The sequence below is a fragment of the Carica papaya genome, chromosome 8 (genome assembly GCF_054855325.1).
Source record: "Carica papaya isolate Zhongbai chromosome 8, ASM5485532v1, whole genome shotgun sequence".
In the NCBI taxonomy this organism is placed as follows: Eukaryota; Viridiplantae; Streptophyta; class Magnoliopsida; order Brassicales; family Caricaceae; genus Carica; species Carica papaya.
The window spans coordinates 7,612,918-7,685,006 of NC_142316.1; the positions used below are offsets into that span (position 1 = coordinate 7,612,918).

Here is a 72,089-nt window from a genome sequence, read left to right on the forward strand (position 1 = left end):
TTTGGATTGGGCTGAAGAAAACATTGTGCTAGCTGGGTGTTACAAATCTCTCCTTTAAAAAAAAAAAGATTGGGTTCTCAAAATTTACGAGCAGGGGTTCAAAACATATTTACTCATTTCCAAGTTCTTCCTCAACTTGGTGGTGTCGTTATAATGTTTAGTTTGTAAACACTTCTTTCCTAACTTCTATGACTAAGGTATAATTGTTAGGATTTGGTCTCTTAATTCTAAATATTTTAACAGTTATAGTTATTAGTGTCTCACTGTAATTTCTTTAGAATTTTTTATCAAGCAAAAGGAATATTGATGTGATCTTAGACAACCTATAATTAGTTCTAAAAATGAAACCTTGCATCAATGAGGAATGCCCAGAATAGGAGAGTAGTTTCATCCCTGAACGCTGTCCTAATTGGGATTATTCCAATAGATGGCCCAAGTTTGTCCAAGCTAGAATGCTTAAGGCCCAAGTAAGATTAATGGGTTTGAAGAATTGTAAGAAAGCCCACGCTCGAGGAGGAGGCCCACACGTGCGCCGAAAAAGTGGCCCAGCCCATATGGCCCATGAACATGCACATGTGCCCACATGAATCGTGTGTTTGAGTGCCAGGAGCGCCCACGCACGCGACCCTCTAGGCCCGCATGGAACCAACCACACGCGCGTAGGCCCAAGGGGCCAAACACTTGCACCCCACGCGGACAGGCCCGCAGACGGCCCAAACGGCCCAAGCCTAGCCTGTGCTTCTCGCGGGCCTCTTCCCGCACAACCCGCGCAGCCCAACTGGGCCGGCCCATCCGGGTAGCCAAAACCAGCCGACCCCTCTTTTTCCCTTTTTAAAATATTTAAATTACTTAATATTTATTTATTTTATTATTTTAAAATATTTTAAAAGGCTTGGGACCTACTTTTCAAAATACCCATGTGTTAAAATTAATTTTCACATATTTTTTAAATGGATTTCACATGGGATAAGTACGGATTTAAATTAATTATTATTTTAATTATAAATCTATAGGATTATTTAATTAATTTATTTGGGATATAATAATTATTTTATTTTATATTTATCTTACATTAAGATAGAATTTTATCTAGGATATTATTTTATTAATTATCTGAAGATTTTTGTACTCATCTAGATTGTCCGGGAAAGGCTATAAATACACATTTACCCCTAGGATTTAAAACACACATTTGAGAATAAATTTGAGAGAATTCTTGAGAGTTTTAACTTTTTTTCTTTTATCATTTTTGCTAAAAATTAACTTCTTCAAGTTTTTCGGGAAGAAGGAGTATTTAGAAGTCTTGTTGAGTCAATGAGCGATGATCAACTTATAGGTAACTCTGTGATTTTTTTTTTCTTGTTTATTTCTCTAGTATTTGTTTTTACTTTCCTTTAGGATTATAGATTTAATTAGAGAGAAGAGTTTAATTCTAGGTGGTTATTTTTTTGGTATTGCATACGCTGAGTGAGTTTCAAGAGTAAATTCGATCCTCCCCCATACCTTATCGCGTCATCTGGTGTAAGAGCTTTGGCTCCTTGAAACCTAAATCTATCTTTATTTGATTTAGCATTTTGTTCTTAAATTAGCACTCAAAATGATTTGATTATTAATTCATATTGCATCCTGCTTGAATTCATATCTATCCGTTCAATTCAAGTAGTTCGTGTTATTATTCAAAAAAAAAATTATATATCCAAAATTACCAAAAATGCCCTAGTTGCACCCTATAAGACAATTGGCACATGTTTGCATTTTGTATCACAAAAGCAAAATAACTGCCTACTTGGTGATCAGAAATCATTTGAGAAATCAAAGGCAAAGTATGTTGCCTAACTCGTGTGAGCGAAAACTTTTATTTTCTTTCCGCACACTATCCACATTTAATTCTAAATTGCATTTCTGTAATCTGCATCAATGTTGCATAAAGAAACTTAATCGGTCGTAGATCGTAGCCGATAAATTGGGTGTAGTATAGGAAGATACACCTACTAATTATATCCATCAAGATTGATCAGATCCTTACGCATCAGTCCAAATTGTCATTCTTTGTGATCTATATTTTTGTTTTCTTTATTTTATGACTGTTACATAATTAAGTGACTAATTATTACTAGTTGTTTAACGCATAAAGAGCACACCATTCTTTTTTTCTGTGTGCTTGTTTCTGAGCTTCAGTAGAAATCAGAATCCTTTAGGGTTCCTTGTGTCATAAGGACTAACGTGTAGACCTGATTTAAGTGATTTCGATTTCAAATGCTCAACTCGACAGACGAAGCTGTCAACTGAGAGATTGCAAGGTAAACATGAGTGAAGGTGAGGGAGATATTTTCTTTCATTAACCTTTACCTTGTAGGAAAATTCACTATGTTTCAATAAAGTGACATGCTTTCATTCCGAGAAAGTATCATTGTTGTCCGAAGGGTCATGAACCTATAAGCCCAATGAGAGGACAACGACCAGAGGGAGAACATATTCCACATGCGATGCCTTGTCCATGATAAGGTATGTGGAATGATCATTGATAGTGGTAGCAGTGCTAATGTGGCAAGCACTCTATTCGTGAAAAGAGCAAGGTTGACATGCATCAAGCATCCAAATCCTTATCGGTTACAGTGGTTGAATGAGTGTGGCGAAATTCAAGTTACCAAACAAGTCATAGTATCGTTCTTCATCGAAAAATATCACGACGAGGTATGTTGTGATATCGTACCTATGCATGCTAGTCACCTGATACTTGGAAGACCTTGTAGTTTAATAGACAGGTACAACATTACGGCCGCACCAATTGATATTCACTGAGAAAGGAAGGTTTGAATCATGTCCTTACATCTTTATCAACAAAAGAGGCACATGAAGATCATGTTAAAATTAAATAGTCCTTTAATGAATACTCAAGAAGTGTAGAAGAAAAAAAGAAGGCCATAGAGAAAGTCAATGGCCCATTAAGCATAAAGGATGCCCAACAGACAGCTAAAGATGGTCCATTGCGAGGAAGACCAAGACAGAAAACAAAGGAGTGTCCTGAAGACAGAGACATAATGTTGAGGAATATCTCTTATGAAAAGGGACGTTAAATTGTAATTACCTACAGGGAGATTCATTTTGACCTTAACCACTCTTTTTAAAGTCGTACTGTTTTTCTCTTACAAATAATTACCATAGTAAGAGGGCTACGAAGATTTGATCAAGATTCTAGAGGAATTATGAATGAAGTCATGACGTGCATCAACAACAAAGCAAACATGCCAGGGAGGTATGCGTGTTTCCTACTATAATCCCTAATCTTTTCCCTTGTGATGAAGGCTCAGATTTGAGGATGAATCTTTTTAAAGAAAGGAGAGATGATGTGATCCCAGACAGCTTAGAATTAGTTCAAAAAATACAACCTTACATCAATGAGGAACGCCCAGAATAGGAGAGTAGTTTCATGTTTGAACGCTTTCCTAATTGGAATTATTCCAAAAGATGGGCCAAGTTTGTCCAAGCTAGAAGGCATAAAGTGCAAGTAAGATTAATGGACTTGAAGAATTGTAAAAAAGCCCATGCCTAAGGAGGAGGCCCACACGTGCGCCAAACAAGTGACCTAGCTCGCACGACCCATGAACATGCATGCATGCCCATACGGATCGCGCGCGCAGGCCCAAGGGGCCGAACACCCGTACCCTGCGCGGACAGGCCCGTAGATGGCCCAAATGGCGCAAGTCAGTTCCGCACGCACGCAGGCCCAAACGGCTGAACACCCACACCCCTCGCGGACGGGCCCACGAACAGCCCAAATGACCCAATCCCAGCCCGCAATTCTTGCAGGCCTCCTCCCTCGCAACCCGCACGAACCAGCCGATCCGGCCCATCCGAGTAGCCCAAATCGGCCGTCCCCTCTTTTCCCCCTTTTAAAATATTTAAATTACCTAATTCTTATTTATTTTATTATTTTAAAACTTTTAAAAGGCTTAGGACCCACTTTTCATAATATCCATGTGTTAAAATTAATTTTCACATGGTTTTTAAAAGGATTTCACATGGGATAAATATGGATTTAAATTAATTATTATTTTAATTATAACTCTATCCGTTAATATTAATTAATTAATTAATTTCAGATAGAATAATTATTTTATTTTGAATTTATCCTACATTAAGATAGAATTTTATCTTAGATATTATTTTATTAATTATCTGAAGATTTTTGTACTCATCTAGATTGTTCGGGAAAGGCTATAAATAGACCTTTGCTCCTATGATGTAAAACACACATTTGAAAATAAATTTGAGAGAATTCTTGAGAGTTCTGGCTTTTCTTCTTTTAGTATTTTTGCTAAAAATTAGCTTCTTTAATTTCTTCAAGAAGTAAGAGTCTTTAGAAGTCTTGTTGAGTCAAAGAGTAGGGATCAACTTATTAAGTCTGTGACATTTTTTCTTTCCTTGTTTATTTCCCTAATCTTTATTTTTACTTCCCTTTAGGATTGTAAATTCAATTAGAGGGAAGAGTTTAATTCTAGGTGGTTATTATTTCGGTATTACATACATTGAGTGAGTTTCAGGAGTAGATTCGATCCTTCCCATACCTTTTTGCGTCAAATACTGTCTTGGGCTATAATGATCTTCAAAATTCATTAACGTCTAATGTTTTCCAATCATAGTGTATGCAATTGTTATTACTGTACTACATGTTTTGAAAACATCATTTCCTATTCTCATTACATGGATCAATTTTTGATTACCTAGAAACCTTATCACTGTGGTACATCTGCAGTCTCCCAAGTTTCCCATGTCTACTTTAAGCTATTGTTTCCTAATTTTTGAAATTCAATATTTGATTATTTGGAGTATATTATCTTAAATCTTTAATAAACCCTCTAAGTATCACCAACATAGACATCATTCGTAAGGGCTTAGGGTTTTAATCTACTGTGGCTGTTCGTATTCATATAGGAAAGTTCACCAATACAACGGTTTACTTTTACTATTCTGTTTCATATTCACATCCTCCAGGATAGGTGTGTACAAAACTAAATGGGTGTGATGGTTTTTGAAGTAACAGATGTTATTTGTGGTTCCTTATCATACTAGAGTTTTCAAGATCCTTTTTCCCTTTTTCTTTTAATTATTGGCATCTTCATGAATTTTCTTTAGTTTAATCGTACTATTCTTCTAAATCCGTCAAGGCTAAATGATTCTTAATATACCCCAATACTTGATCAACTTATTCTTAAAGTCCCTTTGAATGTACATGGTAAGCATGGAATCCACGGCTATTGTCAAGAATCATTAGGAATTACTTGGGGGAAGGGTTCATTTATGAGTTTTATTTATGAGTGATTAAGTTTGGTTTTATCTCTTGCAGGATTAGGTATTACACTTTTGAGTTTTCAAAATTTTTAAGTGATCACTCTTAAATATGACCTTAAGATATGAGTTACTTGTTTATCATATTATTGATTTCTCCTTGTTGGTTCAGAGAGAAATCTTCCATGTGTGGTGGGTTATGGGTCTACTACACTTCTGCTGTGCTACTCTAATAATATCTACTTGGGAGTCTATCCTAATATATTAGTATATTGTACTACTTTGTGTTCCCTTTAGGTATATGAGAACTATATGCTGGATTTATCGTTATTTTATTAATGATTTATTTGTCATAACATGTCCATAGTGTCATGGCTTTCTTCTAAGTTTGTAGCAAATCTAGAAAGATTCCTAGTTAGGCTTACTTTGTTTCACTAACTAAAATCACTTTGCATTCACCAAGTATATGATTTATTCATTCTCCTCAAAGCACATGATTACTTAATGACTTATAATTTTAAATCGTGATTGTATCCCTATTTGGAACTTTGCTAGTAGCTTTCGAACAAGTACGGTACCCATTCTTCCTAGGGAATATTCAAAAGGAATTTCTAAAATCCATCAAAGTCTTGATATGTATCAGGTCTCCCAACATCCTTGGATATTAGGAAAGGTTCAAAAAGCATAACTGGTCGTTCAAATATTTCTTTAGTTTATTGTTTTTCCTAGTCACTAGAGAACTTAGAAAAGATATTTTGCTAGAGATTTCTCCATGTTATTTGTGCATTTAAAAATTCTCCTTACAGTCTCTATTCAAATTTGGTTTGTCCCATTTTTGCTTCCTACTTTGAGGTGGAATTTATCGCTCCTATTTGCACTTCCTATTCCTTAACACTATCTCTTACATGCCCACATGTTTTACTTCTCAGCCCTACTTTCTCTAAAATGTTTCCTAATGTTTGTATACTTCATATAGTCCAAACCCTCATGAATCAAAGGAGGCCAACAAAAGTTGCTCTGATACCAACTGTAACAATCCCAGTTTTCAAAGGTGGTTGTTATACCAATCAAACCTTAAGACTTATTCACATTCTTTTCAATAAATAACACATCAAAACTAAAGACATCAACCTGCATAAATTGAAAATTAAATCAAACTATTATATTTTAACTCGGTTTATTTAATTCTATCTAATATTAATTTTTTTAGTATATACCGAATTTTACTACTACTATAAATTCTAGGTAACATAACAAACTTTGCACTGAACTTGCTAACGAGTCCAATGGTCTCCCCAAGGAATGTTCAGAACTTAAATAGAGAAAACTACTACAAAGTAATTATTAACTTCAATTCGAATTTGGCGAAACAGAAAAAGATAATGTCCTAGCTAGTCTCTTGCTATTCGGGATCTGCATTTTAGTCATCCTGATCTGAAATAGTTAATAAGAAAGGGGTGAGTTACACTAATTCAATAAGAATATCAACACTTTACTACTGACACGGAAATCAAACAATTGTAGAAAGCATAAAACGACCAACGGAGCATGCTTTTAATAAAACCTGAATGCTAATGCATTCCTTATACATTTTACTTAAAACATTAGCATTTTCTTCCCTAACTAGTAGTTTCTCAAATGCCATACATAAAGATAAGATCATAATGACGATTTAATCACAAATAGCATACATTCCAATAGACATGTAAAGTTAGATTCTTCATTATTTTGCCTAAAATCGGGTTACTTACCATACCCATCTCTACCATACCATTTTATTTTCTCTACTGGTATCGTTGGGGGTCCATAGAGATCCCCACTATGCGTGGATACATACACTTATAAATCAATCGGCTGTCCCCAAACCTCGTCCAGTAATGGGCGCCACAACTAAAAACTATTTTAATACCCTAGTCTGGCATGTGCGAAATTAATAAACTCTCAACCCCATTCGGTATGAGATTTTTCAGCCCCGTACGACTGAGGGTAATGTCCACGGTAGGGTTCACCCTATGTACCAAGTCCGTACACTCTTTTTCATGATACCTGGTAAACCCTTTCATTCAACAACATTGGTTTATGCATGCATATTTTTCATTATTATCTAAACCCCAGCAACACGTGAGACCCATACTTCAAAATACAATAAAGCGAAATTTGTACTTCAAAATTTGTTAAGGGATAAAACCATAAATAAAAAATGAAATAAAATACCATAATAGAATTACAACACCATTGGTTGCGATAACATGAATAATAAAATGAAACGATAAGTAAAGGTGGAACTAAACAATGTAGAATGTGAAAATGAAGTGCAATAAAGTACACTTCCACGATTCAAATTCGTGATTAGTATATTGATTTTAAATTGACATAACAAAAGAAAAATAGAAATGGATTGGGCCAACTGGAAAGAAATATACTATAATAAAATAAAGTAAAACAAAATAAAATAAAAATAATAAAATAAAATAAAATAAAATAAAGTAAATAAAATAAAATAAAAGTAATAAAATAAAATATAAAAAATAAAAATAGAGATAAAATAACGAATAGACAACACGAATAAACTAGTGACGAATATAAACAAATCGATTATTGGCTCAATCGGCAACCTGTATTTAATCATCAAGGAATCACAAAACTGTTTAGAATTTTCTATTTATTATTGATTAAACTTTAATTTAATAGTAATAGAAAAAGGTTGAGAGATTTTTATCCTGTGTTGGACATTAGAACACTATCTTTTTCAACTATAGTTTGTAGCGGTTCCTAACTCTCAGATCTCTTGGGTTTTTTTGGTACAATTGGAAACACACATCAAAACGGCATGAAAATAGGTAAAAAGTGGTGAAGAAAGGGCAGAGGAACTCACTAGAGTCAGGTTAAGGTTCCGACACGGCGACGCCACCAAGCTCCGTCATCTGTTTTTCATTCTCCAATGCTTTTTTCTCTCAGCCAAGCCGAACCTAGTGGTCTTGTGATGAAAATTAGATTAAATCATGGAGAGGAGAGTGTTTTGCAGAGAAAGGGAGGAAATTTCAGCCTTACTAGTCGGGTTTCGACTTCTTGCACGGCGACACAACTGTGCTCCATCGTCCATCTCTCTCAGGTTGTGGCTTTCCTTGGCTTCTCCTACATTAAGGTTAATATAATGACCTAGGGTGAAAAAATAGGATGAATGGGAAGAAAAATTTTGTTTACCGGCTTATTTAAGTTTTCGGCACGGTGGCGTCATTGTCCCTCCGGCGGCTAAGCTTCTCACGACCGCCCCTTCTTCTTCTTCTCTGGTTGGGGTGTCTGCTAGGGTTTTTGGGTGCTGATTAAAGAAAGGTTTAAATACATCTCTTGTTTTAATCTCAGCCATCCACTCGAGTCTGGGTGTATCAACAGGAACTATTTAATCCCTTTTATTCGGGCCAACTCAGATTTTTCTCCTTCATGCTTTGGGGACTGTCCGATCAATCAGCTTTGCAAATTAGGATCGTCGATCGTGCGACCATTGGATCCATCATGTGGGTGATCGGGTTCAACTGTTTGGATTCGCGTAGGATTGAGATCTCGTCGTTCGTGCTAACGGAAATGGATGTGGGCCATTCGATCTGTTTAGCACACAGATTGACCACTCTACTTTTTGTGTGGAAACACATGCTGACGCAGCCGCCACCCGAGGTGCTATGTTTTGTCATGCTTGCTGAGGTGGCCTATTTTTCCTTTTTTTTTTATGAGTTGACCCCTGGTTTTTTTATTTCTTTTCAAATAGGCCCCCCATATTACAGTTATGCCCATATTTTTAAAATTATTTTCAACAAGGTCTAAAACAAATTCCTTTTAGTTATTTTTTTGTATTTTTGTGATGAATTAATTTTATTTACTTATTCCGCAATAGAATAGAAAAAAAAGGAATTAACTGGATGGAAATTCATGAAATTAAATGAATGAAATTGTTTTTATTAACTGAAAATCAAATGGGCACATCTCAAATTCAAGCGCTACAACTCCCCTTCCCCCAAGAAAATTTGATCCCCCAAATTGTTATTACTCACTGAACAGCTGAGGATGTCTAACCCTGAAGTCCGACTATATCTTTGTAGTAGCCTCGTCCTGTGAGTGATTCAGTCATAAGACTTTGATGAAGGGGATTCTCCTTTTATGAAGTACTCTCTCCTTTCGATCCAAGATGCTGATGGTTATTTCTCCGTAAGAAAGATCCTTCTGAAGTGGGAACGGTTTGTAGGATAAAACATGCGAAGGATCAGGGTTATACTTGTGCAACATTGACACATAGAAGACATCATGAACCTTGGATAGTTTTGGTGAAAGTGCTAATCTATAGGAAGAAGTTCCAATCCTGTCCAAAATTTTTAATGGTCCGATAACCTGAAGATTTAGTTTTTCCCTCTTTTCAAACCTAGTGATGACCTTAAGGGGGGTGACTTTAAGAAAGACTTGATCACCTATCTCAAATTCTTAAATCCCTCCTTTGGGTGTCTGCATAACTCTTCTGTTTACTCAGGACTATTTGGATGTTTTTCTTGATTTTAACAATCTTCACTGTGGTATCCTCTACAAGTTCTGGGCTGATTAATTTCTTATCACCTACGTCTTCTCAATAGATTGGTGATCTACAGGGTTGATCGTATAATACTTCATCCAGAGTCATACCGATACTTGCTTGGTAACTATTATTGTAGGCAAACTCTATCAGGGGTAATTGATCATCCCAGTGTCCTCCGAAATCTAGGATACAAGCCCTGAGCATGTCCTATAATGTTCGAATAGTCCTATTTGATTGTCCGTCTGTTTGAGGGTGAAATGTCGTATTGAGTGATAATTTGGTCCCAATCGCCTACTGAAAACTAGTCCAAAACTTAGAGGTAAACCTGGGGTCCATGTCTGATACCATTATTATTGGAACCCCATGCTGCCTGATTATCCCTCAAATATAAATCCTAGCTAACTTGTCCAAAGGGTCTGTTACTCTAATGGCTAGGATGTGGGAGGACTTAGTGAGTCGATTGACTATTACTCAAATTGCATCATGACCAGAACGAGCTTTAGGTAATCATTGTACAAAATTCATAGTGATATACTCCCATTTCCATTATGGAATTGACAATGGTTGGAGTAGACTGCCTAGGCATTGATGCTTGGCCTTAACCTGTTAGCATATGAGACACCTTGAGACAAAATCAACAATATCCCTTTTCATCACATTCCATCAAAACCAAGGCCATATACTTTGGTATATCTTAATATTTTCCAAGTGCATGGTGAACTTCGAACTGTGAGCCTCTATCATGATATCTCTTTTAAATCAACATCGCTTGGACACACAGCCTGTCTTGGAACCTTAATAACCCATCAGTAGAAACTTAGATCCTTGGATTCAACCTCAATTCTGTATCATTTCTAAGGTTTGCTAAAGTAGAATTAGCCAACTGAACCTCCTTGATCCTGTGGATTAACTCAGGTTGGACTGTTAAGTGAACTAGACATGAGGCTCATTTTAAGTGTTGGAGTTGTATTCACTGCGTGGCCTTTACTATTCTGTACTCAGAGACCATCATATGAGCTAACATACCTGCATTATTTATGCTGAGAGCATCAGCTACCATATCACCCTTGCCTAGGTGGTATAAAATATTTCAATCATAATCCTTAAGAAGTTTTATCCAATACCTCTGACGCATGTTGAGGTATTTTTACTGTGAATATATGTTTCAGGCTCTTATGGTCTGTATAGATTTCAAACATCTCTCCATACAAGTAATGGCACCAGATTTTCAAGGTGTGGATAATTACAACAAGTTCTAAATTGTGAGTGGGGTAATTTTTTCATGGTTTTTCGATTGCTTGGACCCATAAGCTATGACCCTCCCCTGCTGCATAAAAATACAACCCAAATCTTGATAGGATGCATTACTGTACACTGTATATCCACCTGTTTCATTTGGTAGAGTCAACACCGATGTGGTAATCAGTTGCTTTTTGAGTTTTGTAAAGCTTCTTTCACATTCCTCATTCCACTCAAACTTGACATTTTTCTTTGTGAGTCGTGTTAGAGGGGCTACTATACTTGAGAATCTTTCTACAAACTTGTAGTAATAACTTGCCATACCCAAGAAACTTCTAACTTCCTTGACCGTCGTCAGTTGCTTCCAGCACGTCACTGCCTCAATCTTGTCAGGATTCACTAACACTTCTTCTCTCGATATTATGTCCCAGGAAAGAAGTTTGCTCAAGCAAAAATTCACGTTTACTCAACTTTGCATATAGTTTCTTTTTTTTAAGAATCTGTAAGACTTGGGTAAGATGTGGAGTGTGTTATTCCCTGTTCTTAGAGTAAACTAGGATATCATCAATGAAAACTATGACAAACTAATCCAAGAATGGTCTGAAGACCCTATTCTTCAAATCCATGAAGATTGCGGGTGCGTTAGTCAATCCGAATTACATGACAAGAAACTCATAATGTTCATACCGGGTTCTGAAGGTCATCTTAGAGATGTCTTCTACTTTGATATTTACCTGATGGTATCCTTAACGCAGATGAATGTTAGAGAAAATTTGGGCACCCTATAACTGATTAAAAATGTCATCAATCCTGATGAAGGGTATTCATTCTTAATTGTGACTCTGTTCAATTCTCCGTAGTCTATGCATAACCTCAAAATCTTATCACTCTTTTTTGCGAACATAATTCTGACACCCCAAGGAGATATGTTGTGTTAGATGAAACGATTGTCCTGCAGCTCTTTGATCTATTTTGTCAGTTATTCCATTTCAACATGGCTCATTTGGTATGGGGCGATCGAGATGGGTTGGGTGCCAGGTTGAAGACCAATGGTGAATTCTACTTCTCGATATACTAGCAGCCCTAGTACTTATTTCATCAAGGAATACGTCAGGAAAGTTTCGAATCAAAAGAAATATCTTGGATGCAAATATCTTCCTTGGGTTTGCCTATCGTAGAAAAAAGAATAATTAAGTTAATGGCATACGATTAAATTCAATATATTACCACCATATGTTAACAATATATGAGATTTTATTAATTAGTAAAAGAGTTTTTTGTTAGAGATGTTGAATATAAGTCTCTTGTGGTAACAGTCAATGATAACATGATAAGTCGCTAATGACTTCATCCCTAGGATTATATAAAAATCTCTCGTATCTAGTGCTATTAGATCTACGCTCAATTCCCTACTTGCCATTTTAATGATACAAGATTGTATATGACATTTCCCAATAATGTTCTGTTCCCAAGTGTAGACACCAATAATACAAAATCAAGAGATTCAAGTAGTACATTTAAATATTAAGTAAAAGCATATGAAACAAAAGAATGTGCAAGATGTTTGTAGATAGTATACATACCCTAAATCACATATGGGTTGGCTTCAGCATCCTGCTGGGTGAATGTGTAGACTCTACCCTGGATCGCAGACCTGGCCTGATTCTGATTCCTCGGGCATTCTCTCACGTAGTGTTGGGCACTTCCGCATATACAACCGCGGACCAGTTGTGCAAACTCTATTTTTTTTTAATGTCAGAGATGTTCCAGAAGGTACTTAACATTGTAGGCTGCACAAACTATTCCCAGGTGATTGGAGTGGACAGAGTAACCTGCTTGAGTTGCCACCAACATCCTGCCTAACCTACGAGTATATACGTGGCAAAGGCAACCTTTTGTTCGAGAATCACCCCAAGTATCGCGAAGGCCTTCTCTGTTTCTGTCAACTAGTACTTAACTTCCTCAAAAGTGGATGTCCCTGCGAAAGTAGATGGGTTAAGTCTCTTGTACTGCTCGATATAGTCTGGTCCATCGTAGGCAGAGCTGGGTCCTGCTGGAGGGGAACTGGATTATGCTAGGGAGGAAACGGGTGGCGCTATTAGAACACCGGATTGTACGGTGGAGGTATTAGATTGTACTGCGGAGGTGTCAGATGGTATTGTGGAGGAACTGAGTTGTATCATGGGGGTATTGGATCCTCTCGATGCGGAGGTGGCTCATACTGTGGTAGGGGTAGAGGAGGATCAAACAACTCCCTTCTCTCCTCCTTAGCCTGCTGGGTAGATATAAACCTCTTAAGCATTTCGAAGAGCCAATCAACATCCTCCCGTAATGATCCCTCTCGGGCTGCTCTTTTTAGCAGGGGCCTTCCTTTTCTCATGTTTCCTTACCTATATTACATGACAATAGTTTGAGATTCGAATTGCATAAAATTCATTCCAATCCTATGTGAAAGGAATATTTCCAAAGAACCTGGCTCTGATCCAATGATAAAAGCCTAAACCCTTAACAAAGATTTTGAGTATTTAGCCTGATCATAATAATAATATAAATAATACTATAATTTTCATTGAGTGGGAGAATTAAAGATTTATAGGTTACATTCCTTACACGTTTATTTAAATACCAAAATAGGGGCTAAACAAATGTTTAGAACTTAAAAATGAGAAAAACCGCTATAAAGTAATTATTAACCTCAATTCAAATTTGGCAGAGCAAAAAGTGATAATGTCGTAGCTAGTATCTCACTGTTCGGGATCCTGGTCTTGGTCGTCTTGATCTGAAATGGTTAATAAGAAAGGGGTGAGCTACACTAATTTAGTAAGAATATCAACACTTTACCATTGATATGGAAATAAAAGGACTATAGAAAACATAAAATGACCAAGGGAGTGTGCTTTTAATAAAACCCGAATGCTAATGAATTCCTTATATGTTTTACTAAAAACGTTATGATTTTCTTCCTTAACTAGTAGTCTCTCAAACGCCATATATGAAGATAAAATCAGAATAATGATTTAATCATAAATAACATATATTCCAATAGACATGAAACGTTGGGTTCTTCATTATTTTGCCTAAATTCGGGTTACTTACCATACCCATCTCTACTTTACAATTTTATTTTCCCCATCGGAATCACTAGGGGCCCATAAGGATCCCAACTATGTGTGGATACATACACTTTCCTTGTAAATCAATCAGCTGTCCCCAGACCCTGTGTGATAATGGGCGCCATAACTAAAAACTATCTCAATACCCCATTCGATATGAGTGAAACTAATAAACTTCCAACCCTGTATGACTGAGGGTAACGTCTACAGTAGGGTGAACCCTATGTACTAAGTCCGTACACTCTTTTCCATGATATCTAATAAGCCCTTTCATTCAATAACATTAGTTTATGCATGCATGTTTTCCATTATTATTTAGCCCTAAATAACACGTGAGACCCATACTTTAAAATGCAAGAAAGCAAAATTCATGCTTTGAAATTTGTTAAGGGATAAAATTGTAAATAAAAATGAAATAAAATATCATAATAGAATAACAACACCATAAGTTGTGATAACATGAATAATGAAATGAAATGATAAGTCAAGATGGAACTAAACAAAGCAGAATGTGAAAATGAAGTGCAATAAAGTACACTTCCACGATTCAAGGTGCATGATTAGTATATTGGTTCTAAATTGATGTAATGAAAGAAAAACTGAAATGAATTGGGCTAACTGAAAAGAAATAGACTAGAATAAAATAAAGTACAATAAAATAAGATAAAATAAAATAAAATAAAATAAAAATAATAAATAGGCAATACGAATAAACTAGTGACGAATATAAACAAATCAATTACTGGCTCCATCGATAACCTGTATTTAATCATCAAAGAATCACAAAACTATTTAGAATTTTCCATTTACTATTGATTAAAATTTAATTTAATAGTAACATGAAAAAGGTTGAGGGATTCTTACCCTCGGTCGGAGACCATAATACACCTTTTTTAACTACAGTTCCTAACTCTCCAATTTTTTTACGTTTTCTAGTACAATTAGAAATGCACATTAAAACAGCATGAACGTACGTAAAAAGTAGTGAAAAAAGGGCAGAGGAACTCATCAGGGTCAGGTTGGGGTTCCAACACAGCGGCGCCACCGGGCTCTACTGTTTGGTTCTCCTTCTCTGAAGCTATTTTCTCTTGGCCAAGTCGAACCTAGCGGTCTTGTGATGAAAATCAGATTAAATCATGGAGAGGAGAGTGTTTTACAGAGAAAGGGAGGAGATTTCAGCCTAACTAGTCGGGTTTTAGCTTTCAGTGCGATGGCACAGCCGTGCTCTGTTGTCCCTCTCTCTCAAGTTATAGCTTTCCTTAGCCTATACTGCATTAGGGTTAATCTAAATGACCTAGGGTAAAAAAATAGGATGAACGGAAAGAAACATCGTGCTTACCGGCCATATTTAGGTTTCTAGCACGGTGGCGACGTCATCCCTCCGGCAACTGAGCTTCCTCCAACTGCCCCTTCTTCTTCTTCTCTAGTTGGGATGCTGGCTAGGATTTTTGGGTGCCAACTAAAGAGAGGTTTAAATACCTCTCTTCTTCTAATCTCAGCCATCTATTCAAGCCCGCGTGGATCAACAGGAGATGTTTGATCCCTCCTATTCGGGCCAACTTGGATTTTTCTCCTTTATGCATTTGGGACCGTCCAATCAATCAGCTCCACGAATCAGGGTCATCGATCGTGTGATCATTAGATCCATCATGTGGGTGATCAGCGCTGTTCATTTGAATCGAGGGGGGATTGAGATTTGGCCGTTCGTGCAAGCTGGAATGGATATAGGTTGTCCGATTTGTTTAGCACATGGATCATCCACCTAGCTTCCCACGTGAAAACGCATGCTAACGCGGTTGCCACTCAGCATGCTGTGGTTTGTCATGCTTGCTAAGATGGCTCATTTTTTTTCTTTTTTTGCGAGTTAACCCCTATTTTCTAAATTTCTTTTCAAATAGGCCTCCCCTATATTACAGTTGTGCCCGGACTTCTAAAATTATTTTTAAAAAGGTCCAAAATGAATTCCTTTAATTATTTTTTTGTATTTTTGTGATAAATGAATTTTATTTACTCGTTCCTTAATAGAATAGGAAAAAAAAGGAAAAAAATGGATGAAAATTCATGAAATTAAATGAACAAAAGTGTTTGTATTAACTCAAAATCAAATGGGTACATCTTAAATTCGGAACGTTACATAGACAAAAAAAAAACAAAAACAAAAACAAAGGCAATCTAAATTCATTCAGTTCAATTCAAATTAAATTGTACATTTTATTCCTTACATGATTTTTAATTAAAAATAATTAATACATCTAATCAAAATAAAACTAATAATAAATTTCATAAACAGTGATTATTCGTTTAATAAGTCATTTACGGAATTAATAAGACAAAATAATAATATAAGAATATACATATGTATCTTAAAATCTCATTCCATTTAATATGGATGGATTCAAATAAAAATTTTTAGGACCCTAATTCCAAATTGAAAATTAAATCAAACTATTATATTTTAATTCAGTCTATTTAATTCCATATAATATTAATTTTTTTAGTGTATACCGAATTTTAACACTACTATAAATTCTAGGTACCATAACAAACTCAACACTGAACTTGCTAACGAGTCCAATGGTCTCCCCAAAAAAGGAAAATCTACCCCGTAATTGTGGGGATTAGAGAAATATTTTCTTTTGTTTTTCTTTTTGAGAAAGATTGGGAAAATATTTTCAATCTTCTGGATTGAACATAAAATACCTCAAAGTCAATAAATATGAAATTAATTTTTTATAACATAATATAAACGACAATATTAGTTTGTTTAATAATTAAAATTTGATTTTCTATCTTAAATTATTAATTTAATTAAGAGATGTAATTCATGAAAGGTGTACATATTGAACTAATCTATTATAGAGAGCATTACAGAAAAGTATCTATTAATTAATTACTGAAACTAAAGAACCCACTGTACACCAGCTATTCCAAAAACTTTCTCTTAGTCCCAATATGGCAAAATTGGATTGTTCCTTCAATTTTTTGGCACATTTTATCATTGTAGGACTACTGTTTATACCGATATTTTTACAAGATATAAGTTCATCACCCAAGTGTAGACATCATATAATCGATGAGGAATGCTATCAAACTTGTGTCCATAAAGTTAATTGGAGATGCAACATTGAAGTGTTAGAATATTTTTTTCTCAGAAAAATAAGGTTAATGTTAGTCAAAATTGCTATTGGTAAATAATAGATTTCGGGATAGTCAAAATCTTGTGGTGGATGTCATTTTGTCATTGTAACAATTACAGTCATATAAACTTGTAGCTCACAAAAAAAGCAATGAAGTATGGAACTATTGCATATTGAATTATGGAATGGAAGCACATGCTCTAATCTCTTTGGACAAATGAGTTATAATACATAATTGTAGTATATAATTTTTCATAAATATGTCCATTTCTATGGACTATTATCAATAATTTTAATTTGAAGCGAATAAAGTATCAAGCTTTTAGCAAGGTATATATATATATCTACAAAGTTATATATTGATATATCCTTCATATATTGTTTTATCAAAATAGTGAAAAGTTATATATTGCAAAATAATTTAATTTTATCACATAGAGCTAGTTAAATTACATAGATTCACAAAAAAATCAATTGAAAATTAACATTCAAACATTAACTTATGTATAATATTTCATGAGTGTTTATTAATATAAAAAAGATTGAATAAGACCAAATAGACTATAAAAGCCCAAACCCTTAACAAGAATTTCGAGCGTTTACCCTGATCATAATAATAATATAAATAATATTGAAATTTTCATTGAGCATGAAAAATAAAGGTCTAAAGGTTATATTCCTTATATGTTTACTTAAATGCCCAAATTTTCATTGATCATGAAAAATAAAGGTTTAATGATTATATTCTTTGCATGTTTACTTAAATCCCTCCTATTTGGGCCAACTCGAATTTTTTTCCTTCATGCATTTGGGACTGTCTGATCGATCAGCTCCACAAATCAGGATCATTGATCATGTGACCGTTGGATCCATCACGTGGGCGATTGGGGCCATTCATTCAAATTCGGGCAGGATTAAGATCTAGCTGTTCGTGCGAGCGAGAATGGATGTGGGCCGGCCGATCTATTTAGCACGCGGATTCCCCACCCTTCTTCCCATATGGAAAAGCAAGCTGACGCAGCCACTACTCAGCGTGCTATGGTTCGTCATGCTTGCTGAGGTGGCCCATTTTTCCTTTTTTTTTTTGTGAGTTGATCCCTATTTTCAAAATCTCTTTTCAATCGAATAGGAAAAAAAGGGAAATAAATGGATGGAAATTCATGAAATTAAACGTATAAAAGTTTTTTTATTAACTCAAAATCAAATGGGTACATCTCAAATTCAGGATGTTATAACTCTCCCCCCTTAAGAAAATTTTGTCCTTCAAATTGTTATCTCACTGAACAGGTGAGGATGTCTAACCCTAAAGTCCGACTGTATCTCCCAAGTAGCCTTGTCCTACGAGTGATTATGCCATAGGACTTTGATGAAGGAGATTCTCCTATTGTGGAGTATTCTTTTATTTCGATCCAAGATGCTGATAGGTACTTCTTCATATGAAAGATCCTCCCGGAAAGGGAACGATTTGTAGGAAAAAATATGTGAAGGATCAGGGTTGTACTTGCGCAACATTGACACACGGAAGACATTATGAACCCCGGATAGTTCTTATGGCAGTGCTAATCTGTAGGAGAACGTTCTAATCCTGTCCAAAATTTTGAATGGTCCGATAACCCGAGGATTTAGTTTTTTTCTCTTTCCAAATCTAGTGATGCTCTTAAGGGGGGTGACCTTAAGGAAGAATCGACCACCTGTCTCAAATTTCAAATCTCTCCTTCGGGTGTCTGCATAACTCTTCAGTTTACTTTGGGATGTTTGGATGTTTTTCTTAATTTTGAAAATCTTCATTGTGGTATCCTCTACATGGTTTGGGCCAATCACTTTCCTATCAACTATCTCTTCCCAACAGATTGGTAATCTATAGGGTTGACCATATAATGCTTGATAAGGAGCCATACCGATACTTGTTTAGTAACTGTTATTGTAGGCAAACTCTATCAGAGGTAAATGATCATCTCAGTTTTCTCCGAAATCTAAGATACAAGCCCTGAGCATGTCTTTTAGTATTCGAATAGTTCTCTCTAATTGCCCATCCATTTGTGGGTGAAAAGTTGTACTGAGTGATAATTTGGCCCCCATTGCTTGCTGAAAACTGGTCCAAAACCTAGACGTAAACATGGGATCCTTGTCTAATACCACTGTTACTAGAACCCCATGCTGCTTGACTATCCATCGAATGTAAATCCTAGCTAGCTTGTCTAAGGGTTCTGTTACTCTAATGGCTAAGAAGTGGGAGAATTTAGTGAGTCAATCGACTATTACCCAAATCGCATCATGACCAGAACGAGCTTTGGGTAATCATGTTAAAAAATCCATGGTGATATACTCCTATTTTTATTATGGAATCAGTAACGGTTAGAGTAGACCGCATGGGTGTTGATACTCGGTCTTAACCTATTAGCATGTGAGACACTTTGAGACAAATCAACAATACCCATTTTCATCCCATTCCATAAAAATTGGGATTGCATACTTTGATACGTCTTAGTTCTTCTCAAGTGTATGGTGAACTCCAAATTGTGAGCCTCTGTCATGATATCTCTTTTTAAATCGACATCGCTTGGAACACACAACCTGTCTTGGAACCTAAGCAACCCATCAGCAAAAACTTGGAACCTTGGATTCATCCCTAATTTTCTATCCTTTTTAAGGGCTGCTAAAGTAGAATCAACCAACTAAGCCTCCTTGATCCTCTGGATTAACTTGGATTGGACTGTTAAGTGGGTTAGATATGTGGCCCGTTCTAAGTCTTGGAGTTATTTTTGTTACCTAACCTTTATCATTTTGCAATCGAAGACCATCATATGAGTTAACATACCTATATTATTTCTACTGAGAGCATCGGCTACCATGTTGCCCTTACTTGGGTGGTACAAGATCTTACAATCATAATCCTTGAGAAGTTCTATCCAACACCTCTGATGCATGTTGAGGTCTTTCTATGTTAATGTGTTTCAGGCTCTTATGATCTATATAGATTTTAAACGTCTCTCCATACAAGTAATGGCGCTAGGTTTTCAAGGCATGGATAATCGCAATAAGCTACAAATCGTGAGTGGGGTAATTCTTTTCAAGGTTTTTCAGTTGCCTAGACCCATAAGCTATGACCCTCCCGTTCTGCATCAAAACACAACCTAAACCTTGGTAGGATATGTCACTGTACACTGTATATCTGCCTGTTCCATTTGGTAGAGTCAACACCAGTGCGGTAGTTAGTTACTTTTTGAGTTTTGTAAAGCTTCTTTTACATTGTTCATTCCACTCAAACTTGATATTTTTCTTCGTGAGTCATGTCAGGGGGCTGCTATGCTTGAGAATCCTTTCACAAACCTACGATAATAACCTGCCATACCCAAGAAATTTCTAACTTCCTTGACCGTAGTCAGTTCTTTCCAGCCTGTCACTACCTCAATCTTGTCAAGATTCACTAAGATTCATTCTTTCGATATTATGTGTTCCAGGAAAGAATTTTGCTCAAGTTAAAATTCACATTTTCTCAACTTTGCATATAGTTTCTTTTCTCTGAGAATCTATAAGACTTGAGTCAGATACTGAGTGTGTTGTTCCCTGTTCTTAGAGTAAACCAAGATATTATCAATGAAAACTATGACAAACAAATCCAAGAATGGTTTGAAGATCTTATTCATCAAATCCATGAAGCTTGCGGGTGAGTTAGTCAATCCAAACAACATGACAAGAAACTCAAAATGTCCATATCGGGTTCTAAAGGTCGTCTTAGGGATGTCTTCTACTTTGATCTTTACCTGACGGTATTCTGAACGTAGGTCAATCTTGGAGAAAATTTGGGCACTTTATAACTGATCAAAAAGGTCATCTATTCTAGAGAGAGGGTATTTATTCTTAATTGTGACACTGTTCATTTCTCTATAGTCTACGCATAACCTCAAAGTCCCATCACTCTTTCTTACGAACGTAACTCTGGCACCCAAGAAGATATGTTGCACCGGATGAAACCATTATCCTGCAGCTCTTTGATCTATTTTCTAAGCTCCTCCATTTCAACATGGCTCATTCGGTGTGGGGTGACTAAGATGGGTTGTTAGGTTAAAGATCAATGACGAATTCTACTTCTTGATCTACTGGCAGCACTGGTAGTTTAATAGGGAATATATCAGGGAAGTTTCAGACAACAAGAGTATCTTATATGCAAATCTTTCCTCAGGTTTGCTTATGACGGAAAAGGAATAATTAAGTTAATGACATATGATTAAATTCAATATATTACCACCATACACGAACAATATATGAGATTTTATTAATTAGTAAAATATTTTTTATTAGGGATGTTAAATACAAGTCTCTTGTGTTAACAATCAACGATAACATGATAAGTTGGTAACCAGTTCATCTCTAGGATTACATCAAAATCCCCCGTAGCTAGTGCTATTAGATCTACGCTCAGTTCCCTACCTGTTATTTCTATGATACAAGATTGTATTTAGCATTTTTCAGCAATGTTCTGTTCCTAAGTATAGACACGAATAATACAGAATATAGACGTTCAGGTAGTACATTTGAATATTGAATACAAGCATATGAAACAAAAGAATGTGAAACACTAGTGTCAATTAAAATATGCGCAAGATGTTTGCAGATAGTATAGATATCCCTAATAACATCTGGATTGGCTTTAGCATCCTGCTGGGAGAACGTGTAGACTCTACCCTAGACCATGGGCCTGGCCTAATTATGATTCCTCGAACACTCTTTTGCGTAGTGTGGATACTCCCACATATGCGACAGGTGTTGTAAAGATAATAACAAGGTCGGTCTGCATGATCCTTGCCACAGTGTTGGCAAATTTTGCCACGTCCTGCTACCAGGGCCTTGGGAAGAGCCTGAGGTGAAGACCTTGGCCTCTTGCACTACTGGTTTGGTGTAGTGGGTGTTGGTTTGCGATGGGGAATTGGGAGCTTGGAGTTGCCTATTTTAGAGGAAAAAATACAGATGTTTCTTTCGATCAACTGTGTCTTAGCAAAGACTGGCGAATATGCGTCAAGCTAAAACACAAACAACTGCTGCCTGATCTCAGGACGAAGACCTCATTCAAACCTCCTTGCTATCCTACCTTCATCTGTCATACTGTCAGGGGAGTATCGAACCAACTCAAGGAATGTTTGAGCATACTCTGTTATTGATAAATCTCCTTGGACTAGTGTGCAAACTCTACTTCTTTCAGATGTCGAAGATATTCCAGAAGGTACTTAGCATTGTAGCTTGCCAAAAACTATTCTAGGTGATCGAAGTGGACATAGTAGCCAGCTTGAGTTGCCACCAACGTCTTGCCTCACCTACAAGCATATACGTGGCAAGAATAACCTTCTGTTGGGGAATCACCCCAATTATCGCGAAGGCCTTCTTTATCTCTACCAACAAATACTCACCTTCCTCAAAAGTGGATATCCCTATAAACATTATATTCTAATTGATCTATTTAACTCAATCTAATAATAACATTTTAGTACATACTAAATTTTAGCTCTATTGTAAATTCTAGGTGCCATAACAAACTTCGCACTTAACTTACTAACGAGTCCAATTAGTCTTCCCAAATAAAGAAAACCTGCCTCATAGTTTGAGGCATTGGAGAAATATGTTATTTTGTTTTCTCTTTGAGAAAGATTGGACAAATATTTTAATCTTGTGGATCGAACGTAAAATACCTCAAAGCTAATAAATATGAAATTAATTTTTTATAAGGTAATATGTATGTCAATATTAGTTCGTTTAACTATTAAAATTTGAATTTCTATCTTAAATTAATAACTTAATTAATGGATGTAATTAACGGAGGAGGGTGTAGATGTTAAATTAATATATTATAGTGAGTGTTATAAAAAAAACATCTATATAATTCATCTCTAAAACTGAAGAACAATTGTACACAAGCTATTTTGAAAACTTTTCCTTGCTCCCAGTATGGCGAAATTGGATTGTTCCATCACTTTTCTGGCACTATTTATCGCCCCAGGACTGCTTTTTATACCGGCACTTTCAGAGAATATAACCCCGTCACCCAAGTCCGAGCATCATATAGTCGATGAGGAATTCTTTCAAACTTGCGTCCAGAAAGTTAATGGGAGATGCAGCATTGAAATGTTTGGATACCTTTTATCTCCTAAAAATTAGCTCAACGTGAGTCGAGATTGTTGTTTGAAATTAATAGATTCCAGGTTGATTGTCGCTGTGATATGTCAAAAATACCTTCGAGTTAATTTTTTATATTTTATATATTTAATTTAGCCTTTATATGTGTTTGAAAATGTATAATGAGGTTAAGAACATAGTTTAGAGTCAAATGTGAAATGATGGATAATGATGAAGGAGTTAAAATAACTGTTAACTATTAGATAAATTGTATAATGGAAAATGACAACTTTTAGATGAAATGAAATGTAAAAAGTGGTAACTTTTAGATTAAGTGACATATAAAAAGTGGTAACTTTTAGATGAAGTGACATGTGAAAAATGACAACCTTTTAAATAAAGTGGTATGTGAAAAGGCCTTTTAGATAAAATGACATGTGAAAAGTGGTAACCTTTTAGGTGAAGTGACATGACGAAAGGTGTTAATTTTTAGATGAAATGGTATGTTAAAATGGTGGTAACCTTTCTCTCATAGCTCCCCACTCCTATAAATAGGGGATAGGAGAAGAGAGGAAGAGACATTAGGATGTGAGAAAAATAGTGAGAAGCATAGAGGTGAAGGAAGAATAGGGAGTACGAAGTGTGTGATTTTTGAAAGTATTTTGAGATTTTAGATAAAAACCTTGGGGAAGTTCTGCTAAATTTATGAGAGCAGAGAAAGAGAAATAAAAGAAGAATAAGGCTCAAGATTAAAAGGAAGTTATAAACTGTTAGAAAGGTAAGATTTTTCTTAAGTTTTAAAGTTTGATTTCTCTTTGATTTTTGGGATTAGTTTTTGAGTATTATGTTGGATATTTTTGAGTAAAAAAATTGATAAAGATATCCCAAAGCTCTACATGATTTTTTAAAGAAAAAAGTTATAAATAAAGCCAGAACTCTACCGAAATTAAGACTACAATTGCTAAGGACCTAAGATAAATGGATATTATGGATTCATAGCCTATGTAGTTTTGAAGTATTTTACGTATTTTTAATATAAAAATGTGCACGTGTTTAATTTGTCTTCTGTATTTGCTAAGTAAGTATTTGTTAAATTTTTACTTCGATATAAGTGTTATTTCGCTTTGTATTTTCGAAATATGATTTTAATATATGTGAAATATGATTTTAATATATGTGCATCACTCATTATGGAAAGAAGTTATTGCGAAAGCACTTGCATTATGCTAGGCTTCAATCTGGCCGTATATAACTGTTTTGTGTTTGGGTGTATTGGCGAAGTGATAAGTGTGTACACATACATAACCATTCCGTATTCGGCTGTATGAGAAAATAGTGTAATCTGCATACCTTAATTGTTCCGTGTTCGGGGAGTAGTAGTGTTTCAAGGTACTCATGTATGTCATTCCGTATCCGGGTACATGGAGAACCAGTGATAAGTATTTATGCCTATGCATAATGTATGATAACTTATTAATTCTCCAGAATAGTGATGAACTATACAACATGCATCTATTTTTTTATTTATGCCTTCGTCTTCTGGTTTGTATATGTTTTAGAAAGATTATATGATATATGTTTTGTTGTGTGTAAAAGAACTATATATTGCATGTATTATGCTGTGATTTCATAATATCGTTTATTGAGATATTTTATCTCATCTCTATCACCCTCCAGATACTAAATCTACCATTACAGAATGAGTGGCGATACGGAGGAAATTTTCGAAGCTAGACTCTGATATTAAGGTTATTGTTTTGTACTTTTGCTTATTAATATAAGTAAGAAAATTTAGAGCCTCGTACATAAGTTTATGTTTTATATTTAAGGGATGTAACGCTTATGTGACTCTTTTATTATTAATAAGTTAAGTTATTTTACTTAACTTGAGTCTATATGATTTAAATAAGTATGCTTTAGTTATTATCCTATAAGACGGTGTGTGGTCTGTGACAAGTGATATCATAGTACGATTCTAGGACATCCCTTGAATATAGGGTTACATGAGACTTAGACAGAGTTATGAAACATAAGGAAATGTCTCTAAGTTTGAATTTCATGAATGTAGGAAATGGCGAGGATACTAAGAGAGCAAGTACATCAGGTTCGGGAAGACCAGATCGAGTAGAGTCTAGATAAACTCATGCATACAGTTGAAGGCTTGGCTATGGTGGTAAGTCAACATGTAGTCCATAGCCAAAGTGCTACTAACGGTAATAATGCTAGTACCAGTAGCACCTAGTCGATGGAGGGAAATAATGGAAAACTCATTGAAAGATTTAAGAGGGTGAACCCACCATCATTTGCTAGAGTAACCGAAATGATATTAGTCGAACAGTGGATCATGGAGTTGGAGAAGATATTCGATGTTCTCAGCCCCACTTTAGAGCAAAAGGTCCAATTAGCCACATTCATGTTCAAGGGAGCTGTAGAACACTAGTGGCGCCTAAAGAAGGGATCACTGAGGACACTGATCCTTTAGGAAGTATTTGGAGTGGCATTCTACAAGAAGAATTTTCTTGACTTTGTTCAAGAACAAAAGTAAATAGAGTTTCTAGAATTAAAGCAAAGGAATATGAGGGTGGCAGAATATGCAAAAAAGTTTATAGAGCTGGCGCAGTTCACGCCCAACTTAGGAGCAGATGGAAGCATAAGAGCCAGGAAGTTTTAGAGAGGCATGCGTAAAGAGATCTGAGATAAAATCTCCGTTACGAAAATTAATGACTATCAAGAAACACTGTGCTAAAATAATTTCAAAACTCTATTTATTCAGGCCTTTGCCCGCTTTGTACTTAATTAATTTACGCTATTTAATATTTATCATGATTCGTAATTTTGGTTAATTTTTATTTATTTAGTTTTTAGTTAAATTTTATTTTAAATGATTTTAATTTAACTAAATTAAATTGAAAATGAAAATTTAGAAAAAAAATTAAAAAACAGTGAAATGGGAAAAAATTCCTACGAAAAAAATTTTACGAGAAGGCTGGTTGCCCGCGCAGCTGCTAGGCATTGTGCGCGCGTGCATGCGCACACAGTGGCCGTGGGACGTGCGCACAGCACGCACGTCCCCTCCGCATGCCCATGTGTATGTCTTGTTCGCACGCACGGTGCGGGATTAGGACTTGCGTGCACGTCTTGTCGCCTACAGGCGAGGCTCGTCCACGCGTCACCTTGCACGCAGATAGGCCCTGTGCACTTGGGGACTGCGCGCAGTAGGCCTGCAAGAGCGGTGCCCAGCGCGCCTAGGCCTTGCACACGCGGAAGGAGACTTGTGCGCTGTAGGCTTGCCTGTAGTGAGTCATCGTTGCCTTGGGCGGTGCACTGCCACCGCTGGTGGAGGAGGCCCTCCTTCCTCATTTTTCACGCCAAGCATATTTTTCTCTTCTGTCTTCACCGGATTTTGCCACTTAGCGTGAATCCAACGGTTTCGAACTTCTATAAATTGGCCTCCCTTTTCCTTCTTCTTTACATTTCCATTTTTTCAATCCATTTTTCTTTTTTTTCTCTTTTGTTTCTTTTATTTTTTAGATAACTTTACCGATTTCATATTAGTTTAACTATATGCAAATCATCAAGTATCTACAAATCACATAGCATGCTTGAAATCAAGAACAATTCAGCTTATTAAACCTACAAACACAAAATCATGCAAAACAGGCGAAATCACAAATTATCACTTTAATAATTTTTTTTGTCTAAAAAATACCCTTCAGATATCTAAAGAAATATTAAATTTCTTACTGAAATCTTGATATTTTTTTCTTCGTCATTCTCATTTTCTTCTTCCCATTCTCTCTCTAGATTTCTCTCTCTCTAATTCTTAAAAAAAATGGAAGAATGGAAGTGTGGGGAAAAATGGAAAGGAAAGACCCTATTTATAAAAATTAGCAATCGTTAGATTTGCGCCAAGTGGTGAAATTCAATGAAGAGAGAGGAAAAAAGATACTCGACACGAAAAACAAGGGAAAAAAGTCTCCTCTACCGCCTGAGGCGACGGCGACGCATTGCTTGAAGAAGCAGCGGCCCGCCCGGCACACTGCAGGCTAGCCTATAGGTGCATAGACCTCCTATAGTGTGCGCAGGCCTACTGCGCACAGGCCCCAGGCACACAAAGGCCTATCTGTGCAAGCTTGCTATGTAAACGACACGCGCATAGTATGCAGCGCCTATCCGCGTGTGAGGTGACGTGCGGACAGCCCGCCTGTGCGTGATAAGACACGCACATGGTCTGACCCTGTGCCGCACGTGCAGATGGGACGTGCATGTTGTGTGCACGTCCCACGCCTTCTGTGCGCGCGCATAGTGCACAGGCATCCCGTACGAGCAGCTCCTCTTCCTCACGAGATTTTTCTGCGAAATTTTTCATGTTTCGCCATTTTTTCAAAATTCTATTTTTTTGTACTGAAATAAAATAAATAAAATTAATGTAAATTGACCTAGAATTAAATAAAATTAAAACAATTAAAAATCAACAAAATTCATGAATTACGATAAATAATATGCAGATTAAATTAAATGAGTTCAATGTGGCTTAAAAGTCTGAATAAATAGGATTTTTCAAATTAATTAAGCACAATGTTGGACGGGATATTACATAGTGAGTTGAAGGTGAAGAGATGGGGATTGATGGAGTGTATTATATAGTGCTTAAGGACAACCACAAGATAAGTGTGGGAGAGTTTGATAGTACCTAAAAACAACATCATTATCACCAACTTTTGAGTTGTTAAATTGATGGTATATTATCTAATCCGAGTTATTTTTTATGTTTTGTTGCAGGATAAGATATAAGGATGAAAAGAGAAAAAATAACATGAAAAGAGGAAGAGTTCGTAAAAAGAGTCATCAGCCATAAACAAGCCTTGGGCAAGACTTGGGTCCTGCCCCAGACAACTTAGCCTTGGGCAAGGTTAAGAGTCACGTACAAGAGCAGATTTAAATTAAAACAAGCGCTTTTTAAATCTGAAAAAAGATATCATTCAAGCTAAGATCTGGGGCCGAAAATCAAGGAAACATATTCTGGAAGGCTCATGATAAGCCAAAAATTAAGAAAAATAATCCTAATCAACAAAAAAAAACCCTAATTCCTTTTCTATAAAGAAGGTGGCTCCCAAGCAGATCCATCACCTCTCTCCTCTCCAACGCTGCACACAACAGCTCATGCTGTCTTTGTAATTTTTCTTCTTCATCTTTTTTCTTCTCTTTACTCTCCAAAAACTCTTTTGTATTGAAAAGTCCACCATGAGTGGCTAACTCACTTTCTTTTCCTAGTTGATAGATCTAGTAAACTCTAACAATATATTTGTGAGGTCTAATCGAATTATTTGGGTTTTATTTAAGAGTTAGTATTTATTTACTTCCTGCACCTATATATATATATTTGTTGGTTCGAATTCGTTTAAACAAGGTCCGTCATATGAGAAGAACAAATGTAGGCAGCTAGTCGAACCTCTCAAATCCGTAATTATTTAAGTGGTTCTGGCACCGAGTAATGACTAGTAACGCACTGGAGAAGGTGAGTAATCTAGTTGACCAGTTCACGCTTGAATCAGGTCCTTTTACAGCTCAAAATCGTTGACAAGTTAAATCCTATGGACATTCTCAGGACTGTTTGGCAGTGAAGAACTAATAAATGAATGTTTCTTGGTTAGTTTAAGATTAAGGAATGATTGATTGTTGGAACATTTTCGATAACTATAACTGATTTACTATATTTTGGGTGAAATGAATCCTTGCATGTATGATCAATTACAATGCTAGAGCTTGTTATTTCATCAACTAAGAATTTTTTTTATAATTATTTTAGGTTTTAATTTACAGCTAAGAGTTTGTTTAATATTATTATGCTCAGTGTTCATTTTATATTTTGTGTATTGGATTTTATAAACCCCCCTTTTGTTTGTTTTTTATTCATCGATTAAGAAAGAAAATTGGTTTTCAAGTCTCTGTAGATTCGAGCCTTCTTACCACTGCTACAATATTATTTTATTGGTTAATTAAGAATTTATTTTTAGTGGGTTCGGCTCCTATCAACAATTGTTCCCAAAAATCAAAATGTTGTCTAAGCCAAAAGTAGATCAAGTACCTAAGCCACCTAATATTAACAGAAAAAGTAAAAACATACCCCTTTAAAATCATAGCTGTAATTTCATAGCCTTGTTTAAAATATCTCAAACACAATTATTAAGTAACCTTGGCCATGTTATCATTGGGGGTCTTATCAAAGACCGCCTGGGTTTGTGAGTGAGTGGTTTCATGAATAAACCCACCCATGATTTTTGAACCCCATGGTATTTCTCAAGGTGTGAGTCTTACGTGGAGTCATGATATTTGTAAGCCTTTTGTAGAAATTGATTCCCTCTTTGTAAAGTAACTTTTTGACCAGATCAACACCCACATAATCTGTCTACTAATATGGAGTAACAATTGAGAGACATGTTCTCATCCGGCAACAATGGCTAATGAGACTCCAATGGGTTTCACTATGTTACCTTCTCTCAAAGAGCTCCATCAGTTATTATATTTATAATAGTGTGACATTGTTTGAAGTCGCTTAGTTCCTCTCTAGGCTTTCTGTTGTTTTCGTTCCTCTTTTTTGTAGCCAAAAATATATGATCAACTTTGTTTTTAATTGGTTTTAAATGATGTTTACTTTCATTGTACTTATAACTGTATTTAAAAAATGATTTAATTTTTGTAATCTACGTAAGTGTGCTTATGGAACACCCACATGGGTAAATGTGAATTTGAAAAATTAAACCGTACGTTTAAAAAAAAAAGCACTTGAACTACAAATAATCAAATGGTATATACATAAAATGATTTATTTATTTTTTTTCTAATTTCTATTGCATTAGTAATTGTGGATATTATCATGAATTAGATAAGCTCTAAGAAGACAACATTACGACTGACAAGCAGGCTGCTGCAGGAAGCAGAGCTCGTAGGTTGACATGAATGCTTATCATGGTCAAAGTCAATCAAATTCATGCATATTTTACATCTGGCTTAAAAAGTTCTAGCAAATTCTATTTGAAATTTCACAGCATCCAAACAAGCTGCCTTGGTCTGTATACATTTAAATATAAATACCCTACCACGTCCATAAACTCATCACTTAATTTAAAGTTATAGAAGGAAAAGTAAGAGAAAGAAACCAAAGAGATCGGAAATGGCAACCATATGCAAAGGTACGTTTCTCTTTTTAAATTAGTTTATTTATTAATACAATTAATAGGATTAATTATAATTTGAGTTAATTACTAGACTAACTAAATACAATGTGTGTGTATCTATATATAATATATATATATATATATATATGTATATATATAATGGGGTACAGGTAAAAATTCATGGCCAGAACTCGTTGGAAAAAACGGAGATGAAGCAGCGGAGATCATAAAGAGAGAAAATCCTAACATCGTTGATGCCATTGTGGTGTTGGATGGAAGTGGAGTGATTGGGGACTTCAGATGGTTTGGGTTTTGGTCAACGACTGCAGGATTGTTACTGTAGTTCCTACAATAGGCTAAAAATGTTCAATCGGGTTTGTAGTTTTATTTTCTTAATTAATATATATTTATGTCTAGGGTTATAAATAATATTATTGTAATAAAATAATAAATAAATAAATAATATATTTAAATTTATTTATCTTCTATTTAAACGTATCTTTTTAAAAAAATTAAAAAAAATTAAAAATAAAAAACTATTTTGGACACATATTATTCAACTTCACATGTTTTAGTATTTTTTATTTTATATTTCTTTTTCAAATATCTTGAGCATAATACTGATGTTAAAGTTAGAAAACTGGCTTACTTTTCTTTGAAATTCACATGAATTTATAGTTGACAAAAAAAAAGTTTGTGAAAATCTTGCTCGGGCCTTTTTTTTGAAAATGAATTCATGTCTGTGCAGCATATTATTGTAGGACTTTAAATTTCATACTTAAACATGAGGATAATAATAATTAAGATAAATGATTCTCTTTGCAATCAGGTAATAAGATTATGGATTGTCTTTTGCACTTTCTTCCATAATAAAAATTGACATCTTATTTGATATTAAAAAAATTTTTATTTTTTTGTCCAACATAAGCAAATTAGATTCAAAAAGTTCAATTAAGTTGGTGCCCCCTTCTGATTTGTTTATTTCGAAGCAACAAGGGATGTATATTATATGATAATATTGGTTTATCACTTGGTTTATCATCTTAACAAAACTAAATTAACATCATTTTCTTCAACAATTTCAGTAATTAACTCTGGAGTTAGACAATATTATCATGTATATATTACCTAAAGTTAAGCATTTTTACTGGCATGTTATGTAAAATATTCTTCCTCCAACATAGTGGAGAATTATGTATTTTTTTACCTTATAGATTCAATATATGGGGAAGACACGGAAACATTATATGCATTATGTGCTTATCAAGTAAGTGTGGTATCTAAACCCTATTTATTTAGAAATTATTGAGAAATATTTTTTTAAAAGTAAAAAATATATATATTCATCAATCAAAAGATATACATACACCAATTACAATACAACATAGATAACTTCCTTAGGAAGACATATATGGAAGTGTAGTTCGACTCAAAACTACAACCTTGTGTAGAAAAAAGAGACATACTAATTCTTAAGTTAAGTAGTGGTAATAAACTATTGATAAATATGAGAGGACAAATTGATGATTGGCTAGTCTACTTTCTTTCATAAGATTGCATTGATTTCAAAAATTAGGAATTATGATCAATAGGGTAATTTGGTCTCTCAACCCATTGGTTTTCTAAGATTTCAAGAGGGAACTTACTAACATCATCCTAATGTTAAGAGCTTAGCCTAGTGGCAGGAACAAATTCAAGGGATAGTTTTTTATTAAGATTTCTGAATGTTTTTGTAATTTTTGTTCTGTTATATATTAGTGTACCAAGTAGTACAAATCACAATTGTATTGTCATGTGCATGAATATTATTGTTATCTCTTTTTCTTGATCAGTTGAGGTAATAGTATTTAAGGATATCAATGCCTACTGAAATCATTGAGAAATATTGAAATATTTTCATTATCCTTCCCTTACTTTTCTTATGTCCTCTCACTTTATTGCTCTACCTTCTTTAGTCTCTCTCTTATTCTTCCTTGGTCACCTTAATATTTTTTGTGTGACTATTAAAATTCATGAGCTAGAATCCTAATAAACTAGTATTAAAGTTTAACAAACCTACGGAGATCGCTTATTCCACTGTTAAGTAGTTAAGAATAAAGACGGATCTATCTTGACTGAGTACCCAATGAATTAACCTAATGGAGGAGTCTTGAAATGGCATGAGCAAAGGCAACAGAACCCATGACACATTATGAAATTGTAGATTCCAAGTTAGAGGAAAGGTTGGATGTCAAATTCTTTGTAAAGTTAGATTCTAAGTTTGCTGATAATAATGTCTAACTTCAACTCGCCATGATCAGCACCTTGAAAATATTACTTAGTAACTCGCAATCCACCTACTAAAACCCCTCATTGTTCCACTTCTCAAGTTGTCCTCTAAACTAACAAATCATAGAGGCTCCACATTTTTCTCTACAAACTTAGCTATCTCTATTAGCATCTAATTAATTCTCACACGAACCTCCAAATCCAACTTACCAATTACAAGCTAAGTGTATTATCCCTACCTACGAGTGATGGAGACCAGTGCTTGCAGCTAGTCAGTTTTTGTACCTTAACGCTTACGTATCAATACCCTCCAAAAGTCAACATACCATTTGTCAATGGAGAAAACTCATGGCCTTGGATTAAAAAGTGTCAACATTATTTTTCAAGTTTACATAGTGCTCAAGAGATAGAACGTAGGAACAACCATTCTCTATACAGGGGATAAACTAATGTGTGGTATTAAGGTTGGCTCACGTAGTATGAAAACATGAACTAGGGCGATTACAAAGAAGAAATATATAGTAGGTTCAAATATCACAACCTAACAGACACAATAAAGAATTTAAAAAGTTGAAGCAAGAGAACAACTTGTCCAAATATTAGGAGAGGTTCAAGGGATAGAGGTTAATGGGTGGCTTTATGAATAAACTAGGCACCAACCATCCGATGAATATTGAAGCCTATGGTGTTTTTCAAGGTGCAAGGCTTACTTGGAGACATGATATTCATAAGATTTTGTAGAAATTGACTTCCTCTATGTTAAATAGTTTCTTCACCGATCAACACCCGCATAATATGTCTACTAATGTGAAAAAGCAATTGAGAGACATGTTCTCATTGTCGGCAACACTGGATCATGGGACTCCTATGGGTTTCGCTATGTTACCTTATGCTTTCAAAGAGCTCAATTAGGTGTTATACTTAGACTAGTTTGACATTGCTTGGAGTCGCTTCGTTCTTCTTTATGTTTTATGTTGTTTTTTTTCCTCTTGTTTGTAGCAAAAAAATGGCCATCTTTGTTTTTAATTGGTTTTAAATAATTTTTAACTCTCTTTTTAATAGTAATTATCTTTATAAAATGATCTAACTTTTGTGATGTACATGAATTTGCTTATGAACACCCACGTGCTTAAATGTAAATTCGAAAAACTAAATCTCATGGTGTTAATTAAAAAAAACACTTAAAACTATAAATAATCAAACGACATATACATAAAATGATTTTTTTTTTTTTGTAATTTATATTGAATTAATAATTGTGGATATTATCATGAATTTGATAAGTTCTAAGAAGACAACATTAAGACGACAAGCAGGCTGCTGCAAGAAGCAGAGCTCGTGGGTTGACATGGATGCTTATCATGGTCGAAGTCAAATTAATGCATGTTTTACGTCTGGCTTAAAAAATTCAATCAAATAGAATTTGAAAGTTTCCCAGAATCCAAAGAAGCCGCCTCAGTCTTATATATAAATATAAATACCCTGCGACGTCCATAAACACATCAGTTAATTTAAAGTTATAGAAGGAAAACAAAGAGAAAGAAACCAAAGAGATCAGAAATGGCAACCATATGCAAAGGTACCTTTTTCTTTTCAAATTAGTATATTTGTTAATACAATTAAGTAGGATTGGTTATAATTTGAGTTAATTACTAGACTAACTAAATATAATGTGTCCATATGTATATATATATATATGTATATATATAATGGGGTGCAGGTAAGAATTCGTGGCCAGAACTTGTTGGGAAAAACGGAGATGAAGCAGCGGAAATCATAAAGAGAGAAAATCCTAACATTGTTGATGCCATTGTGATTTTGGAAGGAACTGCAGTGATTGAGAACTTTAGGTGCGATAGGGTTTGGGTTAGGGTCAACGAGTGCAGGATTGTTACTGAAGTTCCTACAATAGGCTAAAATTGTTCTGATTGCGTTTGTAATTTTATTTTCTTAATTAATATATATATATATATATATATGTCTATAAATATAATATTGTAATACTCTCAAAATACTATAATAGAATAATAAATAAATAAATAAATAATATATTTAAATTTATTTATTTTCTATTTAAGCATATCTCTTCTTTAAAAGAACATTTTGCATAAATGTTATTCTAACTTTACATTTTTTAGTATTTTTTATTTATAATATACTTTTTCTTTAAATATCTTGAGCATCATACAGAGGTTGAAGTTAGAGAACTAGCTGATGTTTCTTGGAGATTCACGTGAATATAATAATTGTGAAAATCCTACTCAGGATTTCTTCTTTTTTTTTTTTTAACATAAATTTATGGCTATGCAGCATATTATTGTAGAACATCAAAATTTATGGCCAAGAAAATCTGACCCTTATCATATTGAATTGCTTGTCTGTTAAAAAATGAGGAGATTATGTGGAAACAAAGGACTTAAATTTCATGCTCAAACATTTGGATAATAATAATTAAGATAAATGATTCTCTTTGCAATCAGGTAATAAGATTATGGATCGCCTTTTGCACTTTATTCTATTGGTAAAAATCAACGACTTGTTTGATACTAAGACAGTTTGATAGAAATTTTTTATCACAAAAAAAGTTGGTGCCCCCTTCAGATATGTTTGTTTGGAAGCAATAAGGGATGTATATTATATGAAAATATTGGTTTATCACTTGCCTTATTATCTTAACAAAACTAGATTAACATCATTTTCTTCAATAATTTCAACAATTAATTCTGGAGTCAAAAAAATATGCATATATTACCTAAAGTTAAGTGTTTTTACTGATATGTCCTATGCAAAATATCCTTCCTCCAACATAGTGGAGAATTATATCTTTTTTACCTTATAGATTCAATATATGTGAAAGACATGGAAACATTTTTGCATCATGTGCTTGTCAAATAAGTGTGGTATCTAAACCCTCTTTATTAAAAATCATTGAGAAACATTTTAAAAATAAAAAATAAAAAATATATACATTCATCAATCAAAGAATATACATACACCAATTATAATACTTCATAGATAACTTCTTTATGAAAATACATATGGGAGCACAGTTCGACTCGAAACTACAATCTTATATAGAAGAAGGGACATACTAACTATTAAGTTAAGTAGTAGTAATAAACTATTCACAAATATGATAGGACAAACTGACGATTGATTAGTCTACTTTCTTTTATATGATTGTATTGGTTTTAAAAATTAAGAATTATGATCACTTTGGTAATTTGGTGGTCTCTCAACTAGTTGGTTTTCCAAGATTTCAATAGGGAACTCATTGACATTATCCTAATGTTAAGAGCTTAGCCTAGTAATAGGAACAAATTCAAAGGGTAGGTTTCAATTAAGATTTTCGAATGTTTCTACAATTTCTGTTTTATTATACACTGGTGTACTAGAAAGTACATATCACAATTGTATTGTCTTGTGCATGAATACTACCGTTACCTCATTTCTTAATTGGTTGAGGTAATAGTATTCAAGGATACAGATGCCTACTGAAATCAATGAGAAATATTATAATATTTTCATTATTCTTTCCCTATTTTTTATGTTATCTCACTCTATAGCTCTACTTTCTTTAGTCTCTCTCTCATTTTTCCTTGTTCTCCCTAATATTTTTTTGTGGCTATTAAATTTCATGAGCCAGAATCCTGATAAACTAATATTAGAGTTTGACAAACCTATGAAGATCATTTCTTCCATTGTCAAGTGATTAAGAACAAAGGAGAATCTATCTTGACAAGTACCCGATGAGTTAACCTAATGCAGGAGTCTTGGATAGACATGAGCAGAGGCTCCAAAACTCTATGATTGACTATGAAATTGTAGATTCCAAGTTGGAGGAAGTGTTGGATGTCAAATTTGATGCAAATTTGGATGCTAAGTTTGTTTATAACAATGTCTAACTTTAACTCGCCATGATCAGAAAGAACCCTTACTAAAAACCCTCATTGCTCCACTTTTCAAGTTGTCCTTTAAACCAACAAATCATAAAGGCTCCATATTTTTCTCCACAAACTTAGCTATCTCTACTAGCATCTCACTAGTTCTTACACTAACCTCCAAGTCTGCCTTATGGACTATAAGCTAAGTGTATTATCCCTACCCCACAAGTGATGGAGATCAATGCTTACAGCCAGTCACTTTTTGTACCTTAATGCTTACAAATCAACACCCTGCAAAAGTCATCATATCCTTCTTTAATGTAGAAAACCCCTAGGTTTGGATTAAAAGGTGCCAACATTATTTTTCAAATTTACATAGTGCTTAAGGGATAGAACATGATAACAACCATTCTCTATCTGGATATAAACTAGTGAGTGGTATTAAGGTTGGCTCATGCAACATGGAGACATGAACTAGCGCGATTTCGAAAAAGAAATTTATCTGTAGGTCCGGATATCACAACCTAGCAAATATAATGAAAGAGCTTTAAAAGTTGAAGCAAGAGAACAACTTGCCCAAATACTAGGAGCTATTCAAGGGATAAAGGTTAATGAGGAGCTTCATGAATAAACTAGGCACCAGCCATTCGATGATTATTGAAGCCTGTGGTGTTTTTCAAGGTGCGAGGCTTATTTGGAGACATGACATTCATAAGCTTTTTGTAGAAATTGACTTCCTCTATGTTAAATAGCTTCTTCACTATATCAACACCCACATAATATGTCTGCTAATGTGGAGAAGCAATTGAGAGACATGTTCTCATTGCCTGGCAACACTGGCTCATGGGACTCCTATGGGTTTCACTACGTTACTTTATGCTCTTAAAGAGCTCAATCAGGTATTATACTTAGATTAGCGTGATATTGTTTAGAGTTGTTTAGTTCTTCTCTATGTTTTTTGTTGTTTTTTTTCTCCTTTTTGCAGCAAAAAAAATGACCAACTTTGTTTTTATTTGGTTTTAAATTATTTTAACTTTCGTTTTACTTGTAATTACTTTTAAAAAATGATCTAATTTTCGTAATATTTATGAGCGTGCTTATGGAACACCCACGTGGTTAATGTGAATTTGAAAAATTAAACCACACCATATTAATTATAAAAAAAAAAAAAAAACTTAAATTATAAATAGTCAAATGGTATAAACAGAAAATGATTTTTCTGTAATTCATATTGAATTAATAATTGTGGATATTGACATGAATTAGATAAGTACTAAGAAGACAACATTAAGACGACAAGCCGGCTGCCGCAAGAAGCAGAGCTCGTGGGTTGACATGGATGCTTATCATGGTTGAAGTCAAATTAATGCATATTTTACATCTGGCTTAAAAAATTCAAGCAAAGTGAATTTGAAATTTCCCAGCATCCAAATAGGCGGCCTCAGTCTATATACAGATATAAACAGCCCACGATGTCCATAAACTCATCACTTGATTTAAAGTTATAGAAGGAAAAATAAGAGAAAGAAACCAACGGGATCAGAAATGGCAACCACATGCAAAGGTAGCTTTTTCTTTTTGGAATTAGTTTATTTGTTAATACAATTAATAGCATTAATTATAATTTGAGTTAATTACTAGACTAACTAGATATAATGTGTGTATATATATATATATATATATATGTATGTATATATATAATGGAGTACAGGTAAGAATTCATGGCCAGAACTTGTTGGAAAAAACGGAGATGAAGCAGCAGAAATCATAAAGAGAGAAAATCCAAACATTGTTGATGCCATTGTGATTCCGGAAAGAGCTGCAGTAATTCTGAACTTCAGCTGCGAGAGGGTTTGGATTAGGGTCAACGAGTGCAAGATTGTTACTAAAGTTCCTACAATAGGCTGAAATTGTTCAATTTCGTCTGTAATTTTATTTTCTTAATTAATGTATATTTATTATGTCTATGTTTATGAATAATAATATTATGATATCTCTCACAATACCATTGGCTGGTTTTCGAACTGACCATTTAATTTCTGTAATCAAATAATAAATAAATAAATAAATCATACATCTATATTTATTTATCTTCTAATACAAGCATGACTCCATTTTTTTTTTTTTATTTAAGAAAAATATTTTGGATAAGACTGGGCCTTTCCTAAAAAGTCAGTTTCCAGCATTTGACCTTAGAGAACAAAATTCTACATGAAGGGAAGGGAATAAGCTCAAAGTGTAGTTTTCTTTTTAGGGTTTCAGAATTTTTCTTTTTAGTCTTCTTGTTTTTGCAGTTTTTTATTTTGTTATGCACTGGTAGCAGAGGTTGCAGCTATATTCTCATCTGTAGAAATATTACCAACGAATCAAATCAGATTGTTCTATTTCTCAATCTTTTTTACTTGCTCCTATAGAATCAAGGAGGAAAAATTGGGAAAAAAAAAAAAATCAGTCATTCACAATTATTAATGAAGGATTCCTCGAGAGATGTTAAGAATCAATAATCAATTTTAAAAATCAAATGGGTTCGATCTTATGCATGCGCAAGAAAGGTAATCAAAAAAGAAAAAAAATAATTTTTTATTTTATTTTTATCACTTAGGAGCCCAATTAAATGAATGAGACGTATCATAGTATTTCCATTATTCCTCCCCTACTTTTCCTCTCTTCTCTCCCTCTTTATCTCTCTACCTTCTCCTCTCTCTCACTCTGTTCTCCCCATTTATTTCTGGCGTGGCTGTTAAAATCCATGAGCCAGAATAATCCTAACACCAGATTAGCCAACAAATACTGTAGGAATACAGGGCAATACTCTCCTAGTCAACCCTCATTTCTACCCAAGTGGTATTGTTTGGCTGACACGTCATGATGGTTAGATATGGATAATTTTCAATTAAGATTCTTGGAAACTAAGCAAAGAACGCAAGGTTTTGCGCTCAGCAAGTAGGCACATTTACAAGCCAACTTCTGCCACAATAGAAGATACTGAAAATATTTATGGTCTGTATCTAAGCCAAATCATAATTTACTCATGGGTTTCTAGATGAATGTGATGCAAAAAAAGTTATTCATGACATCAATTATGCCCTAGAACTGCAAAAATAAAAAATAAAATAAAAAAAAAGAAAAAAACAATATATTTCTTATTGTATTCACTCATGCAAATAAGAATCTTAAACACAAATCTTTTAAGGTAGAAACAGAGTGTATAACAGTATCCTAAACACAGCCAATGCCCTCTTACCCATTACCAAAAGAAAAGCTGACAAACTCCAAGGTCCGTGTAAAATTGACAGATTGTAGAAAGTAAAATAATCCGGAGCCTGCAAATAAGCATCCATTGATTACAAGAACAAGCACCTGTAATATCAGTATCTGCATTCAGAAATATTATATCAACAAAACCATTATCAGGCTTGAACTGATTTGCAAGGCTATGATTTGACACGGTCTCCTTAAACAAGAAGAGACACTCCTTTGTACAGAAATAGTTCATAGCATTGGGCAATAAAAAACAAACAGAATGCTATCAGTTACAATTTTAGCTGCCCCCTTAACATTTGAAGCCACCACATACAAGGAACCATACTATGAGGATCATAACAAGGATTGCTCCTCCTACCATCAGCTTCATTTGAAGATTCTGCAGCCACATCTTCCGCCGTAACTGCCTACCTTGCCTCTGGAAGCTGTCAGCCTAAATGAAAAAATAGCATGTGAAAAATAGCAAAAATAAATTAAAAAAGCTGCCAGATTCTGTTTCGACCTGCATGAAGAGCAAGAGAACAAGGTACCTGAAATTGTAGGTTTTCTGTCTTGTCCACTAGAAGTTCGATTCTTTCCCCACGATCCAGGACCTATATTAAAGCAAGGATAGCATGTTATATGAGTTCATAAACAGATTTCCATAATGTTCAAGGAGAGCAGCAGAAGTATAGTTTGTTATTTCTTTCCAATGCATGCTTTAAAATATATCTCATTACAAGAAGGCAACAAACTTCTTAAGTGAAAATGAACTCTCAAGAGTAAATTTAAAGCCTCCTGCTGGTATTGCTGGACCCTAAAACTGGAGAAGTATCTTAAATCAATTGTTAAGGATATTGAAAGAATGTAGCAATTTATTTCATATTCAAAAGGAGCTTAACTCAAACTTTCCAGCATCCATGTGTATTAACTATTACATTGCTTCGAAGTTCACCAAAAAACAAGTTTGGTTTTTGTTTTCCAGAACCCTTCAACTGTCACATCCTCTTCTTACCCTCTCCTGTACTTTCCTGGTGTTTTTTCAGGTTTAAATGTAAAAGACTCTAAAAATTAAATTCAGATACAATTACAATATTCAAAGACGAAATAAGCGTAAAAGTGCATCTAGATCCCCTACTTGCTTGAATGTTTTAATTCTCAGCTAGGAAATACTGTTTTTGAAAAGTTACCACCACTTAATTAAGAAATCTTAGCCCAACTATCAGATCTCACCTTTAGAAATCAGGTCAAACTTACAGGCTCAATCTCTCTTTGAGCATGAGGTGCATCTCTCACAACGATTGTTTTAGTAAAACTATGTCTTTCTATTAACTTTGTTCATAATTTATCACCATTGTTAAACACAAATGTGTCCCTCAAACAAGATGGTAAGACCTCAGTTTTGTTCATGTAATAAAATAAAGTAAAAACTCCTTTGGGTTTTGAAATAACAATATACGTATACACATATATTTTGTTAACTGAAGAAAATCACGTAAGAACCTTTCAATTTTAAATGAGAGTATGTGTATATATATAGAGTAAAAAGGAATCCACTTCTTATAACATACCTGTTAAATTTGCCAAAAAAATTGTTAACATTTTAATATTATAGTTGCTGAGTTTGGAAAAACTTACCCACCTTTGTTCAAAATGGTAAATTCCAGGGAATAACAATAGGAATACAATAGAAATTGGATAAAAGTTGGATGAAGATATCGAAATCCATAGAGGATTTCAATATAAAAGTAGAACTGATTCAATTGTAAAGCAAATATGAAAATTACAATCCAAACCTCTATATAAGTAATTAAGATCAAGGAATAGAGTTGAATATTATAGGAATTAGACCAAATAATGCTGGCACCAGATTAAGGTTACCCTAATTTGAATTCATTTATCTTGGTTGATCATTCACTAATCAACATGCTCTATCATAGAAATGATGTTTTTGCAACATTTAAACTGCAAGAAAATAAGGAATGTAGCGTCTGAAACTCATCCCATCAAACTAATCACATTTCCAGATCTCCCCATAGTTCTCAAGCATCTCTCAGCATAATAGCATAATGTTATAAAATTGGACTAGTGTATTTGTTTGGCTTTGGTTTTTTCTTTTTCCTCAGTTTTTATGTTTTTATTCTGGCTTTGGCGATTGAATTGCAAACCTCAGGCTTGTCTTGCCCACTAACAAATATGATAACCACAGAGACAAAGAGCTTGTGGTTACTTCTTTGGCCATTGTTGAGCTTCTGAATTCTATTATGTCTTCCATAAACCTTCTAAATGGATCTGACAAATTCAGCTAAAAATTATATTCTATGGCCAGCATATGGAATAAGGTTAAATGAGTTTTATTTATTAGATAAGGACCTAACATCACACCAGGATCTTAAACACACTTGAAAATCTCATACTGTTGAGATCCTAAAAAATCATGAATAGTTACAATAGTTGATAACAACTCTCATGTACTCGAATAGTCATGGTTGATCGGATTCTCATGTACTCTTTTGTGTCCATAAATAATAATTGTAAATCAAAACGAAGATACGTAATTTTTGAAGAATAAAATCTCAGTTTAGTATTCTCTCTAAACTTTCTATCCCTCTCTCTCTTCTCTTCTCTCTCTGTTATCTCTTCTCTCTATATATTTTTCTCTTTCTCTCTCTAACAACCTCTCTCTATATATATTTCTCTCTCTTTCTAAAACATTTTTCTTTCTCTCTCTATTTCTTTCTCCCTCTAAAATCTCCACTCTCTCTTTCTCACAAACTCTCTTTTTCTCTCTTCCCAACTTCCTCTCTTCTCTCTTTTCAGAATCTTCTTTTCTTCCCTAAAATTCAAATTCTACACCAATATTTTCTTAAATTCAACTTCTGCCCCACTATTTCCTCAAATACAAATTTTGCCCCAATATTTTCTAAATTTCAGATTCTGCCCAACCTTTCAAATTTTCTCATAATCACCCCAAAATCATTCAAAGTTTAATATTTTTCTAAATTGAAGGTCCGGTGAATTACATGTCAAAACCAGATCCTAACAATTTAGTATCAGAGGCAGGTTCTAGATCCCAATGGGAGCCGATGATGGCCGACATTGCGAAATTTTCGATCAGATAGAGGAAAAACTCAATCTGATGATCCAGTTGTTGAGTGGTGACGTTACCTCTCTGGAGGACGCAAAACCAATGGCCTCTATTGCAGCTGTGCGCGAAGTGCAGAGTGGGACTCTTCTTTTCCCTATGGGGCATGACGAAGAAGATGAAACAAAAAGGGGTAAACTGGCTTTTAACAAGGCAAACCCTAAAACCGGTTCAATGACTAAATCAGTTGAAAAAACCCTAAAACTGTTGGTTCGAGCCGGACTAATTCAAAGACAATATGAGGCCAGACTAAACCCGTGTCAAACCGAATTAGTTTATTGAACCAAACCGATCAGACCCCAGTGGACCGAATCGAACCACTCAATCTCTCTGTCACTCATATTCCCTTGTTCTCTCTTGGTCTCTCACTGATGAAAACAAAACAGAAGAAGGAGAAGCGGAAGAAGAGGAAGTGGAAGAAGAAAAAACAGAAGAAAAATGAAAAAAAAAGGAAACAAAAGAAGCGAAAGAAGAAAAGATACAAAAGATCCACATGAAGTTCTTCGGTAGCACATTAAAATATATACATATATATAAATTAATAATATCTATATATAATCATAATAAATAGTAATAATATCCTTAGATAGCAAATGTTGGAAGCTGAATTTCAACCTTGGGGACAAGGTTGATATCCAAGGAGAAGAAATTGTTGAGATCCTAGAAAATCATGAATAATTGTAATGGTTGATAAGAATTCTCACGTACTCAAATAGTTGCAATGGTTGATAAAAATTCTCATGTAACCTTTCATGTTTATAAATAATAGTTGTAAATCAAATCTAAGGAATGTAATTTTTGTAGAATAAAATCTCAGTTTATTATTCTCTCTCTAAACTTTCTATCTCTCTTATCTCTTCTCTCTTCTCCCTGTTATCTCTTCTCTCTATAAATTTCTCTTTCTCTCTCTAAAAGCCTCTCTCTATATATATATTTCTCTCTTTCTCTCTCTAACAGTCTCTCTGTTTCTAAGACAATCTTTCTTTCTCCCTCTAAAATCTCCACTCTCTCTCTTACAAACTCTCCTCTCTCCCTGACTTCCTCTCTTCTCTCTTTTCAGAATCTTCTTTTCTTCCCTAAAATTCAAATTCTGCACCAATATTTTCTTAAATTTAACTTCTGCCCCACTATTTCCTCAAATACAGATTCTGTCCCAATAGTTTCTCAATTTCAAATTCTGCCCCAACCTCTCAAATTTTCTCAGAATTACCCCAAAATCATTTAAATTTATATATTTTTAACTAACTAATTATTATATATATTATTACTTTAACTGAAAATTTAAATATATTATCATTTTTTTATTTTTAAAAATTATAAGGAAACATCAAATTCAATTTCATCTGAAGATAAATCAGGCTTATAGTCCTTGAGGACGAGCAGGGATCCTTTCAAATTCCATACTTCACGACTGCAGACTCTTTTCTTATCTTCCTCTTGATATATATATATATATATATATAGGTAAACACTACGGACATCTCTTTTATTATATATGGTGTTCTTCCCTTGTTAATAGATATGGATAAGCTCTGTACAGTATAGGACAGGTAAGCTGCGTAAAACCTATGAACAGCCACCATTAATCAAAGTCAGAGCCATACTTTACAAATTAAAATTCATGAAATAATTTCCCACATCTCCACCGAGCCGCCTCATATGCTATATAAATACCCTACAACCTCAGGAACTCATCCTCACTTGTTCTATTGAATTTTACATATAAGAGAAACAAAAACAATTTAGAGAAAAAGGAATGGCGTCTGAATGCCCAGGTAAGTACGGATCAACTCTTCTTTTCATATATAAGGGTAATTAATTAGTGCACAATTATAAGAAATTATATACATATATATATATATATATATGTATGGGTGTTGCAGGTAAAAACTCATGGCCGGAGATGAGGCAGCGGAAACCATAAAGAGAGAAAATCCAAATGTCTTGGAAGCCATCGTGTTGTTGGAAGGAACTCCGGTGATCAAGAATTTTAGCTGCAACAGGGTTTGGGTTTAGGTAAGCGATTGCAAGATTGTTACTCTAGTTCCTACTATAGGCTAACATTGCCCACGTAATTTCATATAATAAATGTAATAATACATGGGCTAGTTTCTTGACCGATCTAGCTTCCGTTGTAACCAAATAAATAAATAAGTAGTTTTTATTTAATTTTCAATAATTAGTAAATTCTCTTATGTTATTTTTCTTTAGATATTTATTTGAACAATTGGAAATAAATAAATGTGACTGATATTTTATGTGATTTAATAGTTTATTATATATTAATATTATATCCTATTTTCTAATTATATACAATTTGGATTTTAATTTTATTTAAAAATTTTATTTAATTTCAATGCAAATCAAATTTTGGAGGGTAATTAGAAACTAAACTAAATTAAACTATTTCGGTTTAGTTTTTCAATTGGGTTAAATTTTTTAGTTTGGACAAAATAACTTGTAATACCCAAATTAATTTTTTGTAATTTAAATTAATTTGTAAATGTAGTTTTTTTAATTTTTTATTTTAATTTAGTATAAAAATGAAAAAAATTTGAAAGAGAATGAAATTGAAAATAATTTTGAAAAAAAAACAAGTGAAATTTTGGATTTTGAGGGTATTTTTGAAAGAAAAATCGAAAACTATGGGTCAAAATGTAATTTAAAAAAGTTATACCACATAAGATGCCCGGTTAGTAGCTCTTACGAACCAGAACACGCCACGTGGCAACGGACACTGACATGGTGCCACACGGGAGGCCACGCGGGCGATCTGCGTGCCCGCGATCGAACCGTCCATATTCGCTCCCGCGTGCACAGACGACCTGGATGTGTTCTCTCCCTAAACGTGCTTGGACGGTCAGATTTAAATGCGATCAACGGTCCAGATCCACTTTTTATTTAAACGCGATTGGACGGTTCATATCAGATAGCGATGAACGGTCTAGATTCACTCCCTATTTAATTGCGATCAGACGTTTCAGATCAATCGCGATGGACGGCTCATATTAAAAGGGGACGAATATAAATAATCCTCTTCACACCAAATCCTAAGCCTAGCCGTCAGACACCCTCATCGGAGAAAAAGACCCAACCGCTGGAAAGGAGAACCACCACCATCCACCGCCGCGCCAGAGCCACTTCCGATCGCCAAAAGAAGTAACAAAATTTCTTTTTGCTCAGAATTCAATTTTAAACACCCCCATGGCCATATCGGAGTAAAATGATCGACCAGTTGGCCAAAAACTACGGGCAAAGCCCGGCAGTGCCGCCGCAAAAAATTTCAAAAACCACCTCCGATAAGGCCCTTCCCGATTTCCGTTATGCAAAATTTTTTCACCGTTTTCTTCTCTACAGGTTGACCAAAGTAAAACACTCAATCGCAAAAGCGAGCTAGCGGAGCCGCCTCACCGAAGAGCCCTGCTGCTGGTGAGTTTTAATTTTTCAATTTTTTCGGCCAACTGAGGTCCCTTAATGTGTTTTCTCGCAAGGATTGATGCAAAACTGGCCAAAAATAGCCAACCTGAGGTGGACCACCATCGCGGGCAGCGGCGTCGTCGCCGAAGCACGGCGGAGCCACCGTGCTGGAATTTCAAAATTAGCCAAAAAAGGGTCCTGACACTGTTTTTGGATTTTTTGGGATATTTGTAGATACTTGTAGCGTGTTTTAATTTCCGAAGAAAAAATCAAGGAATCCGGGGACCGCGATAGGCACAGTCAATAAGTTTCATTTTTTAGGCATCGTATTGAGTAAGAATCTCTTACTCTATTCTCTGTTATGGAATTGAAGTTAAATTAATAATAATACGGTATTTTATACAATTTAAAAAATATTCATAATTAATTATGTGTTCGAAAATTATATATTATTGTTTCTGTTAATTATTTTTACAGTTTGAATGCATGATAGTATCTGATTGATCGACTTTACAGCTTTGAATGCATGTATTGTTTATTTTATGGGTTTACGGTTAAATTGGAAAAAAGAGAGATTAAAGAAAAACGGAAAATTGTGTGATTAAGTGAATGGATGAAGCGACAGCCTTACTGGATATCCTGAGAGATGGTAGACGAACTGGGCGCATAGAAAATCCTACCGTGAAAGTTGCTTCATACCGGATGGGGTATCGAAGTTTGGTAATTTGACACTCATACCAGATAGGGTATGGGGACGACCCATTTCACCCTCACACTGGACGGAGCATTGAGGTTTAGTGGTTTGGGGCTCATATCGGACTGGGTATGGAGACGGCCCGTTAATTTGAAATGTTAAAGGAAATGGTTCACGTGTTGTAGGAACATCCTTATAAACCCCCATGGATACTAATAGGTTGATAAAGGATAAAATTGTTATTCAAATCGATTGCATATGAAATCATTATTTGAGTTATGTTATTATTTCTATAAGTTGTTTTGTAAATCTCACTACGGTAAATAGATGGCAAAAGATTTTGTTTATGATAAATGAATTTGTTTAATTAAGAGCTCCATTAGTTGTTTTGATTTTTCTACCAACCTTCATTTCTATGTCGTTGAATAGCATGATATTCTTACTGGGATAGCGTAGCTCATTTCTTATTTAACCATTTCAGATCAAGATGACCAGAATCCAGAGGCTGATCCATAAGAGAGTTGCGAGTAGCATACCAGTTTTATTTATTTTCCGTTTATTTCATTAATTTTTTGTATTTCCTTCAAAAGTGTAATTTATGTAGCACTATTTAGTACTTTAAGTGTACTATTTAGTACTTTATTTATTTTCCGTTTATTTCATTAATTTTTTGTATTTCTTTCAAAAGTGTAATTTCTGTAGCATTATTTAGTACTTTAAGTTATTGTGTAAGAAATATAGACACTAACTAATTATTTCGTTTCCACACTTAATTTATGAATTATTTCTTTTAAAATTTCGGAACCGTTACATAACTTACAACCTACACAACGCATTATTTACTTAAGGCACACATGAATATTACCTAAAGAAAACCAATAATATATTAACGTATAAATTAATGTCACTACAATGTATATAAATCTATTGAACTCAAGAATGGTCTTGCCCATAAATAACATCTTAATTTGTAATTAATTCCCTTCTTTAATGCATTTTTAAGTTTCTGATTTAAGAAAAAACACTTATATCCCACCTCATCAGCTATGTAAATCCATCAACTCATCTTCACTTGTTTTATTGAATTATAGAGAGAAAATGTCATCTGATTGCCCAGGTCAGTATGGATCAACCTTTTTTTCTCTCAATTTTATTTTAATAAAAGTGAATGATTAATTCTTATTTTCTAGTAATATCTTACTAATTGATACAATTGGTTAAATCTCGTAAAATTATTTCATAGAAATTTATTGATATATATATATATATATATTTTATAATATTAAATAATCAGTATTCTTTCTGTTTTTATTGTAACAAAAAATTCAATTTTGTGTAAAAAAGACCCCTATTATCTCTTTAGTTTATCACATATTTTATTAAGTAATCAAATTATTTAACCTAACATGTCCGGTTGACACCTAGACTAAACTCTTACAATTTTATTAGGAAAAAAAAAATGTAAAAAGTGAAGTCTCTTATTTTGTCAGTAATTTAATTTAGAAATATTACATGTGTATATATAAGTTAATGAATTAATGCGTAGTTATAAGAAAATATACATATGTATATATGGGTGTTGCAAGTAAAAACTCATGGCCGGAGCTTGTAGGGAGAAACGGAGATGAGGCAGCGGAAATTATAAAGAGAGAAAATCCACTTGTGGCTGAAGCCACTGTGTTGCCGGAAGGAAATAAGGTGATCCTAGATTTTGACTGCGGAAGGGTTTGGATTAGGGTCAACGCGTGCAACATTGTAACCGTAGTTCCTCATACAGGCTAATATTCTCTACCTGGATTTTTAATTAATTTTCTTAAGTTCAGAGTCGTCCTCATAATATTGTGATATTAATTTAATTCCTTATAATAAATAAATAAATATATAATGTGTCTTTATTTGAAATTAATTAAAATTTTTGTGAATCATTTCCATTTTCGAGAATACTCAATACAAAGGTAATTTTTGAGAAAATATTTTTAATATTGTGGGTTGAACATAAAATACCTCGAAACCTATGAGACTAATTTTTTATGACATAATATATATGCTAATATTAATTTATTTAATAATTAAAATTTGAATTTCTAAGAGATGTAATTAATAGAGGGTGTACATTTTAAATTAATCTATTATAGCGAACGTTACAAAAAAATATCTAGGAGATTGGATTAAATTTTTATTGGACCGAGCCCAAATGGAAATGGGCTAGATATGTGTTCAGATTTTATTGGGTCTAGGAGACAAAAACAAAAAATGAAGGGATGTGAGGGATCTAAACCTGAGTTGGCCGACCCTAATAGAAAACCAGGCTAGGGAAGAGAGAGAAGCCCCTGGTGGGCTGAACGTTAAGAAAAAAAGAAATCATATATGTAGATATAGAAGACAGCTGAAGTTTGATCCAAATAATAGTGGGTCGAACCCATAGAAAAGATCTTTTAGAAAGAAAGATTTTGGTCTAATGAACCTGGTGAGGCCAAGTCCATAGGAAGCGTATAAGAAAAATTTAAAATACTAGTGGGCCAAATCTTCCTAAAATGGATTAGAAGTGAAAGGTTTTGGGTAGGTCGAAGGATGGGAAAGAAAATAAAACTTAGTTTGAGGTAATAAATATGAAATTAATTTTTTATAACATAATATATATGTTAATATTAGTTTGTTTGATGATTAAAATTTGAATTTCTATATTAAATTAATAATTTAATTAAGAGATGTAATTAATAGAGGGTGTATATATTAAATTATTACAAAAAAATATCTATATAATTAATTTCTGAAACTAAAGAACCATTGTACATAAGCTATTCCAAAAATTTTTTTTTGTGCCCAATAAAATAAAATTGGATTGTTCCATCACTTTATTGGCACTTTTTGTTCTTACAGGACTACTTTTTATACTAACATTTTCACAAGATATAAATTCGTCACTCAAGTATAGACATCATATAATTGATGAAGAATTCTATCAAACTTGTGTCCATAAAGTTAGTGAGAGATGCAACATAGAAGTGTTAGAATACTTTTTTTTTCAAGAAAATTAGGTTAACATGAGTCGAGATTGTTGTTTGAAAATAAAAAATTCCGGGATAAATTATCACCATCTTGTGATGGATGTCGTTTTGTCAATAAAATAATTACAGGCATATGAACCTGTAGCTCACAAAAAAACAAGGAAGTATGGAATGCATATTGAATTACAGAAAGGAAACGCGTGCTCCAATCACTCTTGACAAACGAGTTATAATACATAATCATAGTTGATAATTTCTCCCACATATATCTATTTTTCTGGGCTATTAATGTTAATTTTAATTTGAAGCATATAAAGTATCGAGCTTTTAGCAAGGTATATGTATACTTACAAAGTTATATATTGATATATCCTTCATATATTATTTTATCAAAATATTTAAAAGTTATATATTGTAAAATAATTTAATTTCATCACATAGACCTGGTTAAATTATATGAATTCACAAAAAAATCAGTTGAAAATTAACATTCAAATAATAGGTTATGTATGATATTTCATGAGTTTTTATTAATATGAAAGAAGATTGAATTAGATCAAATAGGCCAAAAAAAAAAACAGACTATCTAAATTTATTTGGTTAAATTCAAATTAATTGTAAATATTTTTCCTTACATGAGTTTTAATTAAAAAATAATTAATAAATCTAATAAAAATAAAACTAAATAATAAATTTCATAAACAATAATTATTTATTTAATAGATCATTTATGGAATTAATAAGATAAAATAATAATCTAAGAATATATATACCTTAAAATCTCGGTCCATTTAATCTGGACGGAATGAAATAAAACTCTTTAGGACATCTAATTCCAAATTGAAAATTAAATCAAACTATTGTATTCTAATTCGTTCTATTTAATTTCATCTAATATTAATTGTCTAGTATATGCCGAATTTTACCACTACTATAAACTCTAGGTACCATAACAGACTTTGCACTGAACTTGCTAATGAGTCCAATGATCTGCCCAAATAAGGAAAATTTGACCCATAATTTGAGGGATTGGAGAAATATTTTCTTTTGTTTTTCTCTTTTTGAATGATTGGGCAAATATTTTCAATCTTGTGGATTGAATATAAAATACCTCAAAGCCAATAAATATGAGAGTAATTTTTTTTAACATAATATATTTGTTAATATCATTTTGCTTAATGATTAAATTTTGAATTTCTATCTTAAATTAATAATTTAATTAAGAGATATAATTAATGAAGGGTGTACATATTAAATTAATCTATTACAGCGAGCATTACAAAAAAGTATCTATCTAATTAGTCGTTGAAACTAAAGAACTATTGTACACAAGCTATTCCAAAAACTAAAGAACCACTGTACACAAGCTATTCCAAAAACTTTCTTTTGGTCCCAATAAGGCAAAATTGGATTGTTCCTTCAATTTTCTGGCACTTTTTGTCACTGCAGGACTACTCTTTATACCGATATTTTCACAAAATATAAGTTTGTCACCCAAGTATGGACACCATATAATTGATGAGGAATTCTATCAAACTTGTGTCCATAAAATTAATGGGAGATGCAACATTGAAGTGTTAGAATATTTTTTTCTCAAGAAAATAAGGTTAACGTGAGTCGAAATCGCTGTTTGAAAATAATATATTCTAGGATCGATTGTCACCATCTTGTGGTGGATATCGTTTTGTCAATGAAACAGTTGCAGACATATGAACTTGTAGCTCACAAAAAAAAACAAGAAAGTATGGAACTATTGCATATTGAATTATGGGAAGGAAGTACATGCTCCCATCTCTCTTGACAAATGAGTTATAAAACATAATTGTAGTTTATAATTTTTCCTATATATGTCCATTTTTTTGGATTATTAACAATAATTTTAATTTGAAGCGTATAAAATATCGAGTTTTTAGCAAAGTATATATATCTACAAAGTTATATATTGATATATATCCTTCATATATTGTTTCATCAAAATATTTGAAAAGTTATATATTGCAAAATAATTTAATTTTATCACATAGACCTAGTTTGTAACAACCCCAGTTTTCAAAGGTGGTTGTTATACTAATCAAACATGTAAGATTTATTCACATTATTTTTAATAAATAACACATCAAATCTCAAGACATCAACCTGCATAAATTTTCATTCCATTTGAAACTCATGTATACATATATATACTCGTGTATACTAATTCTCATTTACCTCATTTACAATGCCAAACTAGATTATCAAGTGTTAATAATGGAAGTATAAGTAATTCCATCTAAATGAGACATGTATATGTGTAATGATATCAAAACAATCTCATACCATGCTCTAAATCAACGATAATTGCTCTATGGTACGCCTTACTTATTCCAAAGTTTGAACACACGCTTCTTGTACATCCGATTCTTACTCTTGTTTTATCTGCTCTGTAATATATAACATGTAATGAGCTATATAGCCCAGTAAGTAAAATTTAAAATTCACATCAAAACAAGTAAAAAATTTACATCTAACTTCCCGGTACTGGGCATTATCCAACTTAACCATTTCCCTTCCTTTCTCTCACTATCATTGGTCATATATGTAGTCTCTGCATTCAGCATAGCAAACCCTAACCCATTACAACAAGTTTTTGCTCTGCTTACTCCTAATTTCCCTCCTAAAAAGTCATCTATTCACAACCATATACCTCCATTTGCCTGTCCCTAATTCTTCCCAACTTAGTCTACCCCTAGCAGGTCTATTTTCCTTTAACCATAATTTGCCCAGTATCTTAGTCTAACTCCCACCGTAAACCTCTCCTCAACTTCTTAAATTTGCCTAATGGAGCACCAACGCCTCTCAAATTATTAAGAACACCCTCACCAAACTCCCTACGTTTTTCTCTTCAGTTCAGCCCGTATTTCCCCCCTCTTCCCCTGATTTATTTTATTTCCCACAGCCCCTATCCTAATTTCTACCCCTAACGCTAATTACCATCAATCCAGCTTCCCTCTTGACATATTTACAACATTTCCATGGTGCTTAAGCCACTGGATATTCACCCATTCCACAGTTATAGCCATTAGATGTACCAAGATTGCAAACATAAAAGAAAAGAGAAAAGTAACTAAAACGAAGAAGAAAGAAGGAAAAAAATATAGATAAATAATTAGTTCTTGGGTCATCAAACCCTCGACCCAGCCACTTGGCCACAATAGAATCCCATATTCCTTCACCTCCAGATCATAGAACCGCAAATATTACAATTGCCCACCAATTGCATGTCAATGCCAATCACACACACCTGACGCATCGAACCCTCGACCCAACCACTAGGCCATAATAGAATCCTATATTCCTTCAAATTTGGATCACAGAATGGTAAATATTACAATTTCCCACCAACGACATATCAATGCCAATCACACACACTCAGGGCATCGACCCCTCAACCAAATAACTGGGACTACTGTATTGTAATTTTAGCATATTCCAAGCACAACAAGCACATGAACACAATGAATATACTAGAGTAAAGCAAATGTGTAAATCCCCAAGCATTAAACGTATGAGGGTCACCATGCATTTTTTTAAAAATATTCACCAAGAAAATACATATATATATAAATCGACACACATTTCAATTTTCCTCTTCCCCCTCTCTTCTCTTAATTAGTTCGGTTAGCCATTTTTTCCTCTCTCTGTCCAAGCTTAATTAATCACAGAATTTTCTCCATTCCCTTAGTTCAGAACCTCTTTAAACCAATCCAGTAAAGACCTCCCAGTTTTGAGCTCCTTCCCACAAACTTTTACTCTGTCTCTCTTTTCGTTCTTCTCTATTATTATTAGGAACTTTAACATAACTATCTTTGCCTCCTAGATCCTCCTCCTGAATCAGTTCTATACCACCCAAACACAAAAAGAAGAAATCACAAAGAACTTATAATGTAAATTTCTATTTGAGCAATGAAGAGCAAATGGTACTTGCTTCTCGGATATGTATAATGATGATTCAACACAGTCTCTCCTTCCTCTCCCTACACCCCCGCGTCAATGATGTTGCTCTGGTAAGTTCACTTATTGTTCACCCTCCCCTTAGCTTCTTTCGATATCACTATTCCCTCTCTCTTTTTCTCTCTAGGTCACCACTCTCATTCTCCCTCAAGTTTCCTCTCCTCTCTTTATACTAAACTCATCCTCCCTCCTTGTTGTGTTACAGGTGAGAAGAGAAAAGGGAGGTCATTCAGGCTTGGGGCTAGGCCTATGGGCTTAGGTCTTTTGGATTGGGCTGAAGAAAACATTGTGCTAGCTGGGTGTTACAAATCTCTCCTTTAAAAAAAAAGATTGGGTTCTCAAAATTTACGAGCAGGGGTTCAAAACATATTTACTCATTTCCAAGTTCTTCCTCAACTTGGTGGTGTCGTTATAATGTTATTACTGAAAAGATTTGTATAGTTTGTAAACACTTCTTTCCTAACTTCTATGACTAAGGTATAATTGTTAGGATTTGGTCTCTTAATTCTAAATATTTTAACAGTTATAGTTATTAGTGTCTCACTGTAATTTCTTTAGAATTTTTTATCAAGAAAAAGGAATATTGATGTGATCTTAGACAACCTATAATTAGTTCTAAAAATGAAACCTTGCATCAATGAGGAATGCCCAGAATGGGAGAGTAGTTTCATCCCTGAACGCTGTCCTAATTGGGATTATTCCAATACATGGCCCAAGTTTTTCCAAGCTAGAATGCTTAAGGCCCAAGTAAGATTAATGGGTTTGAAGAATTGTAAGAAAGCCCACGCTCGAGGAGGAGGCCCACACGTGCGCCGAAAAAGTGGCCCAGCCCATATGGCCCATGAACATGCACATGTGCCCACATGAATCGTGTGTTTGAGTGCCAGGAGCGCCCACGCACGCGACCCTCTAGGCCCGCATGGAACCAACCACACGCGCGTAGGCCCAAGGGGCCAAACACTTGCACCCCACGCGGACAGGCCCGTAGACGGCCCAAACGGCCGAAGCCTAGCCTGTGCTTCTCGCGAACCTCCTCCCGCACAACACGCGCAGCCCAACTGGGCCGGGCCATCCGGGTAGCCAAAACCAGCCGACCCCTCTTTTTCCCTTTTTAAAATATTTAAATTACTTAATATTTATTTATTTTATTATTTTAAAATTTTTTAAAAGGCTTGGGACCTACTTTTCAAAATACCCTTGTGTTAAAATTAATTTTCACATATTTTTTAAATGGATTTCACATGGGATAAATACGGATTTAAATTAATTATTATTTTAATTATAAATCTATAGGATTATTTAATTAATTTATTTGGGATATAATAATTATTTTATTTTGTATTTATCTTACATTAAGATATAATTTTATCTAGGATATTATTTTATTAATTATCTGAAGATTTTTGTACTCATCTAGATTGTCCAGAAAAGGCTATAAATACACATTTACCCCTAGGATGTAAAACACACATTTGAGAATAAATTTGAGAGAATTCTTGAGAGTTTTGACTTTTTTTCTTTTATCATTTTTGCTAAAAATTAACTTCTTCAAGTTTTTCGGGAAGAAGGAGTATTTAGAAGTGTTGTTGAGTCAATGAGCGGTGATCAACTTATAGGTAACTCTGTGATTTTTTTTTTCTTGTTTATTTCTCTAGTCTTTGTTTTTACTTTCCTTTAGGATTATAAATTTAATTAGAGAGAAGAGTTTAATTCTAAGTGGTTATTTTTTTGGTATTGCATACGCTCAGTGAGTTTCAAGAGTAAATTCGATCCTCCCCCATACCTTATCGCGTCATCTGGTGTAAGAGCTTTGGCTCCTTGAAACCTAAATCTATCTTTATTTGATTTAGCATTTTGTTCTTAAATTAGCACTCAAAATTATTTGATTATTAATTCATATTACATCCTGCTTGAATTCATATCTATCCGTTCAATTCAAATAGTTCGTGTTATTATTCAAAAAAAAGTTATATATCCAAAATTACCAAAAATGCCCTAGTTGCACCCTATAAGGAAATTGGCACATGTTTGCATTTTGTATTACAAAAACAAAATAACTGCCTACTTGGTGATCGGAAATCTTTTGAGAAATCAAAGGCAAAGTATGTTGCCTAACTGGTGTGAGCGAAAATTTTTATTTTCTTTCCGCACGCTATCCACATTTAATTCTAATTTGCATTTCTGTAATCTGCATCAACGTTGCATAAAGAAACTTAATCGGTCGTAGAGCGTAGCCGACGAATTGGGTGTAGTATAGGAAGATACACCTACTAATTATATCCATCAAGATTGATCAGATCCTTACGCATCAATCCAAATTGTCATTCTTTGTGATCTATATTTTTGTTTTCTTTATTTTATGACTGTTACATAATTAAGTGACTAATTATTACTAGTTGTTTAACGTATAAAGAGCACACCATTCTTTTTTTCTGTGTGCTTGTTTCTGAGCTTCAGTAGAAATCAGAATCCTTTAGGGTTCCTTGTGTCATAAGGACTAACGTATAGACCTGATTCAAGTGATTTCGATTTCAAACGCTCAACTCGACAGACGAAGCTGTCAACTGAGAGATTGCAAGGTAAACATGAGTGAAGGTGAGAGAGAGATTTTCTTTCATTAACCTTTACCTTGCAGGAAAATTCACTATGTTTCAATAAAGTGACATGCTTTCATTCCGAGAAAGCATCATTGTTGTCCGAAGGGTCGTGAACCTATAAGCCCAATGAGAGGACAACGACCAGAGGGAGAACATATTCCACACGCGATGCCTTGTCCATGATAAGGTATGTGGAATGATCATTGATAGTGGTAGCAGTGCTAATGTGGCAAGCACTCTATTCATGAAAAGAGCAAGGTTGACATGCATCAAGCATCTAAATCCTTATCGGTTACAGTGGATGAATGAGTGTGGCGAAATTCAAGTTACCAAACAAGTCATAGTATCGTTCTCCATCGAAAAATATCACGACGAGGTATGTTGTGATATCGTACCTATGCATGCTAGTCACTTGATACTTGGAAGACCTTGTAGTTTAATAGACAGGTACAACATTACGGTCGCACCAATTGATATTCACTGAGAAAGGAAGGTTTGAATCATGTCCTTACATCTTTATCAACAAAAGAGGCACATGAAGATCATGTCAAAATTAAATAGTCCTTTAATGAATACTCAAGAAGGGTAGAAGAGAGAAAGAAGGCCATAGAGAAAGTCAATGGCCCATTAAGCATAAAGGATGCCCAACAGACAGCTAAAGATGGTCCATTGCGAGGAAGACCAAGACAGAAAACAAAGGAGTGTCCTGAAGACAGAGACATAATGTTGAGGAATATCTCTTATGAAAAGGGACGTTAAATTGTAATTACCTACAGGGAGATTCATTTTGACCTTAACCACTCTTTTTAAAGTCGTACTGTTTTTCTCTTACAAATAATTACCATAGTAAGTGGGCTACGAAGATTTGATCAAGATCCTAGAGGAATTATGAATGAAGTCATGACGTGCATCAACAACAAAGCAAACATGCCAGGGAGGTATGTGTGTTTCCTACTATAATCCCTAATCTTTTCCCTTGTGATGAAGGCTCAGATTTGAGGATGAATCTTTTTAAAGAAAGGAGAGATGATGTGATCCCAGACAGCTTAGAATTAGTTCAAAAAATACAACCTTACATCAATGAGGAACGCCCAGAATAGGAGAGTAGTTTCATGTTTGAACACTTTCCTAATTAGAATTATTCCAAAAGATGGGCCAAGTTTGTCCAAGCTAGAAGGCATAAAGTGCAAGTAAGATTAATGGACTTGAAGAATTGTAAAAAAGCCCATGCCTAAGGAGGAGGCCCACACGTGCGCCAAACAAGTGACCTAGCTCGCACGACCCATGAACATGCATGCATGCCCATACGGATCGCGCGCGCAGGCCCAAGGGGCCGAACACCCGTACCCTGCGCGGACGGGCCCGTAGATGGCCCAAATGGCGCAAGTCAGTTCCGCACGCACGCAGGCCCAAACGGCTGAACACCCACACCCCTCGCGGACGGGCCCACGAACAGCCCAAATGACCCAATCCCAGCCCGCAATTCTTGCAGGCCTCCTCCCTCGCAACCCGCACGAACCAGCCGATCCGGCCCATCCGAGTAGCCCAAATCGGCCGTCCCCTCTTTTCCCCCTTCTAAAATATTTAAATTACCTAATTCTTATTTATTTTATTATTTTAAAACTTTTAAAAGGCTTAGGACCCACTTTTCATAATATCCATGTGTTAAAATTAATTTTCACATGGTTTTTAAAAGGATTTCACATGGGATAAATATGGATTTAAATTAATTATTATTTTAATTATAACTCTATCCGTTAATATTAATTAATTAATTAATTTGAGATAGAATAATTATTTTATTTTGAATTTATCCTACATTAAGATAGAATTTTATCTTAGATATTATTTTATTAATTATCTGAAGATTTTTGTACTCATCTAGATTGTTCGGGAAAGGCTATAAATAGACCTTTGCTCCTATGATGTAAAACACACATTTGAAAATAAATTTGAGAGAATTCTTGAGAGTTCTGGCTTTTCTTCTTTTAGTATTTTTGCTAAAAATTAGCTTCTTTAATTTCTTCAAGAAGTAAGAGTCTTTAGAAGTCTTGTTGAGTCAAAGAGTAGGGATCAACATATTAAGTCTGTGACATTTTTTCTTTCCTTGTTTATTTCCCTAATCTTTATTTTTACTTCCCTTTAGGATTGTAAATTCAATTAGAGGGAAGAGTTTAATTCTAGGTGGTTATTATTTCGGTATTACATACATTGAGTGAGTTTCAGGAGTAGATTCGATCCTTCCCATACCTTTTTGCGTCAAATACTGTCTTGGGCTATAATGATCTTCAAAATTCATTAACGTCTAATGTTTTCCAATCATAGTGTATGCAATTGTTATTACTGTACTACATGTTTTGAAAACATCATTTCCTATTCTCATTACATGGATCAATTTTTGATTACCTAGAAACCTTATCACTGCGGTACATCTGCAGTCTCCCAAGTTTCCCATGTCTACTTTAAGCTATTGTTTCCTAATTTTTGAAATTCAATATTTGATTATTTGGAGTATATTATCTTAAATCTTTAATAAAACCTCTAAGTATCACCAACATAGACATCATTCGTAAGGGCTTAGAGTTTTAATCTACTGTGGCTGTTCGTATTCATATAGGAAAGTTCACCAATACAACGGTTACTTTTACTATTCTGTTTCATATTCACATCCTCCAGGATAGGTGTGTACGAAACTAAATGGGTGTGATGGTTTTTGAAGTAACAGATGTTATTTGTGGTTCCTTATCGTACTAGAGTTTTCAAGATCCTTTTTCCCTTTTTCTTTTAATTATTGGCATCTTCATGAATTTTACTTACATAAATTTTACATTTTTTGCTTACATGATATTTTTAATTAAAAAATAATTAATAAATCTAATCAAAATAAAAAGTAAATAATAAATTTCATAAACATTAATTATTCATTTAATGTGTAATTTACAGAATTAATAAAACAAAACAATAATCAAAGAATACATATATCTTAAAATGTCATTCGATCTAATCTGAAAGGAATCATATAAAATTTTTCTGGACCTTTAATTCCAAATTGAAAATTTAATTAAACTACTGTATTCTAATTCGTTCTATTTAATTCCATCTAATATTAATTATTTAGTATATGCCGAATTTTACTACTATTATAAACTCTAGGTACCATTACAAACTTTGCATTGAACTTGCTAATAAAACCAATGGTCTGCCCAAATAAGGAAAATCTGACCCATAATTTGAGGGATTGGATAAACATTTTCTTTTGTTTTTCTCTTTTTGAATGATTGGGCAAATATTTTGAATTATGTGAATTGAACATAAAATACCTCAAAGCCAATAAATATGAAAGTAATTTTTTTATAACATAATATATTTGTTAATATAAGTTTGCTTGATGATTAAAATTTGAATTTCTATCTTAAATTAATAACTTAATTAATGGATGTAATTAACGGAGGAGGGTGTAGATGTTAAATTAATATGTTATAGTGAGCGTTATAAAAAAAACATCTATATAATTCATCTCTAAAATTGAAGAACCATTGTACACAAGCTATTTTGAAAACTTTCCCTTGCTCCCAGTATGGCGAAATTGGATTGTTCCATCACTTTTCTGGCACTATTTTTCGCCGCAGGACTGCTTTTTGTACCGGCACTTTCAGAGGATATAGCCCCGTCACCCAAGTCCGAGCATCATATAGTCGATGAGGAATTCTTTCAAACTTGCGTCCAGAAAGTTAACGGGAGATGCAGCATTGAAGTGCTGGGATACCTTTTAGCTCCCAAAAATCAGCTCAACGTGAGTCGAGATTGTTGTTTGAAAATAATAGAGTCCGGGATAGATTGTCACCATATTTTGGTGGATGTCGTTTTGTCAATGAGACAGTTAGAGGCATATGAACCTGTAGCCCACAGCAAAAGCAAGGAAGTATGGAACTATTGCATAACGAATTACGGGAAGGAAGCCCATGCTCCGATCTCTCTTGACAAATGAGTTATAATACATTAATTGTAGTTTATAATTTCTCCTGTATTTGTCCATTTTTCTGGACTATTAATAATGATTTTAATTTCAAGCATACAAAGTATAGAGCTTTAAGCAAGGTATATATGTATCTACAAAGTTGCACATTGATATATCCTTGATATATTGTTTTATCAGAATATTTGAAAAGTTATATGTCACAAAATAATTTAATTTTATCAAATGGACAGGGTTAAAATTTTTTTTTTATGAATTCATGGAGAAAATATCATTAGAAAATTAACACTCAAACAGTAAGTTATGTATGGCATTTCATGGGTGTTTGTTCATATTAAAAAGGAGACAATCAGTCCGGATAGGGCCAGAAAAAAAAAAAAAAAAAAAAACGCTAACGCCATCTAAATTTATTCGGTTCAGCTCAAATTAAATTGTATATTTTTTTTTCCTCACATGATGTTTTTAATTAAAATAAATAAATAAACCTAATAAGAACAAAACTAAATAATAAATTTCGTAAACCATACTTATTCACTTAATATGTAATATACGAAATTAGCAAAACAAAACAATAATCTAAGAATATACGTATCTTAAAATCTCAGTCCGTTTTTTCTGGAAGGAATCAATAAAAATTTTTAGGACCTCCAATTACAAATTGAAAAATAAATCAAACTACTATATTCTTATTGATCTATTTAACTCAATCTAATAATAACATTTTAGTACATACTGAATTTTAGCACTATTGTAAATTCTAGGTCCCATAACAAACTTCGCACTTAACTTGCTGACGAGTCCAATCAGCCTGCCAAAATAAGGAAAACCTGCCTCGTAGTTTGAGGCATTGGAGAAATATGTTCTTTTGTTTTTCTCATTGAGAGAGGTTGGACAAGTATTTTAATCTCGTGGATCGAACGTAAAATACCTCAAAGCCAATAAATATGAAATTAATTTTTTATAAGGTAATATGTATGTCAATATTAGTTCGTTTAACTATTAAAATTTGAATTTCTATCTTAAATTAATAACTTAATTAATGGATGTAATTAACGGAGGAGGGTGTAGATGTTAAATTAATATGTTATAGTGAGCGTTATAAAAAAAACATCTATATAATTCATCTCTAAAATTGAAGAACCATTGTACACAAGCTATTTTGAAAACTTTCCCTTGCTCCCAGTATGGCGAAATTGGATTGTTCCATCACTTTTCTGGCACTATTTTTCGCCGCAGGACTGCTTTTTGTACCGGCACTTTCAGAGGATATAGCCCCGTCACCCAAGTCCGAGCATCATATAGTCGATGAGGAATTCTTTCAAACTTGCGTCCAGAAAGTTAACGGGAGATGCAGCATTGAAGTGCTGGGATACCTTTTAGCTCCCAAAAATCAGCTCAACGTGAGTCGAGATTGTTGTTTGAAAATAATAGAGTCCGGGATAGATTGTCACCATATTTTGGTGGATGTCGTTTTGTCAATGAGACAGTTAGAGGCATATGAACCTGTAGCCCACAGCAAAAGCAAGGAAGTATGGAACTATTGCATAACGAATTACGGGAAGGAAGCCCATGCTCCGATCTCTCTTGACAAATGAGTTATAATACATTAATTGTAGTTTATAATTTCTCCTGTATTTGTCCATTTTTCTGGACTATTAATAATGATTTTAATTTCAAGCATACAAAGTATAGAGCTTTAAGCAAGGTATATATGTATCTACAAAGTTGCACATTGATATATCCTTGATATATTGTTTTATCAGAATATTTGAAAAGTTATATGTCACAAAATAATTTAATTTTATCAAATGGACAGGGTTAAAATTTTTTTTTTATGAATTCATGGAGAAAATATCATTAGAAAATTAACACTCAAACAGTAAGTTATGTATGGCATTTCATGGGTGTTTGTTCATATTAAAAAGGAGACAATCAGTCCGGATAGGGCCAAAAAAAAAAAAAAAAAAAAAAAACGCTAACGCCATCTAAATTTATTCGGTTCAGCTCAAATTAAATTGTATATTTTTTTTTCCTCACATGATGTTTTTAATTAAAATAAATAAATAAACCTAATAAGAACAAAACTAAATAATAAATTTCGTAAACCATACTTATTCACTTAATATGTAATATACGGAATTAGCAAAACAAAACAATAATCTAAGAATATACGTATCTTAAAATCTCAGTCCGTTTTTTCTGGAAGGAATCAATAAAAATTTTTAGGACCTCCAATTACAAATTGAAAAATAAATCAAACTACTATATTCTTATTGATCTATTTAACTCAATCTAATAATAACATTTTAGTACATACTGAATTTTAGCACTATTGTAAATTCTAGGTCCCATAACAAACTTCGCACTTAACTTGCTGACGAGTCCAATCAGCCTGCCAAAATAAGGAAAACCTGCCTCGTAGTTTGAGGCATTGGAGAAATATGTTCTTTTGTTTTTCTCATTGAGAGAGGTTGGACAAGTATTTTAATCTCGTGGATCGAACGTAAAATACCTCAAAGCCAATAAATATGAAATTAATTTTTTATAAGGTAATATGTATGTCAATATTAGTTCGTTTAACTATTAAAATTTGAATTTCTATCTTAAATTAATAACTTAATTAATGGATGTAATTAACGGAGGAGGGTGTAGATGTTAAATTAATATGTTATAGTGAGCGTTATAAAAAAAACATCTATATAATTCATCTCTAAAATTGAAGAACCATTGTACACAAGCTATTTTGAAAACTTTCCCTTGCTCCCAGTATGGCGAAATTGGATTGTTCCATCACTTTTCTGGCACTATTTTTCGCCGCAGGACTGCTTTTTGTACCGGCACTTTCAGAGGATATAGCCCCGTCACCCAAGTCCGAGCATCATATAGTCGATGAGGAATTCTTTCAAACTTGCGTCCAGAAAGTTAACGGGAGATGCAGCATTGAAGTGCTGGGATACCTTTTAGCTCCCAAAAATCAGCTCAACGTGAGTCGAGATTGTTGTTTGAAAATAATAGAGTCCGGGATAGATTGTCACCATATTTTGGTGGATGTCGTTTTGTCAATGAGACAGTTAGAGGCATATGAACCTGTAGCCCACAGCAAAAGCAAGGAAGTATGGAACTATTGCATAACGAATTACGGGAAGGAAGCCCATGCTCCGATCTCTCTTGACAAATGAGTTATAATACATTAATTGTAGTTTATAATTTCTCCTGTATTTGTCCATTTTTCTGGACTATTAATAATGATTTTAATTTCAAGCATACAAAGTATAGAGCTTTAAGCAAGGTATATATGTATCTACAAAGTTGCACATTGATATATCCTTGATATATTGTTTTATCAGAATATTTGAAAAGTTATATGTCACAAAATAATTTAATTTTATCAAATGGACAGGGTTAAAATTTTTTTTTTATGAATTCATGGAGAAAATATCATTAGAAAATTAACACTCAAACAGTAAGTTATGTATGGCATTTCATGGGTGTTTGTTCATATTAAAAAGGAGACAATCAGTCCGGATAGGGCCAGAAAAAAAAAAAAAAAAAAAAACGCTAACGCCATCTAAATTTATTCGGTTCAGCTCAAATTAAATTGTATATTTTTTTTTCCTCACATGATGTTTTTAATTAAAATAAATAAATAAACCTAATAAGAACAAAACTAAATAATAAATTTCGTAAACCATACTTATTCACTTAATATGTAATATACGGAATTAGCAAAACAAAACAATAATCTAAGAATATACGTATCTTAAAATCTCAGTCCGTTTTTTCTGGAAGGAATCAATAAAAATTTTTAGGACCTCCAATTACAAATTGAAAAATAAATCAAACTACTATATTCTTATTGATCTATTTAACTCAATCTAATAATAACATTTTAGTACATACTGAATTTTAGCACTATTGTAAATTCTAGGTCCCATAACAAACTTCGCACTTAACTTGCTGACGAGTCCAATCAGCCTGCCAAAATAAGGAAAACCTGCCTCGTAGTTTGAGGCATTGGAGAAATATGTTCTTTTGTTTTTCTCATTGAGAGAGGTTGGACAAGTATTTTAATCTCGTGGATCGAACGTAAAATACCTCAAAGCCAATAAATATGAAATTAATTTTTTATAAGGTAATATGTATGTCAATATTAGTTCGTTTAACTATTAAAATTTGAATTTCTATCTTAAATTAATAACTTAATTAATGGATGTAATTAACGGAGGAGGGTGTAGATGTTAAATTAATATGTTATAGTGAGCGTTATAAAAAAAACATCTATATAATTCATCTCTAAAATTGAAGAACCATTGTACACAAGCTATTTTGAAAACTTTCCCTTGCTCCCAGTATGGCGAAATTGGATTGTTCCATCACTTTTCTGGCACTATTTTTCGCCGCAGGACTGCTTTTTGTATCGGCACTTTCAGAGGATATAGCCCCGTCACCCAAGTCCGAGCATCATATAGTCGATGAGGAATTCTTTCAAACTTGCGTCCAGAAAGTTAACGGGAGATGCAGCATTGAAGTGCTGGGATACCTTTTAGCTCCCAAAAATCAGCTCAACGTGAGTCGAGATTGTTGTTTGAAAATAATAGAGTCCGGGATAGATTGTCACCATATTTTGGTGGATGTCGTTTTGTCAATGAGACAGTTAGAGGCATATGAACCTGTAGCCCACAGCAAAAGCAAGGAAGTATGGAACTATTGCATAACGAATTACGGGAAGGAAGCCCATGCTCCGATCTCTCTTGACAAATGAGTTATAATACATTAATTGTAGTTTATAATTTCTCCTGTATTTGTTCATTTTTCTGGACTATTAATAATGATTTTAATTTCAAGCATATAAAGTATAGAGCTTTAAGAAAGGTATATATGTATCTACAAAGTTGCACATTGATATATCCTTGACATATTGTTTTATCAGAATATTTGAAAAGTTATATGTCGCAAAATAATTTAATTTTATCAAATGGACAGGGTTAAATTTTTTTTTTATGAATTCATGGAGAAAATATTCATTTGGCTTTGGTTTTTTCTTTTTCCTCAGTTTTTATGTTTTTATTCTGGCTTTGGCAATTGAATTGCAAACCTCAGGCTTGTCTTGCCCACTAACAAATATGATAACCACAGAGACAAAGAGCTTGTGGTTACTTCTTTGGCCATTGTTGAGCTTCTGAATTCTATTCTGTCTTCCATAAACCTTCTAAATGGATCTGACAAATTCAGCTAAAAATTATATTCTATGGCCAGCATATGGAATAAGGTTAAATGAGTTTTATTTATTAGATAAGGACCTAACATCACACCAGGATCTTAAACACACTTGAAAATCTCATACTGTTGAGATCCTAAAAAATCATGAATAGTTACAATAGTTGATAACAACTCTCATGTACTCGAATAGTCATGGTTGATCGGATTCTCATGTACTCGAATAGTGTCCATAAATAATAATTGTAAATCAAAACGAAGATACGTAATTTTTGAAGAATAAAATCTCAGTTTATTATTCTCTCTAAACTTTCTATCCCTCTCTCTCTTCTCTTCTCTCTCTGTTATCTCTTCTCTCTATATATTTTTCTCTTTCTCTCTCTAACAACCTCTCTCTATATATATTTCTCTCTCTTTCTAAAACATTTTTCTTTCTCTCTCTATTTCTTTCTCCCTCTAAAATCTCCACTCTCTCTTTCTCACAAACTCTCTTCTTCTCTCTTCCCAACTTCCTCTCTTCTCTCTTTTCAGAATCTTCTTTTCTTCCCTAAAATTCAAATTCTGCACCAATATTTTCTTAAATTCAACTTCTGCCCCACTATTTCCTCAAATACAAATTTTGCCCCAATATTTTCTAAATTTTAGATTCTGCCCAACCTTTCAAATTTTCTCATAATCACCCCAAAATCATTCAAAGTTTAATATTTTTCTAAATTGAAGGTCCGGTGAATTACATGTCAAAACCAGATCCTAACAATTTAGTATCAGAGGGAGGTTCCAGATCCCAATGGGAGCCGATGATGGCCGACATTGCGAAATTTTCGATCAGATAGAGGAAAAACTCAATCTGATGATCCAGTTGTTGAGTTCTGACGTTACCTCTCTGGAGGACGCAAAACCAATGGCCTCTATTTCAGCTGTGCGCGAAGTGCAGAGTGGGACTCTTTTTTTCCCTATGCACCATGACGAAGAAGATGAAACAAAAAGGGGTAAACTGGCTTTTAACAAGGCAAACCCTAAAACCGGTTCAATGACTAAATCAGTTGAAAAAACCCTAAAACTGCTGGTTCGAGCCGGACTAATTCAAAGACAATATGAGGCCAGACTAAACCCGTGTTAAACCGAATTAGTTTATTGAACCAAACCGATCAGACCCCAGTGGACCGAATCGAACCACTCAATCTCTCTGTCACTCATATTCCCTTGTTCTCTCTTGGTCTCTCACTAATGAAAACAAAACAGAAGAAGGAGAAGCGGAAGAAGATGAAGTGGAAGAAGAAAAAACAGAAGAAAAATGAAAAAAAAAGTGGGAAAGGAAACAAAAGAAGCGAAAGAAGAAAAGATACAAAAGATCCACATGAAGTTCTTCGGTAGCACATTAAAATATATACATATATATAAATTAATAATATCTATATATAATCATAATAAATAGTAATAATATCCTTAGATAGCAAATGTTGGAAGCTGAATTTCAACCTTGGGGACAAGGATGATATCCAAGGAGAAGAAATTGTTGAGATCCTAGAAAATCATGAATAATTGTAATGGTTGATAAGAATTCTCACATACTCAAATAGTTGCAATGGTTGATAAAAATTCTTATGTAACCTTTCATGTTTATAAATAATAGTTGTAAATCAAATCTAAGGAATGTAATTTTTGTAGAATAAAATATCAGTTTATTATTCTCTCTCTAAACTTTCTATCTCTCTTATCTCTTCTCTCTTCTCCCTGTTATCTCTTCTCTCTATAAATTTCTCTTTCTCTCTCTAAAAGCCTCTCTCTATATATATATTTCTCTCTTTCTCTCTCTTACAAACTCTCCTCTCTCCCTGACTTCCTCTCTTCTCTCTTTTCAGAATCTTCTTTTCTTCCCTAAAATTCAAATTCTGCACCAATATTTTCTTAAATTTAACTTCTGCTCCACTATTTCCTCAAATACAGATTCTGTCCCAATAGTTTCTCAATTTCAAATTCTGCCCCAACCTCTCAAATTTTCTCAGAATTACCCCAAAATCATTTAAATTTATATATTTTTAACTAACTAATTATTATATATATTATTACTTTAACTGAAAATTTAAATATATTATCATTTTTTTATTTTTAAAAATTATAAGGAAACATCAAATTCAATTTCATCTGAAGATAAATCAGGCTTATAGTCCTTGAGGACGAGCAGGGATCCTTTCAAATTCCATACTTCACGACTGCAGACTCTTTTCTTATCTTCCTCTTGATATATATATATATATATATATATATAGGTAAACACTACGGACATCTCTTTTATTATATATGGTGTTCTTCCCTTGTTAATAGATATGGATAAGCTCTGTACAGTATAGGACAGGTAAGCTGCGTAAAACCTATGAACAGCCACCATTAATCAAAGTCAGAGCCATACTTTACAAATTAAAATTCATGAAATAATTTCCCACATCTCCACCGAGCCGCCTCATATGCTATATAAATACCCTACAACCTCAGGAACTCATCCTCACTTGTTCTATTGAATTTTACATATAAGAGAAACAAAAACAATTTAGAGAAAAAGGAATGGCGTCTGAATGCCCAGGTAAGTACGGATCAACTCTTCTTTTCATATATAAGGGTAATTAATTAGTGCACAATTATAAGAAATTATATACATATACATATATGTATGGGTGTTGCAGGTAAAAACTCATGGCCGGAACTTGTTGGGAAAAACGGAGATGAGGCAGGGGAAACCATAAAGAGAGAAAATCCAAATGTCTTGGAAGCCATCGTGTTGTTGGAAGGAACTCCGGTGATCAAGAATTTTAGCTGCAACAGGGTTTGGGTTTAGGTAAGCGATTGCAAGATTGTTACTCTAGTTCCTACTATAGGCTAACATTGCCCCACGTAATTTCATATAATAAATGTAATAATACATGGGCTAGTTTCTTGACTGATCTAGCTTCCATTGTAACCAAATAAATAAATAAGTAGTTTTTATTTAATTTTCAATAATTAGTAAATTCTCTTATGTTATTTTTCTTTAGATATTTATTTGAATAATTGGAAATAAATAAATGTGACTGATATTTTATGTGATTTAATAGTTTATTATATATTAATATTATATCCTATTTTCTAATTATATACAATTTGGATTTTAATTTGATTTAAAAATTTTATTTAATTTCAATGCAAATCAAATTTTGGAGGGTAATTAGAAACCAAACTAAATTAAACTATTTCGGTTTAGTTTTTCAATTGGGTTAAATTTTTTAGTTTGGACAAAATAACTTGTAATACCCAAATTAATTTTTTGTAATTTAAATTAATTTTTAAATGTAGTTTTTTAATTTTTTATTTTAATTTAGTATAAAAATGAAAAAAATTTGAAAGAGAATGAAATTGAAAATAATTTTGAAAAAAAAAACAAGTGAAATTTTGGATTTTGAGGGTATTTTTGAAAGAAAAATCGAAAACTATGGGTCAAAATGTAATTTAAAAAAGTTATACCACATAAGATGCCCGGTTAGTAGCTCTTACGAACTAGAACGTACCACGTGGCAACGAACACTGACACGGTGCCACACGGGAGGCCACGCGGGCGATCCGCGTGCCCGCGATCGAACCGTCCATATTCGCTCCCGCGTGCACAGACGACCTGGATGTGTTCTCTCCCTAAACGCGCTTAGACGGTCAGATTTAAATGCGATCAACGGTCCAGATCCACTTCTTATTTAAACGCGATTGGACGGTTCATATCAGATAGCGATGAACGGTCTAGATTCACTCCCTATTTAATTGTGATCAGACGTTTCAGATCAATCGCGATGGACGGCCCATATTAAAAGGGGACGAATATAAATAATCCTCTTCACACCAAATCCTAAGCCTAGCCGTCAGACACCCTCATCGGAGAAAAAGACCCAACCGCTGGAAATGAGAACCACCACCATCCACCGCCGCGCCGGAGCCACTTCCGATCGCCAAAAGAAGTAACAAAATTTCTTTTTGCTCATAATTCAATTTTAAACACCCCCATGGCCATATCGGAGTAAAATGATCAACCAATTGGCCAAAAACTACGGGCAAAGCCCGGCAGTGCCGCTGCAAAAAATTTAAAAAACCACATCCGATAAGGCCCTTTCCGATTTCCGTTATGCAAAATTTTTTCACCGTTTCCTTATCTACAGGTTGACCAAAGTAAAACACTCAACCGCAAAAGCGAGCTAGCGGAGCCGCCTCACCGAAGAGCCCTGTTGCTGGTGATTTTCAATTTTTCAATTTTTTCGGCCAACTGAGGTCCCTTAATGTGTTTTCTCGCAAGGATTGATGCAAAATTGGCCAAAAATAGGCAACCTGAGGTGGATCACCATCGCGGGCAGCGGCGTCGTCGCCGAAGCACGGTGGAGCCACTGTGCTGGAATTTCAAAATTAGCCAAAAAGAGGTCCTGATACTGTTTTTGGATTTTTTGGGATATTTGTAGATACTTGTAGCGTGTTTTAATTTCCGAAGAAAAATTCAGGGAATCCGGGGACCGCGACGGGCACAGTCAATAAGTTTCATTTTTTAGGCATCGAATTGAGTAAGAATCTCTTACTCTATTCTCTGTTATGGAATTGAAGTTAAATTATTAATAATACGGTATTTTATACAATTTAAAAAATATTCATAATTAATTATGTGTTCGAAAATTATATATTATTGTTTCTGTTAATTATTTTTACGGTTTGAATGCATGATAGTATCTGATTGATCGATTTTACAGCTTTGAATGCATGTATTGTTTATTTTATGGGTTTACGGTTGAATTGGAAAAAAGAGAGATTAAAGAAAAATGGAAAATTGTGTGATTAAGTGAATGGATGAAGCGACAACCTTACTGGATATCCTGAGAGATGGTAGACGAACTGGGCGTATAGAAAATCCTACCGTGAATGTTGCTTCATACCGGATGGGGTATCGAAGTTTGGTAATTTGACACTCATACCAGATAGGGTATGGGGACGACCCATTTCACCATCACACTGGACAGAGTATTGAGGTTTAGTGGTTTGGCGCTCATATCGGACTGGGTATGGAGACGGCCCGTTAATTTGAAATGTTAAAGGAAATGGTTCACGTGTTGTAGGAACATCCTTATAAACCCCCATGGATACTAATAGGTTGATAAAGGATAGAATTGTTATTCAAATCGATTGCATATGAAATCATTATTTGAGTTATGTTATTATCTCTATAAGTTGTTTTGTAAATCTCACTACAGTAAATAGATGGCAAAAGATTTTGTTTATGATAAATGAATTTATTTAATTAAGAGCTCCATTAGTTGTTTTGATTTTTCTACCAACCTTCATTTCTATGTCGTTGAATAGCGTGATATTCTTACTGGGATAGCGTAGCTCATTTCTTATTTAACCATTTTAGATCAAGATGACCAGAATCCAGAGGCTGATCCATAAGAGAGTTGCGAGTAGCATACCAGTTTTATTTATTTTCTGTTTATTTCATTAATTTTTTGTATTTCCTTCAAAAGTGTAATTTATGTAGCACTATTTAGTACTTTATTTATTTTCCGTTTATTTCATTAATTTTTTGTATTTATTTCAAAAGTGTAATTTCTGTAGCATTATTTAGTACTTTAAGTTATTGTGTAAGAAATATAGACACTAACTAATTATTTCGTTTCCACACTTAATTTATGAATTATTTCTTTTAAAATTTCGGAACCGTTACATAACTTACAACCTACGCAACGCATTATTTACTTAAGGCACACATGAATATTACCTAAAGAAAACCAATAATATATTGACGTATAAATTAATGTCACTACAATGTATATAAATCTATTGAACTCAAGAATGGTCTTGCCCATAAATAACATCTTAATTTGTAATTAATTCCCTTCTTTAATGCATTTTTAAGTTTCTGATTTAAGAAAAAACACTTATATCCCACCTCATCAGCTATGTAAATCCATCAACTCATCTTCACTTGTTTTATTGAATTATAGAGAGAAAATGTCATCTGATTGCCCAGGTC

At 33.9% G+C, this 72,089-nt stretch overlaps 4 protein-coding genes and 2 long non-coding RNA genes across 6 annotated transcripts; 5 read left to right on the forward strand and 1 right to left on the reverse strand.

The window, feature by feature from the left end:
• Positions 1-34,312: 34,312 nt before the first annotated feature.
• On the forward strand, positions 34,313-34,967 carry LOC148240428 (proteinase inhibitor-like). The gene is made up of 2 exons (XM_088209362.1): positions 34,313-34,469; positions 34,611-34,967. Exons 1-2 carry the CDS (start codon positions 34,451-34,453, stop codon positions 34,805-34,807), a joined length of 216 nt encoding a protein of 71 aa, XP_088065488.1. The 5' UTR covers positions 34,313-34,450; the 3' UTR covers positions 34,808-34,967.
• A 3,233-nt stretch (positions 34,968-38,200) lies between these two features.
• LOC148240429 (uncharacterized) lies at positions 38,201-38,812 on the forward strand. The gene is made up of 2 exons (XR_015813962.1): positions 38,201-38,338; positions 38,486-38,812. It is a non-coding gene; the product is annotated as an uncharacterized LOC148240429 (long non-coding RNA).
• Positions 38,813-40,093: 1,281 nt separating this feature from the next.
• LOC148240430 (uncharacterized) lies at positions 40,094-42,735 on the reverse strand. The gene is made up of 2 exons (XR_015814126.1): positions 40,569-42,735; positions 40,094-40,471 (listed from the first exon to the last, which is right to left on the reverse strand). It is a non-coding gene; the product is annotated as an uncharacterized LOC148240430 (long non-coding RNA).
• Positions 42,736-62,028: 19,293 nt separating this feature from the next.
• On the forward strand, positions 62,029-62,439 carry LOC110810155 (protein DOWN-REGULATED IN DIF1 11-like). Its single transcript, XM_022036262.1, has one exon. The coding sequence runs from the start codon at positions 62,029-62,031 to the stop codon at positions 62,437-62,439; it is 411 nt and encodes a 136-aa protein (XP_021891954.1).
• A 1,173-nt stretch (positions 62,440-63,612) lies between these two features.
• LOC110810063 (protein DOWN-REGULATED IN DIF1 11-like) lies at positions 63,613-64,023 on the forward strand. The gene has a single exon (XM_022036157.1). The coding sequence runs from the start codon at positions 63,613-63,615 to the stop codon at positions 64,021-64,023; it is 411 nt and encodes a 136-aa protein (XP_021891849.1).
• Positions 64,024-65,195: 1,172 nt separating this feature from the next.
• LOC110809988 (protein DOWN-REGULATED IN DIF1 11-like) lies at positions 65,196-65,606 on the forward strand. Its single transcript, XM_022036041.2, has one exon. The coding sequence runs from the start codon at positions 65,196-65,198 to the stop codon at positions 65,604-65,606; it is 411 nt and encodes a 136-aa protein (XP_021891733.2).
• Positions 65,607-72,089: the final 6,483 nt, after the last annotated feature.

Excerpts from the sequence above, each read along its gene's own strand:
- LOC110810155 (XM_022036262.1), top strand. The coding sequence starts at position 62,029 with ATGGCGAAATTGGATTGTTCCATCACTTTTCTGGCACTATTTTTCGCC.
- LOC110810063 (XM_022036157.1), top strand. The coding sequence starts at position 63,613 with ATGGCGAAATTGGATTGTTCCATCACTTTTCTGGCACTATTTTTCGCC.
- LOC110809988 (XM_022036041.2), top strand. The coding sequence starts at position 65,196 with ATGGCGAAATTGGATTGTTCCATCACTTTTCTGGCACTATTTTTCGCC.